General features: G+C 36.9%; 3 protein-coding genes across 5 annotated transcripts; all 3 read right to left on the reverse strand.

The window, feature by feature from the left end:
* Nucleotides 1-8,401: 8,401 nt before the first annotated feature.
* Nucleotides 8,402-26,337, reverse strand: LOC136818148 (SNW domain-containing protein 1-like). Its single transcript, XM_067074507.1, has 12 exons — nucleotides 26,233-26,337; nucleotides 13,331-13,406; nucleotides 12,850-12,918; nucleotides 12,334-12,597; nucleotides 12,060-12,166; nucleotides 11,738-11,978; nucleotides 11,133-11,379; nucleotides 10,620-10,716; nucleotides 10,357-10,474; nucleotides 9,924-10,072; nucleotides 9,523-9,675; nucleotides 8,402-9,066 (listed from the first exon to the last, which is right to left on the reverse strand). The coding sequence occupies exons 1-12, from the start codon at nucleotides 26,244-26,246 to the stop codon at nucleotides 9,030-9,032; spliced, it is 1,572 nt and encodes a 523-aa protein (XP_066930608.1). The 5' UTR covers nucleotides 26,247-26,337; the 3' UTR covers nucleotides 8,402-9,029.
* An 878-nt stretch (nucleotides 26,338-27,215) lies between these two features.
* Nucleotides 27,216-50,512, reverse strand: LOC136818266 (trichohyalin-like). Of its 3 annotated transcripts, none has more exons than XM_067074645.1 (24): nucleotides 50,407-50,512; nucleotides 46,170-46,195; nucleotides 45,901-45,991; nucleotides 45,719-45,778; nucleotides 45,441-45,509; nucleotides 44,861-44,923; nucleotides 40,760-43,909; nucleotides 39,816-40,168; nucleotides 39,525-39,632; nucleotides 38,261-38,410; nucleotides 38,014-38,103; nucleotides 36,250-36,420; nucleotides 35,842-35,946; nucleotides 35,604-35,635; nucleotides 35,114-35,204; nucleotides 34,717-34,813; nucleotides 34,410-34,459; nucleotides 33,997-34,087; nucleotides 30,175-30,313; nucleotides 29,725-29,814; nucleotides 29,189-29,472; nucleotides 28,944-28,980; nucleotides 28,585-28,825; nucleotides 27,216-28,167 (listed from the first exon to the last, which is right to left on the reverse strand). In XM_067074645.1, the coding sequence occupies exons 1-24, from the start codon at nucleotides 50,462-50,464 to the stop codon at nucleotides 27,964-27,966; spliced, it is 5,850 nt and encodes a 1,949-aa protein (XP_066930746.1). In that variant the 5' UTR covers nucleotides 50,465-50,512; the 3' UTR covers nucleotides 27,216-27,963. The 3 variants fall into 3 exon arrangements, with proteins under 3 accessions (XP_066930746.1, XP_066930744.1, XP_066930745.1); XM_067074643.1 differs by having other exon boundaries at nucleotides 34,410-34,456; nucleotides 50,407-50,511; XM_067074644.1 differs by lacking the exon at nucleotides 45,441-45,509 and having other exon boundaries at nucleotides 50,407-50,511.
* A 944-nt stretch (nucleotides 50,513-51,456) lies between these two features.
* Nucleotides 51,457-60,253, reverse strand: LOC136818267 (neutral alpha-glucosidase AB-like). Its single transcript, XM_067074646.1, has 19 exons — nucleotides 60,136-60,253; nucleotides 59,359-59,595; nucleotides 59,043-59,210; nucleotides 58,854-58,914; nucleotides 58,631-58,700; nucleotides 58,362-58,458; nucleotides 57,573-57,915; nucleotides 56,779-57,201; nucleotides 56,141-56,381; nucleotides 55,791-55,892; nucleotides 55,530-55,588; nucleotides 55,071-55,255; nucleotides 54,822-54,886; nucleotides 54,586-54,665; nucleotides 54,299-54,373; nucleotides 54,092-54,205; nucleotides 53,727-53,836; nucleotides 53,448-53,545; nucleotides 51,457-52,212 (listed from the first exon to the last, which is right to left on the reverse strand). Exons 1-19 carry the CDS (start codon nucleotides 60,240-60,242, stop codon nucleotides 52,112-52,114), a joined length of 2,736 nt encoding a protein of 911 aa, XP_066930747.1. The 5' UTR covers nucleotides 60,243-60,253; the 3' UTR covers nucleotides 51,457-52,111.
* Between the last annotated feature and the right edge of the window lie 695 nt (nucleotides 60,254-60,948).

Genomic DNA, 60,948 nt, shown 5'->3' on the forward strand with positions numbered 1-60,948 from the left:
GTACGCACTACAATGAAATATCCAATAAATCAAACAATCTTCGGTAAGACTCCACGTTTCCGAAGCCGTATAACTAGAAAAAATAAGAGTTCATATACGACTGCCTTAACTTTTGGTGAGACACGATTAGCAAAAATACACGATCTAAGGGCGCCAAAAGCATACTTCCACGATTTAATCTTCTACAACACAATCTCGTCATCTGTGTCTTCGATAAGAAGAACCAAAGGTAGCAAAAACTACTGAAAGGGATAAATTTTCCATCTCCAAATTTATGGATCTAGGTTTGGTAGGTCAACATTTGGGTCGGCCCAGAGACATATAGAATCTCTGTTTCGAGGGGTTTTTCTGGTTGCAATCGTCTTCCAGCGTGACCTCCATTCAAAGGATAGAAGTGATTAAATAGAGGAGGGATGTAAATTTTACGTCTTGTGTCCGACGTAGCGCAGTGTCATCTGCAATTTTGAATCTGGTACGGCAAATCAGTCCCTTTGGCATTGTATCTCCTACCCTGCGAAAGTCATTTTTTTGTACGAAAGATGCAAAGGGTCGATCATAACGCTTACGCCATGTGATCATAATGGCTGCAAATAATAACGAATAGCACGGGACCTAGAATGTCCCCTTGTTTAACACAATGGTACAGTTAATAGAGTTGAAAACATTATCTACTTCAAAGTTCACCTTGAAATTTTGATGGAGCGATTTTAAAATTCTGACAATTTTGAGAGGTACACAAACCAGTACCCCCATAAAAGTTCTCTAGGACCCGGTCCAGGCTTTCACTAAGTCTAAGAATAAGATCCATGTTTCGGAGTTGTGTTCACGCCTTTTTCATAGCAGTTGACTAATATTGCATCTTGACTCCTCTTCCGGGACGGAACCGATTTGGATTCTGGCAATTGAATTAACGATTGGTTGGAGGTTCATGAATGATATACTCGTTATAGGATACCTCGAGAACATAATTACCGCGATAATTACCAGGCTTACTCAGGTCACCTTTCTTTGGTAATATTTTAAGTAGTCCGATATCCCATTCAGATGGGGGATTTTCAGTGTTCCAAAGCTCAGTAACAACATTTTTCAATAGTGTAAAAGTTTCTCTACTATCGATTTGAACATTTGAGAGGTTATCCCAGTTTCTCCAGGGGCATTGTTTTTCAAACGGGTAACTGCTTTTCTGATTTCTTGATCAATATATTGACTAATGTCATTTTTAGAAAAAATGCACCCCAAAACCCACAGTCGAAATTTTGAGTTTTGGGTCTGAATATCTCAAGATAGGCTAAAGACTCAATTCCATTAACTCTTTTTCGAAGATGGGTTATATGGGCTACCAGAATTCACCATAATTGCAAACTTAGTCTCAAGTTTCATTATTTTATTGGCTTTTTCTCAAAAAACGTGTTTTTTTCATGTTGTTTTTTTTTACGTTATACAGATCTGTAATTTTCTGTAAGGAGCTTGCAATATGAAAAATTATTGTTTTCTGTTTAGCCCTTTTACTAATGTATCTGGAAATGCATATTAACACTTAGTTTCCCATAAGGAGTATAACTGACACTGCATTTTATGAAATTGTGGGTTTTGGGGTACCGCGTGATTTTGGGGTGCAACCACCTGTATAACCTGATGGACAAGAGCAGAAAAAGTTAAAAAAACATCCTACCAAACATTGCATGGAATCCTGCAGTGTTTTAAAAAGCTTGCTAGATAGTGGGCCATTCTAAAAATTCAAATCTTTCCCAGTCAGTGAGCCAGATCCAACACACGTGCAGCCATGTTAACCAGCGTCTGCAATTCTGCAGAAACAAAACCAGTCTGAGTTAACTGGAGTGTACTATTCTATTTGTTCTATTCATCGTATTTTCAATTCAATTCAATTCGGTCTTTCCGTAAAAAACGATTACATTACCGGTAGGTACAAAGAATAAAAATATATAATAAAATATCTCCCGACGAAAGGAATTGAGGCATTATCAGCTTTGTCGATAACTATCGAAAAGAAGCAGTAGAAAAAAGTTGTATAACTATCAACGATTTATGATAATGTTCCACCCTTAGTGTTTTGCAATTTTCTATGCGTCGTCCATTCAATATTAATGTTTTAGGTCATTTTTGACAACACTGAGCCAAGTGTAGTTGGTTTCCCTCGCGGTCTTTGGTACTTAGTGTTGGCATATTCGATGCTTTTTTCATAGGTGTTGACTATTTGCTCGTAATACAGTTCCCAGCCACTTCAGTCTTCTACTTTTGATACGTTTGCTCCACTTTACCGCGTTTGGTCTTTTGATACACTTCGGCATTCTTCACGATTCTGGCCAGCTCACATTTAGCACGAAAGTTCGCAACATCTTCTTTGAATGCATCAATGGAATTTTCGGCTTGGCAGGTGTTAAACCACAGCTCGCAGGTTACAGAATATCGGTTCGATTGGTGTGAATGCTGACATTTTGTTTGTGTAGTCAACTTTTATGACAGAAAAACGTTTCGGAATTTGTTGGCAGCTGAAATCGATATTCCTTTTTCCTTTGATGTCTTTGATGTATCAAGCATACTGCCGAATATTGCACTTTCCATTCGTTGTTTTTTTCTGTGATGGTAAATTGTTCCGTTGTCCTGATTTTCTAGATCTCGTTTTCTAGTTCTGTTGGGACGGTCTGCTTAACTTTTCAGTCGTGAAAGTCTGAAGTACTTTCCCGATATCGTCAGCATACTCCATTTCAATATCGATTTGTTCTTTTTCTGGAACATGGCGTAATTGTGGTCTGTTAGATGGTCAGCAGGATGGAGGTCAGTAGGAAGGCATCGGATGGTTGGGTATTTGTGGTTTTTCAGCGGGTGTGCTTTTGCTAGGTAGTACGTAAATTCGTTACATTACCCCAGTCTCCTGTGGTGCTCGGTTTCAGTTGCGAACTCAGAGCTTAGAGTTTGGTTGCATTGACACTGGAGCGATACATTAAGGAGGACTGCGGATAATGTGGAGTTCGTCTGGTGAGATGGTAGAATTGCAAGTCTGCAGCAGTTTGTTTCTATTAAGACTGTCGAACCTTTGCTCATATCCAAGAAGTATTAAGTGAACGGCTTCACATTTTGATGTTATAGTCCGTTCAATTACAAGTTTTGCCGCGAAGACGTGCTCAGTTGTGGATCTGTTCGCTCGGTAGGCTGCTTGAGAGAGTGGTATTTCTGCGTCACGTCGGTCTCTGATTCGGTTGATAATGCAAGCTGCAAGGTTTTTGTAGTGATAAAGTAGACGATTGGTCGTAAGTTTAGGTGGTCCTTTTGCTTTTGGGGTTTTTGCAGGGGTTTAAGATACCGTAGTGATCTTCTTGTGGTATGTTCCCTGTTTCGGCTATGTGGGATAGATGTTGGCTATCTGTTGGGGGATAGGGGCGGGAGCAATTTTAGCAGTTCAGGGGATTGCATACATCCTGGGCTTTTGTTCGGTTTCATTTTCTTAACACTTTGGGATTCGACTGACGGACGGGCTAGCAGAGGTGTTGGGGTACGATTGTTGGGTTCTTGATTTTGGAAGAAATTCTTTGGAGTATGTAGCTATTATTCACTGGGGCCTTTGGGTCGCTGTTAGGCCATTTTCGCCTTTGAAAGAAGCTTTTCAGGGGTTTTAGGTTTTTGGATTTTTTGCAGCTGATACATCTGTTGGATCGGGGAAGTATCGATTCCGGGAGTTCGTTCCTTTTTCGTTTTCTTCTAGATTCATGATGGGGGTATTTCAGCTCTATGCGCTAGTATTACGCTGAATTAATGGTTATGTAATTATAGGTTCATCGATACAGGACTTATATGGGACAAAATATCCCCAGGGGAGCCCCGACGTAACCCATTCTATTTATTCGCTTGGGAATTGGCCTGACCAAGGCCGGTGAGATTACTTACGCCGAAAAAAGAGTCAGGTCTGCTTCGAGCATTCGAGCCCGAAGGGCTAGAGGCGAGGAAAGACAAGACTCCGGATGGGAAAAGAAACCAATGGACATAGAACCCCCCGCGCGTTGTTTTTCCACAAAACCAGATTGAAAAAAAAAGCAATAAGTAGTCCTCCCAAACAACGGCTAGGCGCGGGGGGAATGGGAAACTAGTATAGTATAAGTCGAAGCGATCGAGGCAGGTCAGAAATTCGCAAGTTGCAAGCAAAAAAGAGAAAGTTTGAATGAGCCGATAAGTTTTTTTCTAACGTTATAGGGGGCGCACCCAACAAAAAGGAGGGAGACGAGGCGAGGGGGAAAGGACGCGAAAAAAAACTCGGACATCGGCTTAGCAAAAAAAAAAGCACAAAAAAATCACAAAAAAAAAAAAAAAAACAAAAAGCACAAAAAAAAAAAAAAATCACAAAAAAACCAAAAAATCACAAAAAATCAAAAAAACACAAAAAAATCACAGAAAAAAACAAAAAACAAAAAACAAAAAAAAAAAACAAAAATCACAAAAAAATCAAAAAAAAAAAAAAAAAAAAAAACAAAAAAAATCAAAAAAAAAAAAAAACAATCACAAAAAAACACAAAAAAAACAAAAAAACAAAAAAAAAATCACAGAAAAAACAAAAATCACAAAAAAACAAAAAATCACAAAAAAAAATCACAAAAAAAAAAAAAAAAAAAAATCACAAAAAAACACAAAAAATCAAAAAAATCACAAAAAAATCAAAAAATCACAAAAAAAAAAACAAAAAAAAAAATCAAAAATCAAAAAAAAAAATCACAAAAAAAACAAAAAAATCAAAAAACAAAAAATCAAAAAAGAAATCACAAAAAAAATCAAAAAAAAATCAAAAAATCAAAAAGAAATCACAAAAAACAAAAAAAATCACAAAAAAAAAACAAAAAAAAATCACAAAAAAATCACAGAAAAATCAAAAAATCACAAAAAAATCACAGAAAAATCAAAAAATCACAAAAAAATCACAAAAAATCAAAAAATCACAAAAAAATCTAAAATCAAAAATCATTTCGTACGCTTTTTTCGAAGTGATTTACCCCTCGCCTTATTACATGAATCTAAGTAGGAATTACGGCCTGAAATAAGAATTTGAAATGTGTAACTCTTTAATTACACGCTCCTAATACTCTGTAAGTAATTAAAAAATATTCGAAGAAAATTTAAAATCGCGTTTTGGCGGGAAAGCTTTTCACCTAAAACTAAAAAGTAAATCATTTTTTAATTTTGGTTTTTATTTGACTCATTTTACTTCGGTTTAAATTCCTTGTGTCGAAAATCGAATTTCGAATTTCGAAGTTTCAAAAACAACATTCGAATCCCCCCTCCATAATAGTTTTTTATTTGGTTAGAATTCCAGGTAGACAGACCCTCAGTAAAGATTGTGACCGGGCGATGATAGTATTCATGTTTCGAAGAGGTTTTACTTAAATGTTGATATCAAATCTAGTCTTTATTTTAGAGTCCCTTGCAGAAACCAAAAACCATCAAAACAAAAATCCTCGGGGTCAAGCACTATCCGGGTTTAAAACACCAGTCGGTCTTGAGACAGGGATGTGAAATAGAGGATTTAATCTATATTATAATACGCTTAAATCGGAACTCTCCCATTCTCGCATGAGGCTTTTTCGCTAGCGATTTTTTACTACACGGCAATTTTTTCGCGCCTTTTTGATTGTATATCAATTCTATTCGCCAGTGCACTTCCATTCAAGAGAGCACATTTCTCCTTGTGGAGAAAACAAACTGGTGCAAGCCTATCAGCATAATTTCTAGTTTTAAAAAAAAAATTTATGTCGGTTATGAAATAATTTTGATTAAGGGATACGTCGAAGATAAATTTGATTTTTCAAAAGACATCATGATGAATAAAGTCGATGCATTCCCTTCTATTTGATATCTGATAAAAACATTCAATTTAAGGACTTGACAATATGAGAAAAGTTTGATATTATTCCCAATTCATTTGAAATTTTTTAATCAATGTTTGCTATTTTTTGTTCTATTGAGATAGCAAATGGAAAACGCTTTTACTTACGCATTGAGTTTAATTGTTAAATAATTGTTGACTCTGTTAAGAGGTTTTGAAAAAAGGCACTCTTATATTCCACCGTAAAGCACTGTGGTCTTTGGAGTGATCGGTGTTGCCAAGTACCTCTAATACTGAATTTGAATTTCTATTTGTTTTTTATCTTCTCCTTGCGTGAGGAAATAATAGTCTTTCCTCTCCCAAAAAAAAAAAAAAGCACGTTTAAAGATGACCGATTTCGCGAGAAATTTTTAACTCAATTTTCACCCAATATTGCATTGGCATATTTTTAGCGAGTCAAGAAATTATTGTTGAAGGTTTTCAACAAAAGAAATTATGACAAATTTATACAATTTAATAAGGAGAAGAAAAATCAAAATTCAACTAAAAATACTTTCACCATATTTTTTAATATGCATTAATTTTAGTGTCCCCTTAAAAATTTTAAACATCAATTTTTACGAAAAAGGCCTAAATTTAAGAATATTTCTTCTCGCAAAATAAGTACATTTGTATACAAATCCCTACAAATTTCTGAAAGATAGAAAAGCGAGCGAAGCGAGCGTATTAAAAGGAGTAAGAAGTCGTCTCGGACGACGCCGGGACGGCTAGTATTTAATATAACCATACCCAGTTACGAGTTAGAAATATTGTATCAAGTTACATCATTATTTACACAAAAATTTAAAAGTTTAAGTTCTATAATTATAATAAAACTATTAGTGGTATAAAATCCTAAAGATAAATATAAAGAAAAACCAGAAAAAAAGAACTAAAATTTAAGAAGATTCCTACAATTCCTCAACCAGGGTTTGCTTCACAATCAAGCAAAAAACCATTTTTTAATGGTTATTTTCCAAAGTGGTGAAGCTATATGGTTTTTAATCTTAAATCTGGGAGACAAATGTTTGGAAGTCTTACCATTGATTAGGAGGAACTCTTCACATTAAAATAATTTTATCAGCTTAGCACAGACATAAAAAGTAAAGTACAATCATCTCGAATCATAAATATCCATAATATCATGTTTTGATAACTGTCAAGATTTGTTCAGGACACATATTGCGAATTTTACAAGTTATTTTCATTTCCAGCAATTTCTAAAATCCTTTTTACAATCATATGTTCCCGATATACTTTATACTTATCCTGGCCATCAAATGCATATTTTACAGTAGGCAACCAAGCCAATATTTTCGAGCAGCCAAGTAAGATTTCAAGAAAACGACAAACAATCAGTTCTCTTTTCCACTGAATAAGAGGAGGATAATTCTACCAGATTTTCCATAACTTGAATATGTTTTGTCCCATTTCAAAGCATGCAAAAAGGCCAAGTTCATGTTCTTGCTCACTCTCTCATAGTTATTCGCTTGCAAAAAGGTTTTTTCACACGTATGCGGTCATTTTTAGCTTCCTTTTCTGGAATGACACAACAACTCTGTGAGCCTGTCTTGTCAAATGAAACAATAAAATTTCCATCTTCTTTCTTCTGTTCTTTCTCTTTGCTACAGTTTCAGCTTCTTCTTTTCAACCAACATCTTACACCAACTTTTTCAAAACATTCAACGTTTCATTTTTATTTCTCACAAAAAAGTAAACATTCGAAATTGGAAAGATTCGAAGGTTCGAAAGTGTCAGTTTTCACTGATCGAGTCAATGCAGCGACTTCTTAAAAAGGAGCACCATGAGAGCAGAGAGAGAGTTTGAGTTCTTTGAACGCTTCGACCGCGCGCTGGTTTTCCGAACCAATCAGCTTTCTGATATTTGAACGCTTCGACCGCGCTCTGGTTTTCCGAACCAATCAGCTTTCTGATATGGAGCGGGAGTAAAGAAGCTAAAAATGTACGGGAACGACGGAATATCTTTTATGGAAGTTGCCCTGACTCGGAAATTTTCGGCACCGTAGAATGGTTCTTTTTCTCGACGAAGCCATCCTAAATACAATCTACCAAACCGATATTGTAACGCCTCCTACCTGGACGAAAACAACCGGGATCTGAATACTTAATCCACATTTAACAGATGAGAACTAAATTTTCGTTTTCGTCTTGCGCTCCCCTGGGTATATAGAATTTAAAGGTACATGCACACTATAGCAAAACTGCTTCGCTCATGTATATTCGCTTCGCAATAAGTGGCTTCAATTTCTCTTGCCCGAGAAGTGTTCAAGTTTCGCCTCTAGAGCTGAGCTTTCGGGCTTGAAACTCAATGCTTTTGAGGGAAAATTTTTACATATGATATGAGATGAGAGCTCTATAAAACGATTTTTGAAAGGTTGGCCTGAATCTAGTTTGGTGGAAAATAAGATATAGTTTTTGATGCATAAGACAGTCATAGAATTCACTCACTTGCGGTATACCACAATTTAGGGAATTCCCTGACTGTACGAAAAGGTAAACAAAAGAAAACATTGAGTACTTTTAGAAATGATTTTTTTAAACAACCAAAAATGTTAAAAATACAAGCTTATTACTAACGTAAATTTCTTTTTATAAAAATCGATGATTATCAGAGAAAAATTGAAACAATTAGTCCTTTATATTTACTTTTAAGGTGCGGACTATTATTTAATCAGACAGATCAAGAGGCAAGAAGTTAGTTTGAAAACGAGGCGGACAATATGCAAGTGCATCTTGGTGACAAGAACATATTTGGCGAATGAGTTTCTACAAATCAAGCGATGCAAAGTGAATACGCGAATTTGAAGTTCATAGTTATGAGGATTTGGAAGTAATAGTGTGTAAAGCTCGCTGTGGCTTTTACCTCTTAATTAGAGCAAACTATTTGACCTTCCATACTTATACTTCATGAGAATTTATTATATAACAATATATAATGCTCAGAATCTACGCACAACGGTAAAATCTGACATGCACAAAAAATGTTATATTGTCTTTTCAAAGACTTCAAATGCACAGTCCATCCATTTTAACGTCTAATTCCATCCATTAATTTTGCCAACTTCCATTCAAATGTTCATGCGTCCCAAAATGACATTGCTTACACGAAATGAGATGATTTACGAAGCCCGGTCAACAATCGTTTAGTATTTTGGTCTTTTGGCAGCTTTATCGTAATCCCTGTTAAAAGAAAATTGCGAAGAAAAAATGATGAGAAAACGCAAATCAATGCCAATAAACAAGAAGAAGTCCGATGGTCAACCACATAGTACATACGCAGAGAACAATAGAAATGACGTCATTCAAACAATAGATGTACGCTTTTGCTAAACCTATCTCCTCCATTCACAACGTACCTACTATATGGATAGCATGATAAAAGTAGGAAAAGTGGTCTATTCTTATTCACTTGACTTGCACTACATGTCAAAGAGAAAAAAAAATCGCCTGGTGGTTTAAAATTGGTTACCTTAAAACTCTACATATATACCTCCTCAAAGGTGCCTGATAAACGGGATGGTCGAAAAAATAACAAGTTGGGCTTTTATTAAGCATCTGATAATAAAATAATAAAGAAATCACTGCTTCGCGAACAGAACACAATTGAATCAATTCGAGTAAACTAATCCTACTAACTTGCTGTGTTTATCACTGCGTTTTCCACCTAATTTAGCATCCTCCAACAGCTGATCGACGTTGAAGATATCCTCTTCATCTTTCTCAAATTGTACCGGACCACTTCGTGCGTTGGACCCATCAACCCCGGAAAAACCTTTGTCCGGTGCAAAGCTGAAAGAAAACGAGAGATTTATTGAAATGTTGAAAATTTAAGACTAGTTGCTTTAGTGCAATAATAATCCGAAAACCGTAGGGTCTATAGATTTATGGACTAAGAAATACAGAATTTAAAGTGGATTAGAAGGAATGACAGAGGTTGAAAAAAAATTCCAGTCATAATTGAAGAATGTTTTCGATTGTTTTGTAAGTTTAAATGTAACATGTCTTCACGATTAACACGAAATATTTAAGTGACAAACCGTTTAGTTTTGATGAGCGATTCAAGGTCATCGCCAACGATATCTTTATCCAAGTTTTTGGACGGACGGTAAATAGAGGAGGTATCTTTCTTCCATGGTTGACTGTACACATTGTATGCATCATCTTCACCGAAACCACTACTCATACCCTGTAGTGTAGAGAAAGACACAAGATGAAATTATGTAAAAATCGAATAAGAAATTATCACTTAGCTTTGGGATACTCGATGCGGAAATTGGACTTTTTTTAAAACAACAATTTAGGCCGCGTCTGATTCTTCAGAATTTAGGTGAATTATACACAATTTGGAGACGGGAAAGCCTTCTTTTGTACCTCACTGAGAGGGAAATCCGTCTGAGACGGGAATGCTTTATACACCGCTTCGACTCCCATGTGTCAAGAAAAGAAAAAAATGATGAAAAATTCCTTTACCGCTTCTCCGTCGAAAAGACGTTGGTCGTACATTGTTTCAGAAGAGACACCTGCGTTAGGTAATCCAAGAGCAATCTTTTCACTGACGTCACGATCTTCATCTCGCTTGTTCTTTGACCTGTAAAGAAAACGAACAATGACTGATAAATGAGGAAAATAATTTGAATTGAGCTGGTTAGGGTTAAAATTAAAAAACTGATATCCTCGGGACTTGGAAACTACTAAAACTATAAGATCGTAACATACAAAGAAATCTTTCGTACTTATCGGTTGATCGGGATGTCTTTTTGCTCCGTTGACGATCATCTCTTCGATCGCGGCGTATCTCCTCTCGTTTCCTCTCGTCTTTCGATGACGGTGCTATGAAGAAAATAAAATGAAAGAATGAAAAAATGAAAAATTATTTTGAGGCTTTTGATGTTTGAACTGTTCGTACACAACCTTTAATTCTCAGTTCCTAGACTATTTTGATTGTAACGACTATCTCGTTTTGAAACCATTACCAAGGTGATTAAATTTCTTGACTCTTCAAGTGCCACTCTTATAATTAAAATATCTTGTGAAATCCTCTGGGAATCGATTACCAAAGCAATATTTTGAAAACGAGATGAGCGTTGCTCATGACGTAATCTATGAAAAGGTCTATTATAAATAGATAATTTCAATTTAGAGCATCGAGCGATCTACCATGAACTGAAAAGAGAAACAATAGAGCAGTCAGTATCTGGCAAGAGATTCTTCTACAAAATGAAATGAAAACATTTAAAGGTCATTACCTGAAGAGAGGCCACTTCTCTTTTTACGTGCTTCTTCCGCCAAATTACTTAACATTTGTTCCTTCTTGTCTTTATCCTGTTGCGCTTTCTTACGCACCAAATTGGCACGAACTTCGACCGCTTCTCTCGCTTTACGATCTGCTATGTAGAGCGATTCGGCGAGTTTTGCAAATTTATCGTTAATGTGTGGATCTTGAAGACCACGACCATCTGCAGCGAGACGTTTGTCAAGAGGAATGGTGTAACCCTAGAGGTGAGAAACGAAGCCTGAATGAATTCAGAGAAGAAAAAGCCCTCATCAACATATTGGATCAAAAATTACAAAATAATTATGAAAAAAATTAGCAAAGAAAAAATCACATCAAATTTCATTGCTGGGAAAGATCCTCGTTGCTTTTTGGGTTTTGGTAACCTACTGTTATTTGTTCAGTAAGTATGCATTTCCCTTCTATTTCAATCACGCAACCAGGATTATTATAAAGTAATAATATCAAATAGGTTGAAAATGATTGTCAACAACAACGAAGTGCTCAGAAGGAGCCTTATAACTAAACAAAAATTCAAAACTTCATTTTTTAGTACTTTAATTAGTAATAGAATGTTACCTTGGGATTTTTCCAGTTGGAAATACATGGTGGGATTTTCCACTCCTGCTGTTCTTTGACTGTTGTTTTCCTGGTCGGTGAATGCATGACCGGAGCTGGTGGTGAAGGAGGTCCTCTCGGAATCTTCTTGTTGGTTTTGAATCTTGGTGGTTCCATTGGATCACGTTGTGCTTCTACCATTCGGATGACACGTTGCTTGGCACCAGAATTGAACATCACACCTCCTTGAGATGGCGTGTACCTGAAACCAAACCAGGATGAGAAGAACACATGAAACAAAATGTAAGAGACAGAGATGGGAGAGGTTGGTAGATGGACGTACCTGATGTATTGTGATTCCCCCTGCTTCTTTGCAGCTTGCACTGGTTGAGCAGCCGCGATCTTGTCGTTCACTGTCTTTTCTAAAGCCATTCGCGTTTTGTCTGCAATCTAAAAGTATAGATGATCACGTAGAATTTATCAGAAATGTTTAAAGTGTACGAACTTTGAATCTGTACTTCATTTTCAGTTATTCAATACAAATTGGGCATAAATTCAACATCACTTTGTGCTGCCGGACATTTGAATATGAAGAAAAGAGATTGTAGTGCCCGTACCTCTTTCATTTTTTCTTCGTCAGGTCTTGCCAGTTCTGGATCATCATCGTCAGCTTTGATTTGCTTTTCAACCAGGTCGGTGAATTTAGAATGGATCACTTTATCCTTCCGCGTCCCTTGTCTCAACAAATCATCAAACTTGATACGTCCTTCCGCATCCATTTGTACCGGTAGTGCGTTTGATTTCTCCTTCTTTTCGAATCCCATTCCAAGTGGAAATTGGGCCACCATGATTTCCGGGAATGCTCCTCCATCGCCGAAATCCTGTCAACGGAAATACAAGAAATCTTATAATATTTTCAATACAAAAAAATACTGTTCAAGAAAAGCCGAAACTTTCACTGAAGTTATGGGGGTATGAAAATGTTTGAAATTCTGTTAAAGTGCTTGCTTTGATTTTCGAAGAAATTCAAATTCAAAAAAATCAGAAGAATCTCCAGAGAAGAGATATCAGGTATATAAAAGAAAAGGCGACTATTTGGACATTCAATGTCGATTTGGAAGATGAAAACTTACAGCTTGTGACCTTGGCACCCAACCTTGTCTGTGCATGTAAGGTGGAGGACCTGTCCTGGCAAGTTGCATCTAAAATACAAAAATAGCAAGACCTTTATAATCAGAGAGTGGTTTTATTTTAATTTGCGGCCATCCAAAGCTATCTATCATACTTACAGTATGCATCCTCCACTTTACATTTTTTCCTGATGTTAGAATGACTGAATCTAAAATTTCCATTTAAATCCACCTTTACTGAGGTCATACATTGAAATTGTCAACTTTCAGGGAGGATTTTTCTCAAGTAGTACAAGTTGCAACTTGAAATTGCAAATCCATTTTTTCCTGATGTTAGAGTATCTGAATCTAAAATTTCCATTTAGGCCATACATGGGAATTGTCAACTTTCAGGGAGGATTTTTCTCAAGTGGTGAGACCCTAAAGATTTAGGTGGTACCTATTCAGATAACGTTCTTAAAGTTCAGAATATATCTTTTTATACCTTTGATGGAGCTGGTTCATCTTCATCCGAAAAATCATCTTCAAATTGTTGGGCGTAGTTTGGTGGTGGAAGCACACTGGAAGATTCAATAAAACATCTTAAGCTAAAGCAATAGACTCACCTTCATGAGAACTCAGTTATAAATATCTTATCACCCAACTTCTTGGGGGTGTGAAAAAAAGTGATATGCAAAAAGCATCCAAATAGGAAAAATTTGCCATGGAACAAATGACATCGCTTGTCTTCGATTGTACAGAGTCCAATTTAAATTCAATAGGTACCATAACTTGGTACCATAACTTGGTACCTATCAATAGCGGATAGCGAATAAGAAAGAGTGAGAAATCAAGGTAAAAAATTCTGAAAGAATCAGTACCCTAACACTTGAAAACAAAGAGAAAGAACATTACAGTTAGTGACACTAGCGTCCCGCCAAAATGCGTATCAAAGATTAATGCTGCGAAAGCACTATATGTATACCATATGTGCCGTGGTATAGTGGTAGTCAACCTTGGCTTCTCTGCAGGAGGCCAGGGTTTGATTCCCACTCAAGGCAGTTCACTTGGCAAGTGAACGTTCCTTCGCCCGGGTCAACCCCATGCCATGTGAGAGGAATTAGGTTGTCAGTTCAAGGTGCTGACGGGACGCTCATTAGTAAGCGTCTATAGTTGCGAGAATAGGCCTTTAAAGCCTCCTGCAACTCAACCAAATAGAAATAGAAATGGAAATATTGTTTACTTGACTCGCAAGCAAAAAAATGCGCCGCAAAACTTCTAAGAAGATTCATGAAAAAATGACCCTGCTTTTTAATGAAATTAACATTTTCGAAAAATATGAGAAATTGCCTAAAATTTGAGCCATACATGAAAAAATTTGAGCCAAGCCAACCTTAAAAACTAAGAAGATCAACTTCCCAAGAAAAAGATCTACGGGGGAGACGGAACCTACCTAGATCCGCACACCGCCAGATAGGCTATTTCCCAGAAATTTTGCCGGCCCTCAAACACTGACCCGTCTACATGCAGAATTATTTTTACTTTAGAGTATAAACAAGGCCTTAGAAATCAAAGCGCTGTCTCGGGAATTGAATGACAAATTTTGGTTGGTTGATATTCTGGCTGCAGCACGTTTGCAATCGGTCATTTTTTCTCATTTTAAATTTTTAAGTTTTGATTGTCTTGTGAACTTGAGCTTGATTCAGGTAACTCTCATCCTTGTTGTTGCAAATACATCCTGTAAATGACTGATGTTGTTTTTATATACTGAAAGCGTGATTTCCTAGTGTGATACCGTCCTTTGAAACTTAAATTTCAAAGTGAGGAAGATAAAGAAAAGGTGCTAAAAGGGATCTGCAATTCAAGACGCCGTTTTCAATTTAAAGGAACAGATGATCTGTCAAAAAACAAACCAAACCTCATTAAGGAATGGTGCCAAAAGGCAAAAGAACAAAATATGAAAAAGAACGATGACAGCTTCCAGTCAGTGAGGCTGGAACTTCGATTTTTGAGGATTACGATTTTACCAGCTTTTAAGCGATTTTTGCCTCGCTAACCCAAATCTTGCAGCCTCTTTACCTTAAAGAAGATTGAAATTAGAGTTTTTCAGTAATCCGAAAAAGATGCATAGCAGAAATTTTTTCATCTTCAGGCGAACCCGAAAAATTTTTTTGTTTCCGGTCCACCGGCCGGGTGAAAATTTATTTCGTCGGCAGCCGGCCGCATTTTTTTTTCGTACATCATCGTTAGGGTTAGGGTTAGTTTGTTTGTTTGGAAAACTTTCGTGAATCAGTTTTTGAGGCATGTGATTTATCGCACGTGATATTTTATATTCTACTGTAAAATGCACGCCTAGAAATCACTTGGAATGAAGGTTTTATCCAAATCACTGTTATAGAAATGAAATTTTATTCATCTCAAACTAAACCCTGCATTGTTTTTGTTAATTCTTGCTTGCAACTCAACTTTTAAGAATGTTTTTTTTATGGCATACCGGATAAGTGGGATGGGGGAACCTGGGAACCTAAAGTGGGAACCTAAATGAACACCTGAAAAGTGGGATGGGGGAACCTAAGTGGGAACCTAAATGAACACCTGAAAAGTGGGATGGGGGAACCTAAGTGGGAACCTAAATGAACACCTGAAAAGTGGGATGGGGGAACCTAAGTGGGAACCTAAATGAACACCTGAAAAGTGGGATGGGGGAACCTAAGTGGGAAGTGGGAACCTAAATGAACACCGGAAAAGTGGGAATGGGAACCTAAGTGGGAACCTAAATGAACACCGGAAAGTGGGATGGGGGGAACCTAAGTGGGAACCTAAATGAACACCGGAAAAGTGGGATGGGGAACCTAAAGGGGAAACCTAAATAAATGAACACCGGAAAAGTGGGATGGGGGAACCTAAGTGGGGGAACCTAAGTTGTTTATTATAATAGAATTGAAATATTTCTTTAAAAACAAATACATAAGCGAAAAATAAGACTTGCTCGATAGCAAGTCTTATCGTAGTTTAAGAAGAATTCCTTTATGTTTAAATAAATAGGTCTATTGAAATGGCGATTTGTGTTTACTTTTCATATCTTGCACATATTTTTCCTGAAAAGTGGGATGGGGGGGAACCGGGAACCTAAAGTGGGAACCTAATTTGTTATTATTATTATTTTTCTTTAAAAAAACAAATACTAAAGATAAGAAAGATATTTATTGCAAGGAAAGCAAAACCTTTATATAATAAAGACACCAGTTATTTACTTTTTACATTACGGTTCGCAAACAATAATGTTGAAAAAAACAAAGGGAATTTATTTATTCAATTAGCTCAAAAAAGCATGTTTATTTATCAGCAGTTTTTATAGTGCATCTTTTTGAAAGGTTCTTTTTAGTAATTGACTTAATGACTTTAAACTTTAAACTTTAAACCGTATATCTTCAAATCTAGAAGGAATTAGAAGTTCGTTCATAGCTCGATGGATAACTAGAGCCTCTTTCTTTTGCACGGTCTAATTTGCTTGAATACAGATCTAGTAAAACATTATTTACGATCTAGTTTTTGTTCACTCTTGATGCAATACACATTGTTTTTTATTAGCAGCTCCAATTTTCGGGTCAGGGCTGGGGTCGCTTAGCATTTAACGGATTCTAGCTCGTTTTTCTTTCTGTACCAACCAAACAGTACAGCGTGTGAATACACTTCATTAATTAAAATGTTTGATAGTAAAATAGAACATATTGCACGGCTTGCCGCGTTTCAATACACACAAGCCTAGATCCCGGGGGGGGGGGGGCACTCAAGGTAAACGACCTACCGTACGTGCGGCCCTTTTTTCCAAGCTTCCCAAAGTACACTGTAAGGGTGGAAATTAGCAAAAATTAGAATAAGTGCACTCTAAGGGTTTAAAATTTGGTCAAAGCTTTTAGAATTTCATCCGAACAAGTGTCATGTTTTAACACTGGGTAAATTTTGGAACCAATGTCCATCCCTATCAGGATCTGTTCTAGAACACGTTGACCAATAAAAAGATCTAGGAGTGATAATCGATAGTGACCTGACCTTTGAAGCCCATATATTCAGTAAAATCAAGAAAGCTAACTCTATCGTTGGCTTGATTAGCAGGAGCTTCGAATTTCTCTCACCAGATATGTTTCGAACGTTTTTCATTGCATTTGTCAGACCCCATTTGGAATATGCACATGTAGTATGGTCTCCAAGGCTAATCAAACATATCAATGCAATCGAGGGCGTCCAACGAAGAGCTACAAGGCTAGTTAGTTGCTATAGAAACTACTCATACGAAGATCGGCTACGACTCATCAATCTACCTAGCCTAAAGACCAGGCGGCAAGTTGGTGATATGGTGGAAGTTTTCAAGAACCTCCACATTTATGACGAGTCTATAAGATCAGAGAAATTTACTCCTTGAACACGACCACGACGTCAGCATGATTACGAGCTTCAAAGGAACTTTGCTAATGACAGTATGAGAGGCTACCAAAGCAACTCTCTTTTTTACAGAAGTGTGAAACCTTGGAATGATCTAGAAGAAGATATTGTAGAAGCACTATCCTTACAAGTCTTCAAAGAGCGTTTGATAAAAGAAAGGGAGAAAAAACTTTATAAAATGTAAAATCAAAAGTTCTGTTTCATAGGAGGTCAATAGACGTGCGAAATATATTGCTATAAAAAAAAAAATAAAAAAAAAAAAAATAAAAAAAATAAAAAATTAGGTTCCCACTTAGGTTCCCCCATCCCACTTTTCCGGTGTTCATTTAGGTTCCCACTTAGGTTCCCCCATCCCACTTTTCCGGTGTTCATTTAGGTTCCCACTTAGGTTCCCCCATCCCACTTTTCCGGTGTTCATTTAGGTTCCCACTTAGGTTCCCCCATCCACTTTTCAGGTGTTCATTTTCCCACTTAGGTTCCCCCATCCCACTTTTCAGGTGTTCATTTAGGTTCCCACTTTAGGTTCCCAGGTTCCCCCATCCCACTTATCCGGTATGCCTTTTTTTATATACAACTTGGTTTTTATAAAAGAATCATGCTGATTTGTGAGTAAAATAAATAGAAACATTCACAAAGTGGGGACTTTTCAGTAAGTAAACAGCTTTGTTTTTATAAAAGGAATCATGCTGACTTATGAGTAAAATAAAAAGAAACATTCGTAAAGTGAGGATTTAAAAAATTGGGGAAATGTTTCTCTCACTCTACTTTTTTCTCAAAAAAGTTCACTTCGTAATCACAGTTTGGAGCCTTTAGCAATTGAAGATAAATATTCAAAATGAAAGAGAGTGTCCAGTTCTTAGAGATATTGTAACACAATTGAAAATATAAACAATGAAAATATTTGAATAATCGCATGCCTAGACCACTATAAATCAAAATCTAGGCATGCGATGATCACACGTGAATTTTTCTTATGCCGAAGCCTGTAGCGGTGTCAAGTTACTACAGATTTAAGATAAAGAAGACCATCATTTTAACTTCTACGAGTGCTTTAAAAAATCGAGTTTTGGGATCGTAATTTTGCAAAAAAAAATTTTTTGCGGCCGGCCGGGTGAGTGTTTTTTTCGTCACCCGGTGGACCGGAAACAAAAATATTTTTAGGGTTCGCCTCACAGGATCGATTATCAACAACAAAATACATCTTTTGGTCTTTGGGTTTGTTTCTGACGCTTTTCCTTCAAAGAATATTAATCACTTTCCTTTTCCCCTTGAGCGCGATGATTAGCTCGCGATGATTAGCTCTCGATGATCCGCATTCTCGTGCGGATGAATAAAAATGAGGCGGCAATCTTGATAGAATGTTCCAAATACGGGGGTATTCTAAATGATAAACTATGTCGTTCAGGGGGGGGGTCATGCAGTTACAATGTGAACACTATGACACTTAGTATGTGGTGGTGTAAAAACTAAAAAAATTTAAAACAGTTACTCCAAAGTGGAGTAAGTGCACATTTTTTCACTTTTTTGAAAAATTTGTTTTTGGAAAAATATCTGAAATTTTTCCATGAAAATAAATTTTTTGTCATATTTATGAGAATAGAATATCGTGGAATGCTTTGTTAGTGACTTTTAAACCAAGTATATAAACTTATTCCAACAATTCTTTTAAATAAAAAAGTCAAAAAAAAAATTGACCTGTGGGTATGTCTTATATATCTAAAAAAGCTGCAAATTACCCATTTTATGGGGTGGTGTACCCCTTTTTGAGCACTAAAAACAGTTACTCCACAGTGGAGTAAGTAATGGAGGTGGTGGTGTGACAAGAAATTTTCCAAAATGGCAGTTACTCATTATAGTGTCACGGAGTAACTGCACGATGACCCCTCCCTGTGTCGTTCTGTAAGTGTTTATTTTCTGAGAGATATATTATTAACTTATTAACTTATTGTTTTAATACCATCAACTGCTCCAACTTGGGACGAGTGTACGCAACATGGGACTTGTTGATATCTGGTCTGTATTTTCACTTTGTAAAATCGAAAGAGAAATCGTGTATTTTTTAATACGCGGTTCATTAAACTCAAATCAAATGACTTTGGAGGTTTGGTGAAATGGTGGTGGAATGGCCGTCCCATGTTGCGTAAGATAGTCCCAAGTTGGAGTAGTTGATGGTAGTTAAATAAAAAACAAATGATAGCAGGTCAGTTTTTTCCTCAAACCCCCGGGAAAAGTTTTTTTGCCAATTTAGCTATTTACAAATCTCGGAAAAGAACTCCCTTAGGAATTTGGATACAGAACCCGATTGGTTAATTTCGGAACGGTTTCAAGAAAGTCATAATGGCAGATAATTTTAAAAGTTTCTGAGGAAATGTGTGTAATTTATCGAAATTGATGTTGATGGCTTGTTGATTCTTTAAAGAAAAAAGATACCGTGAGAGGTCCTAAATCCGACACCACTGCCTAAATCTGATGGGGCAGGATGGGGTCTTTCAAAGATACAAACTAAAATTAAAATAAACCTTTCGCTGTAACGCAACAAAGATACAAAAGTGTCAACTAAACTGAGAGATTTGATACACTGAACCAATTGAACCAAATAACAATAATTGCTTCTTATAACAAAACATATTTTTTTATTGCAATATGCACAACGTCATAAATGACAACAGTAGTAACAGCATCATAAAGTAATGAGATTTTTTGATTTTCAAAAGCACACCTACCTTTGATTACCTTTGATGTGTTTCAGCAAATTCTCTGCTCACTCAACCCGTGGGGTCCGGTGTTTGACCATTTCAACAATTGAATTCGAGTCAGCCATCCTGTAAGGGAGATAGGCAGGGAGCAGTGGCTGGTCGGGAACATCTTGCAGAAATTGATCAAGTTGTTTTTGAAGGAATTTTTGGAACATTTGGTCATGTCACGTATTTTTCTTGGTAACACATTGAATAGTCTTGGACCGGTGTCTGAAAGGCAGCTCTTCCAAATGTTCTTGTTCGTTGTATTCACTGGTTTGAGGTGGCATTTTCTTCCCAGGCGTTGGTTTGTATATGAATAAATACCGCCTTCCCTTCACCATAGTTAAAATTTGGCACCAGTTGTTCGATTATACCCATGTATATATAATTTGGTATCTTTCGCGTCTCTTCTCTCGAGACTGTACATGTTGAGGTGTTTGAGCTTCTCCCAATAATTCAAATTGGGTGGAAGTTGGATCCCTTTTATAAAGGATTTTTGCAGATACTCCAGTTCTTGCATCAAGGATCGCTTTGTAGGAGACCATAGCTGGGAGCAGTATTCCAGATGCTGAAGTACCAATGTCTTCCAAAGAGTGATCATTACTGATTTATCTCTGGACTTGAAGGTTCTGTATATCCAGGCACTTATACCCTTGACTCTGTCAGTGATCGTTTGAATGTGCATTTCATATGACAGGTTGTTTGATAGCAGGATACCCAGGTCTTTCACTGCCACTTTTTATTTCGATTGGCTGCTGTACATCTGATTTGTAGACTGAGTGTACTTTCAGTTGTTCATTTTTTCCGTATGCAATGTGTTCAAACTTTTTTCCATTGAGCTCCATATTGTTGATGGATGTCCAGTCATAGACTACGTCTAGATCATCTTGAAGGAGACTCACATCTGCAGCGCTAGATATTGCCTTCATAAGTCTTGTGTCGTCAGCAAAAGATGAGAGGATGGAATGTTTTAATCTTTCGTTTATGTCACTAATCATTACCAGAAACAGGAGGGGGCCCAGAACTGAGCCTTGTGGAACTCCGCTTGTAACTTTTGCTTCATCTGATAGGAACGTGTTTATGGAAACTTTTTGGTATCTCTCAGTAAGGAAGGATTGTATCCAGTTTCAATAGTTGTCCTTTGATTCCATTGATTTTTAGCTTGTGTAGTAAGATGTGATGGTCCACCTTGTCAAAGGCCTTGCTGAAGTCAAGGTAGATTACATCAACATTTTCATTCTTTTGTAGGTGAGATATCAGTCTTTCTACATGAGCCAATAGTTGACTCAAGCAAGATCGCCCTGGTCTGAAACCATGTTGTGTTGGATTGTATAGGTTGTTTTCTTCAAGGTGGATTTGCAATTTCTCTCTGACTATTTTCTCAAATATTTTAGTGGTAATTGATGTCAGCGCAACAGGTCGATAATTCTCTGGTAAACCTTGATCTCCTTTCTTGAATATTGGTGTAATGTGGCTTGTTTTGAGAATTTCAGGTGTGATTCCTTTGTCAAAGTTGTTTTGCCATATCATCTTAAGTGGCTTAGAAAGTGATTTCTTGCACATTTTGAAAAACTTTGCTGGCAAGCCATCTGGTCCGGCTGACGAGTTGGCTGGAATAGTGTCAATTTGTTGGATGAAATCATCTTCTGTGAAAGTAATGTGCTCAAGGGTTGAGGAGTCTTTTGTCTCATTTGAATTCAGAAAACTGTAGTCTGTTTTGGGAGTGGTAAATACTGAACAGTATTGCTTTTGTAAGATGTTTGCCATCTCTTGTGAGTCAGTTGTTAATTTGTTGGTGGTTGGATTTTTCAGTGGGCCAACTTTAGGTTTAGTTTTTGTGAATCTTTTTGCACACGAAAATATAAAAGAGGTCTGTGTATGAGCGTGCTCATTTTGAAACGTTACGTTATCAAGCCTGGTTTTTATTACTTTACACTGGCACTAGGCTTGATTGCGGGCCTTCCGTAAATAAACATCCGGACGTATGGCTATGGGTGGTAAAGAGGGCGTTGATAGTTGCCGCCTCATTGATTCGATGTTTGCTATTCAAATTAAGTGCTACCACATCCGCACTTTTTTCAACTTTGCGCCATTTTTACAATTTAGTCTGTTTGTTTCTTGATGGAAACCAGTCCAAGTTGTTTATTGTTTTAAAAATGAGCAACTGATCCAGAATAAAAGGTAATCATTTTTACAACTCACACTTTTTAATTACATTAAAATTGACATCTTGACATTACAGCTATCTTGTTATAGATGTTTTATTTCGAGAGTTCTAGCAATAGTTTATCGTTCAACTTGGAGAGGGAATGTTTGTAAACATAAAACTTTTTTTCATATAACAGTTATTTGGGGGATTGAAATTAGGACCTCTCACGGTAACAGGTATAGCTTTTTCTAATCCTGGAATATCAAGCTACACTGCCAATGGAAAGTCCGTGGAAGCCCAAGAGCTCGACTTTATATGAAAAATGTATTTGTACAATAAGAATAATCATGACTATCAGTTCCAGAACCAGAGGCCCTCGTGTGACTAGAACTTTGTTACATTATAAAAAAAAGAATAAGAGCTTGTAAAAACTCCATCTCATCCCTATCCCCTCTTAGGCGACTATCTAAAATATGTTCTGTTCGCGTCATAAAACATCTTCAAATCCAGTCGGTCGGTCGGTCGGTAGTAAATTTTGTCGGGTTTTTAAAATCTAATAAATCCCGAAGAATCAAGTCGGCAATCAACAAAATCTCTTGCCGCCATCTTTGATTTGCCAAATTAAATGTGCGCGCACATGTGACCTTATTTTTGGCTCTCGGGGTAATGGCCCTACCGCGTCGCCGAATTTCGACTTGAAAATTTCAATAAGGGTACATGAAAAAACTCAAACGGGACTCAATGTGGGATAAGTAAACAAAAACTCTTAGCGAATGATGATTCAAAGAAGTGCTTAGCTATCAAAAACTTTTTCCGACATTTTTCCGACTTGTCCGACTCGGGATTTATGTTTTGAAGGTGAGTCGGTCGGGCGACGCGAACGGAACATATTTTAGAATGCCGCCTTAAGAAAGGGGGATCCAAACTATGCATATCCTATCCAGAGCTCCAGGCTAGAGGGGGGTACCCAGTGCACGAACGGCAAACTTATTTTTCTCTTTTCTGACTTACTTTTGGTTTTTACATAAATCCTTTTTGACCATCTCGTAAACAAGCTTGAAGTCCTTCTTTCAGTTTGTTTTCACTTTATTTGAAGGCTTCTTCTTAGAATAATAAGTTGTTAAAGCGAGCGCTATTCGGACCCAGTCCGCGAACGAGGAACCAGTGCGCGAATGAACTTTTGAAATAAAAAATTAGAGCTCCGCTCGCAGGTAATACTTTAATTCACTTCCGAGATGATACAGGGGTATTTGAACTTTTCAAAACCACGCGCTTTTTCACCAAAATAGCGTCTTTTTATAAGAACTTTAGCGTTTTACTAACCTGTTAATTTTTGTAAATATCATATTTTCTTGTCGTCCATTTTTTTGTTTTCTTTTTCAAGTTTTGCTCATCGAAAAGCGTGGCAATGTAGTGTCTTCTTTTTTAATTGAGATCGCCAGCGCTTTCGAATGTTTTGACGTTGCAATGTCTTCATTTTGAATATGGTGTTCGGATCGTTCGCGGACTGGAACCTTTTTTATATCAACTACTGGTGATATGTTTCTATTGATTTTGAATTAATGAGCTAACATGTTTCAATGAAATTTTGTTTGATGGAAGATAACAGGTTTTTAAAAGAGGAAACTCATTTTCAGAACTCTTCTTGCGCAAATTTTCTTATAAAAAACATTTTCTCTCGCCATCAGCAATTTTTTTACTTGGCCTTGTTCAAAATCAGTTTGGTGTTGTTCTAGTGCTCCGTTTAGTTTAATTTTTGGAGAGATTGCAAGGAATAGTTTGAGGATTCTGCTGCACAAAGGAAGTTCTATAGAAGTTTGTTTTTGGTTGTTTGTTTCAAGTTCAAAGACACTCGTTCGTGCACTGGGGCCGTTCGTGCACTGGTGATATGACTCTATATGTAATCTTTGTTAAAACATGTTTTGTATTTTTTTAACCATGAAATAATCCAATCACGGCTTTTTCATTCCTATATTTTTAGGTATGATCCAAGATGGTGGATGAAAGATCTATTCTCCTTCCAAGACCCGATCAATCAAACTAATGGAACTCCGAACAATTAAAGTTCGAGTGTAAAAAAATTAATAATCAAACTCTACAGTATGTGGCCCCCAAAACGGCGATCAAATTTCAAATTTCTCTCAAATCTAGAGGAAAAGAGATTTTACAAAAATTTTTGCTGCATGAAAACCTTTAACATCTCTACTCATTTCCTGGAAGTTCTTTTTCAAAATTTTCAATTTCAACAATATTTTTCAATCGCTTAAAGATAGGTAGCTTTTTTCTGATGGCCCCCAAAACGGAGGTTTGAAATTTTAGTGATTTCTCGAGATATCTTTAAGATATGAATACAAAATTTTAACCATAGTTTTGAAAAATGATTTAGAGGGTTTTGGGCATAAATTTATTTGATAAAATTTTTACAGTATACCCCTGGTTGTCAAAATGCAGGTTTGGGGCCCCCAAAACGGAGGTGTAGTTAAAATCAAATTATTAAGCCCAGTGGTAATAGGGGGGGGGGGGGAAACTATGAACATATTTGTGTTTTCCCTTAAATTTACGACCCGATGGATGTAAAATTTATGATTTTTATGAAATATTTCAAGATTTTCGATATTGCAAACTGAAAATTTAGAAATTTTCAAAATGACAATTTTGATTTAACAACTTCTTAATCAAGTTTTTGAAAACAAATCTCTTTTGAAAATAGTTCCATTCATGTATGGAATAAGCTGTAAAAATTTTGGAAAAAAAGCTTAACTGAAACTGAAAATATTAAGCTTTGAATTTATTTTTCTCCTATATTTTGCAAAAAAATGACAGAATTTGCCGTTTTTGCTGATTCAGCGAAAAATTTTATATACAATGTTAATTTTTTGTTATAAACTATTAGCTAACTCAAGGTGATAGGAATAGAATTCCAAAATTTTTTGCTTTTTCTCATATTTAGAATTTTCGGTTTTGTCAATGCTGATTCTAGGGCTCCAAAATAATGGTTGACCTTCAAGATGCTATATCTTTTACCCAGCCTCTAAAGTCACAGATGTATTTGCATTTTCTGAACGGCATTAGGTGTAGAAAGTTTCCTACAGTTACATCAAAATGCCTCGAAAATGTCAATATGAAAATTGCGTAATCAGAGAACGTATGTCTCGCTCATTATAAAAAGGCTGACACAAACTTTCAATAATTGGATTGTAACATCGAGTTAAGTCTCTTTTGTTAAGTCACTAGGGGGTAAATAAAACAGACCTTGATACATTTATCGTTCGTTTCAACTTGACGATTCGTTTAAAACTCAGCCTCCTAAATATTTAGGGTAGGTAAAATATGTACAAAGAAATTCATACTTTTCCAACCCGGCGAATCTTTAAAAAAGAAGCGAACAATAAAATATAATTACCCTTTCCAAATAAACCTCTTTGGTGGCGAGCGTAGTCTACTCTGACGTAATTGTAAAATTTATGTGATGGGAGTTTGACATAGTAATGTAATGTTGTTTGGGGAATTATGAAGTTCTCTGGAATTTCGATTGCATTTATTCAGGTTGATTTTTTATGACTTCTAATGGTACTTTTTCTAACGAGTTTGATTACTCTGTTCTCACACTTATGTCTTTTTTTTTCGCGTCCTTTTCCGTGATTACTTTTATTTATATTTTTAAAGACAGGTAAGAAGGCATATTGATGTAACTGTCCTATACCCTGTTTTCATAACTTAGCCAAGGAGCTAGAGTGAGTTATATGCAATTTTTATCCAATTTTGGTGTTAAAATATTTCCTTTAGACGCAAATATGTTATTTTGAATCTGTCTCAAACCAGCAAAAACATGCTCATTTTTAAGTATAACCATCATTCTTTCAAAATAAACAAAAATCGTTTAATTCTGATAAATCTACAAGTCAGCATCTTCATTTTAATGAAAACCTCCGTTTTGGGGGCCGTCTCCGTTTTGGGGGCCATATACTGTACAGATTTTTTGTGAGACTTTGTGTGAGTGTTCGATCAATTGGTTACATGTGGTTAGATCATATAAAAAAGAGAGAAAAGGAGTATGGAACAAAATAAATTAAGTACCTGCTTAGTGACATTTCACTTTAGACTTTGGAATCAAATTTGCATCAACTTTTCACTTTGCTTCTGCTTCGTTCTGACTGACTCGTCTATTCGTTTGAAACGAGCGAGGGAGAAAAAAAAGTGTAGCTTCAGAGTTGTAATTTTTTCGGAATAAGATTTCGGATTTAATATTGCCGAGAGGATATCGGGTTCCAATTTTGAATTTGCGTGGGGTGGGGGAGGGGCAGCACAATGTGTCATAGAGAAAGTGTCTACCTTTTCGCATCCCGAAAGTCCCTCAAAGAGGGATCATTAGGGTACCGGGAATTTGGGAATAAAAGTGGGAAATTTTGAAAAATTCAGTCCCATTCAGGATTCAGGGCCATTTATTTTTCGCAAAATTGTCAAAAAACAAGTCCCACGTAAGGTCCATTTTTAACATCAGCGGCACACACCCGTCGGTCGGATATTCAGGCTATAGTATCGGGATAGTATCCCATCCCCCCTGGCGTCCAAAATAACGAAAATCGAAATGCCTCCCTTATTCTAAAGGGTGATAAATTCTTGAAATTTGGACTAAAATTTGTAAATTTTGGGGATAAAGTCTTTCTAAGGGTGGCCAAAACGTCAAAAGATGGAAAAATTCTGGAAATTCATCAGTCTCTCTAAGGGTTGATTTTCAAACTCGGACATACCCGTCGTCTAGCAAACCTATTGTGGCCAGCCGGGCCCTGTAACCGTGTAAGCAGGAGTTAAGATCAGTCTCATCGGTCTTATATAGAGAAATTTCACCCTTTTGCTTTTTAATGTTATGAATACTTGAAAGCCTTAGAAAGTCTCTCAAAGGAGGTACGGAAACTAGTGATGCATAAAAGTTTCTCATAACAGAGTGATTGCTTTCGCTTTGTTCCGAAATGTATGAGACGGGAGAGATTGTAAAGCCAGTGATGTTTTGAAATAGTAGAGTAGAAATGAAGGGGAATGTATAATAAATTTCATCTGTATTTAGTTGTTTGTTTGTCTTTCTCTAAACACTATCATATAAATAAATTCTTTTTATTCATTAATTCAAAAAATAAAATTGATATGACCATTTATCACGCCACCTGTTCGCAAATAGCTTAAATATTTAAGTTTAATTTCGACGAAAAGTGAGTTAATGTTTGAGTTTATTTTTTAATTCCAGTTTCAACCCAAAATGCTGAGACCACCAAAAAAACATTAAAAATTTGTTATAATTAGATAGAATGTTCAAATATTATAACAAAATATTAAAAATTTTATTCACTATTTAAAAAAAAAACAATTCATTTTTTATGTCCATAAATTTCTTCCACAAGACGTAAACACATCAATTTCTTTTACCTAGACGTAAAGCTAACCCGACGCATAGTTCACTAATATGTAATAATGTTTTTCGAAATCTCTAATCTATCATGAAAGTAAGCCTTTCACTCGAAGATTTCGCTGCGGGGATAATAGGCCAAGAAAAGATTGAAAAAATAATGGATTTACATTTTCCTCTTTCTATTAACTGGTTGAATACTAACTAGAGTAGAATGGATTGGATTTCTCATGCAAAAGGTTCTCTTGACTTTATCCTAACAGCGAGACTTTGTATGAAAACTCCATCATCCATGGTATTGAGGATCTCTGAGTAATCCTCCCTTTGAACCTTCATCTGACAAAGTCCATCACCATCGATATGAATCGAATATACAATTTCCAAAAGAACTAAAACAACACTGACGATCACGTCTTTCGACCCGACGTTGTATTAGGTTGTTGTAACATATGAGGTGGGGGCGTGTTCACTCCAAACATGGCAGGCGGTGGCGCCCTCATTTGTGGCGCGAAGTGGGGAGGAGCCATTGCACCACCAGGTTGCATCATCAAAGGATTCATCATGTTGGGATGTTGTTGTCGTATAGTTTGTTGTTGATTAGGGGATGGTTGCTAGAAGAAAATACATCGAAAGTATTGTTAAATGATTACCTTATCGGCCCTTTTTACGCCGGCCCAAATTTACGTTATTTTTTCAAGGCTGACGTAATAAGGACCGGCGTAAGGGATCAGAATTGAATTAGGCTTGGGCTAAAAATGGAAAATATTGAGCTTTAGCGTAGTAAGGACCGTTGTAAAAAGGACGAAAAGGTATTTCACACTCGTGTCCACATTCACACTCGTGTCCACGCATCATGCTCAAACATACACGAACTTATATAGCCATAGTTTTGAGAGAGGTACGATGTTCAAATACATTACACCTACATTACTCAGTTTGACGATAAAGACAGTATGTTGTTGAGAGAATCTGACGGTTAGACGCAGCTGAAATTCACTCGCAAATACCATAACAAATAATGTACTTACTACTGGCCTCATTGCTGAATTCGGTGTGGAGTTTTGTAACATGGAAGCCGAGCTTGTAGCAATACCTCCAGAAGCAACTGGTGGAGCGCCTGACATCATGGGCGGCCGTCCGGGCATCGGTGTCATAAAAGGTGGTCTGAAAGGCATTGGAGGTGGCATTCCAAATGGCGCCATTGGTGGACGGGTGTGGAAGGGCGGAGGAACGAATGAGGGCCTTGATGATGAAGATGGTTGACTATGTCTGAAAAATGAAGAGAGTAAAACTATTAAACATTTTCAAGTCTATGAATCATCGAAACTTTCGCTGTTTTAGTTTTAACTGCAACAGTTGAAAGAAGAACGGACATGTGACAACTTACCTTGGTAGTTTTGGAGAGTCTGTGGATGCTTCGTCAACTAAAGTGGAGAAAATAAAGAATAAATTCATTAAAATGTACCTAAATCCCCCCTAAATCAGACGAGAATTCAAGCTGAGATTTTAAGCTACTTCCCAATCAAACATGTATAGAAAAGTATAACCAGGTGACACAAATTAACACTAGAAACACTAAAAGCTCCCGCGAAAGACAATTTAAAAGAGAATACAGAACAGAACGAAGCTTACGAGATTTGTTACTGTTAGTTGGACTGTTAGCGCGTTCCGATCCTCCCATTGAACCTGCTTTACTGCTCAGTGGTGTAGAAGACTTTGCGTTTGTCTTCGTCATATCAATATCCAAAAGACGTTTCCGGTACACTTCTTTCTCTCTCTTGTGTTCATCGCACTCTCGGATAGCCGTTCGCATTTTGACGTAATTTCCGTGTACTTGTTCCTCGAGAGATGAGATTTGCTGTTTGTATTGCTTTTCGTTATTCTCAATCTCTTTCTCAAGGTCCGATACTCTTTGCCTGAAAAACAAAAATAAAAACAGAATGAAGCATATGGTTTTTCTGATTTCAAATCACAAGAAAATTAAATGACGTACCCATTAAGGGCTACTTAGACTACACAATATAGTACTTTATTGGCACTCAGCAAAATATTGTCAATATATTGTGTACTAGTTTCTGTGGCCCTTTACCAACTTAATTCAGGATAAGAGACGTATTGATAGTGCAACTATGAATAATTAAATTCTGAAAACAATTGAAGACACTTACAAGAGATGGGCAGTTTTAGATTCATTTTCACCGATCGAATCGATGTGTTTCTTCAAGCCTCGAATTTGTTCGGATCTTTCTGCGTTTGCCCTTCGAAAAATAAAACACATTCAAAACACAAATTATTCATTCGGTCTTCATGTTTTGAGCATTTCCTAAAGTCCGCCAACCCGTCATACAATTATGATCACTAGTAGTGTAACTCCGTTATGAATTTCCAAGATAGCCTAAATTACGTTATCAACTTTTCTAAAGTCTAAAAAGTCTTCATAGAGATTTAAACCAAGATACTCAACCAAATCAACGGATAGTATCAAAGTCTGTGCAGTAATCAATGACTTAGGTTAGGGCCTATTCCTACTTGGGAAGGTAGTCTATGCACCAGTGATCTATGAGTTAGGTTAGGGCCTATTCACACTTTATCTTGTCAAACGAATGTACCAGGAATACCTTTGGAAATCGTTTTCACGTTCACCAAAGAACTTTTCGATGGTCCTCAACTCAATCTGTTTCTTTTCCAGATTCTTCTTCAGTTCGGAAGCCTCACTGGTGACGTCACCGTACTTCGTTGAAACGCTTGATAATTTCTCTGCAAAAAAGAAAACATAATATTATATCACTTAAGACGACTCGTGATATACATCTCAACCTTATCATAACTAAAGATATCTCCTGCCATTTACTTACACAGCATTTTTGAAATAAAAGAAAAGAACTAATTTCTGGCATACCGGATAAGTGGGATGGGGGAACCTGGAAACCTAAAGTGGGAACCTAAATGAACACCTGAAAAGTGGGATGGGGGAACCTAAGTGGGAACCTAAATGAACACCGGAAAAGTGGGATGGGGGAACCTAAGTGGGAACCTAAATAAACACCGGAAAAGTGGGATGGGGGAACCTAAGTGGGAACCTAAATAAACACCGGAAAAGTGGGATGGGGAACCTAAGTGGGAACCAAATAAACACCCGGAAAAGTGGGATGGGGGAACCTAAGTGGGAACCTAAATGAAACACCGGAAAAGTGTGGATGGGGAGAACCTAAGTGGGAACCTAAATGAACACCGGAAAAGTGGGATGGGGGGAACCTAAGTGGGAACCTAAGTTGTTTAATTATTAATAGAATTGGAATATTTTTCTTTAAAAACAATACATAAAGATAAGAAAGATATTATATGGCAAGGAAAGAAAAAACCTTTTATCATAATAAGAACACCAGTTATTACTTTTACATTACCGGTTCGCAAACAATAATGTTGAAAAAAAACAAAAGGATTTATTTATTCAATTAGCTCAAAAAAGCATGTTTATTATCAGCAGTTTTATAGTGCATCTTTTTGAAAGGTTCTTTTTAGTAATTGACTTAATTGACTTTAAACTTTAAACTTTAAACCGTCATATCTTCAAATCTAGAAGGAATTAGAAGTTCGTTCAGAGCTCGATGGATAACTTAGAGCTCTTCTTTCTTTTGCACGGATCTAATTTGCTTGAATACAGAATCTAGTAAAACATTATTTACGATCTAGTTTTTGTTCACTCTTGATGCAATACACATTGTTTTTTATTAGCAGCTCCAATTTTCGGGTCAGGGCTGGGGTCGCTTAGCATTTAACGGATTCTAGCTCGTTTTTCTTTCTGTACCAACCAAACAGTACAGCGTGTGAATACACTTCATTAATGAAAAATGTTTGATAGTAAAATAGAACATATTGCACGGTTGCCACGTTTCAATACACATAAGCATAGATCACGGGGGGGGGGGCACTCAAGGTAAACGACCTACCGTACGTGCGGCCCTTTTTTCCAAGCTTCCCAAAGTACACTGTAAGGGTGGAAATGAGCAAAAATGAGAATAAGTGCACTCTAAGGGTTTAAAATTTGGTCAAAGCCAGTCCGGCTTTTAGAATTTTATCCGAACAAGTGTCATGTTTTAACACTGGGTAAATTTTGGAACATCAAATATGTCCATCCCTATCAGGATCTGTTCTAGAACATGTTGACCAAGAAAAAGATCTAGGAGTGATAATCGATAGTGACCTGACCTTTGAAGCCCATATATTCAGTAAAATCAAGAAAGCTAACTCTATCGTTGGCTTGATTAGCAGGAGCTTCGAATTTCTCTCACCAGATATGTTTCGAACGCTTTTCATTGCATTTGTCAGACCCCATTTGGAATATGCACATGTAGTATGGTCTCCAAGGCTAATCAAACATATCAATATCATCGAGGGCGTCCAACGAAGAGCTACAAGGCTAGTTAGTTGCTATAGAAACTACTCATACGAAGATCGGCTACGACTCATCAATCTACCTAGCCTAAAGACCAGGCGGCAAGTTGGTGATATGGTGGAAGTTTTCAAGAACCTCCACATTTATGACGAGTCTATAAGATCAGAGAAATTTACTCCTCGAACACGACCACGACGTCAGCATGATTACGAGCTTCAAAGGAACTTTGCTAATGACGAAGAAAAAATAAAAAATTAGGTTCCCACTTAGGTTCCCCCATCCCACTTTTCCGGTGTTCATTTAGGTTCCCACTTAGGTTCCCCCATCCCACTTTTCCGGTGTTCATTTAGGTTCCCACTTACGTTCCCCCATCCCACTTTTCCGGTGTTCATTTAGGTTCCCTATAACGATCATTACTTATGTTCAAACTGCGTCCGAATAACGAAGAACCTAAGAAATAAAGTGGGAAAAAACACTCAACATATGATGCAAAATGAACTTAAAAAGAAAGACGACGTCATACAAAAACTGAACAACGAGGTCAACACCAACACCAAAACCCGTGATTCCATCAAAAATGATCTCAAAATTTTTCTGGCAGGAAAGCTACAAGAAATGGAAGAAAAGACAAGAACCATGATAAAGGAAGAAATCAAGCACACAACAGAAATAATGACAGAGACATCAAAGAAAACATACGCCGAAATTACTAAGAAGCACAAAGAGACTTAAGATCTGCCGAACAACAAAAGCGGAAGGAAGAAAGTGAAAAGAAAGACATAGACTAGAAAAACTGAATATCATCGTTCACGGGTTTCTCGAATATTCAGGCCCAGATAAGGAAAAAGAAGAAAATGGGGAAAAATATGACATATTTCGGTTCCGAGAACTCCTGGAGGACATCAATGTTTCAGAAATAAATGTTACTCACCACAGATTAGGAAACAGAAAAACAAAAAATGGCCGTCCTCTTAAAGTCACCCTACAAAGTCAGCATGACAAAGATCTTATCATGAAGAATTTACACATGCTGAAAGAAACTTGTTTCTTTCAGGTAAGTATAACGGAAGATTTCACAATCAACGAACGGAAAAAGATAAAGGAGATGCACGAACAAGCAAAGAAACTTAACAAAGACAATAAGAATAAAGACTTCAACTGGCGCGTTAGAGGGAGCCCAAGAACAAAACTACGAATCGTTAAAAAATTACAAAATCAAACAAATATATCTTCAAATTATAATGAACAAAAATACACTACAGAAGAAATCGTCAGCGATTGGGCATCAACAGATGATGTAGACTATTCGTCTACAGATGATGATGAATGAATCATTTTGTAAATAGGCAGTCGAACTCTATTAGCTTTAAAGCTAGTACATATTTGTACACTTTTTTCGACTTTAAAGAATATACACATTAACACATTAACATTCCCACTTACGTTCCCCCATCCCACTTTTCCGGTGTTCATTTAGGTTCCCACTTAGGTTCCCCCATCCCACTTTTCAGGTGTTCATTTAGGTTCCCACTTAGGTTCCCCATCCCACTTTTCAGGTGTTCATTTAGGTTCCCACTTAGGTTCCCCCATCCAGCTTTTCCGGTGTTCATTTAGGTTCCCACTTAGGTTCCCCCATCCCACTTTTCCGGTGTTCATTTAGGTTCCCACTTAGGTTCCCCATCCCACTTTTCAGGTGTTCATTTAGGTTCCCACTTAGGTTCCCCCATCCCACTTTTCAGGTGTTCATTTAGGTTCCCACTTTAGGTTCCCAGGTTCCCCCATCCCACTTATCCGGTATGCCCTAATTTCTCCTCTCCCGGGCCCCGCGACCATAAAAAATCTGAGAAATTCTTTTGTTTATTCTGCTTTGCCGGCCTAAGAGGCGTACCTCCTCTCTATATCAAGAAGATATCATCAAATATGGAGAAGATCATGTTTCTGGTTACCGACCTTGACTTTTGTTGAAGGTTCAATTGAATTGTTGAAGGAAAAATTAATGATTTAGATTTAAGACATTTAAGTAAATATTGGAGTAAGTAAATACCTTCAAGGGTAGTGCGTGTAATTTTCAATTGACCAAGTTCTTCTTCTGTGGAGTTCAATTTCAATCGCGTTTCTTCCAATTCTGCTTGTGACTAAAACAGAAAAATGAAAAAGTTTTTCATAAATTTAAATACATACGTTGACCCAACAAAATATATGCAACTAAAAATAAACCTCGAAAGAGAACACCAACTCTAGTACTAGTTCTATCAATCGAAAGCTTTCACTTTTTTGATGTCAGCAATTTCCTAAAGAACAAAAAGGGTACAGTCTACTCTTCAAACCCCTTTATTGCCTTGTGTCCGATTGTCCAACTTTAAAAGCTCCTTTAAATAATATGACACTGGAAAATTAGAAGGGGTACTACAAGTCGGAGAATCACTGGCACTCCGAAAAAAAAGAGCGATCAAATACCTTGGTAGCATCCATAAGGCGTTGCAATCGTTCCGCTTTCAACTGTTCTACTAAACAAATGCGAAGAAAAGAAAGCAAGAATATTACAAAATGTCGATGGACTGTCATATTAAAAAATTATAGTGATCAGACAATGGGACTTGAGAAGGACGGAAAAATTAGCCCGCTCCTTTCAAACGTGATTGGCAAACAAAATATCAATAAGTAGGGCAGTGTAGAGTGGTATTATGTTGAAGGAATAAGAAAATGATATTTAAAGAATTTCTTAGCTGTATGGATCGTGAACCACGAATGAATTCTTACGCACCATCAATCTCAGCGTCTTCTTCCACGTTTTCGAATTCTTTGGACGTCTCGTTGTCCACAGAAAATTTACTGATTGATAACAAGTTTTCTTGTAAAACCTGATCAAATGACAAGAGAGATATGTAAAGTAGTAAGTTCACTCAACTTAAGGGAAGGCTTGGCTACGTCATATATTCTTTCGTTTCGAATGTGGAACTCCTACTTTAAGTAAAGCTTGAAAACCGCGAGTTGTCTTATTGCGTAGACTAGTGAAGATCCGTCTAACCGTTCCAGCAATGTTTGGCTCACGATTGAAAAAGAGTTAAATTCTATATTTGAGAAAAACCATTAGGCTAATGATGTTTTTACAAAACCAAAAAGTCCAATGACTCATTTTGAAAGTGTGAACATGAACTTACTTTAATTTCAGTTTCCAGGGTGTGAGTCTTAAGTTTTTCAGATTCGATATTTTCTTCTAATTCTTTCTTCAATTCTTCAAGCAACTCCATACTATGATGAAAATGAAATACAATTTTTCTAACAAACTATGAAGACGACTTATCGGCCATGCTTTTTTCTGATTTACCTTAAATTTTCGAGTTTCAAAATGTTCGAAATTTAAAATGTTCGAATATCAGAATACTCGAATCGCGCTGTTGACGGCTGGAATTCAAAAGATGTCAGTACGGAGACCAGACACGCTTTATTCTATAACGGAAGCCGGATCCAGTCAAAATATTTAGAGATCAGTGACTCTGAAATTAACATACGAGAAAAGTGACGGAGGGAACATTATGCGAAAAGTCAGTTATAAAGCACCATCTCATAACATCAATCAGTAAGCCAAGAAAAGTGTCCATTGGGATCACATATAGTTTACCAAGTAATGAACCATTAAAATGTGATTACCTCTTTTGTTGTTCTCCAATAAATTCATCTTTCTGCAAAGGAAATATCAAAGTATAGTCAGTCTATCATGGAAGTGAAGTAGAATCAATAGAAACGGTGTAGATAGGTGACCCTTTTCTGTACCTTTTTAACATAATGAAAAGTGGCGTCTCTGAACAGTACGTCCCCAATCCTACTTTGTCAGAGCGAAGCCTCCGATTTCGGGGCGTATTAAGTAATTAACTGGGGAAAATCATACCTGTCCGAGGAGCTTATCTTTATCGTCCAGTTGATTCTTCATCATTTGTGCGTCTTCTTCAAATGTTTGAATGTTCACATCTTTCGTATCTAACTCTTTGATCACCTGTTCAAGAAAGAGGTTGGGAACGAGTCAATTGTGCGTTTGAAAGAAGATCAACAAAGACGATGTGTTCCTCTTTTCTAGATTACTTACTGAATAAAGGAATTGGAAGCGAGCAAAGTAGGAGTCATATATTGGAGAAGATTCATGTTTTTAGGGACAATAACGCAGATTAACAGCAACGAAACGAACTTATTCTTGTACTTCACAACACTGAATGCTTAGACAAGATATATCAGCAGGATTAAATAGTTGGGTTTTGAAAAGATAAAAACGGTCAAATGAGGTTCTTCTATCTTAACTTACAAACATAAATTTTTCTTCGACTTGTTTCAGCTCTTGTTTGGTTTCTTTGACATCCTGTTTTGCTTCATCGATCACTTGTTTCAGATTGTCAACTTCGTTCTCTTTGGTTTTGATGACCTCCAACTGTTGATCGCGTTCTTCTTCCAGCGCTCGAACATTCTCCCTTGTTTTCTATGCAGAAGAAGAGTCGATGAAAAGGGAAACAAGCAACATGCTGAATGGACCTACCTGATGATGAAACTTAGATAGCAATAAGGAGAAAAGCAATCATTAAGAAAATATAGCGCTTAGCGAAAATGCATTAAATGTCATCATTGATTGTTGATGGGGGGAGGGGTTTAGGGAAAAAAAGAAATAGAAAGTTCTGGTTGCAAAAATGCAAAAGTTTTATTGACAATTGAATCATGCTTGATGGTGGCATTGTTATCAATAATTTTTTTAAGTGAAAAAACAAAGGAATGTATGGAAAAAGCCCATTTCAAATCTGCAAAAACGGCGATTTCCGGCATATTTCCGGCATTTTCGGCCGGAAAAATCTTTTTCTCAAAAATAGGACTCGGCCATGTTTTGGGCATTGTTATTAGGCATCTTTGAGCAAAAAATCAGAAAAAACTAATGATAAAATCTCAAGAAAATGCCAAATAAACAGTTTTTCCGGCATATTTCCGGTATTTTCGGCCGGAAAATTTTTTTTCTCAAAAATCAGACTCGGCCATGTTTAGGGCATTGTTAATACGCATCTTTGAGCAAAAAATCAGAAATAACTAATGATAAAATCTCGAGAAAATGCCAAAAAACCTGTTTTTCCGGCATATTTCCGGCATTTTCGGCCGGAAAATTTTTTTTTCCAAAATCAGTCTCCGTCACATTTTAGGTATTATCATTTTGCATCAGTGTGCAAAATTTCATAAAAAAATATAAAGTACAGCTCGAGAAAATCAAGAAATACTGTTTTTCCGGCGAAAATGGGCTGCACCGGCGATTTTTAGAAAGTTCCGGCTTCAAAACTCAGTTCTATTGACGATTGAACCATGCTTCATGGTGGGCATTGCTATCAATAATGTTTTTGTGTGAAAAAACAACGAAATAAAAGGAAAAAGTCCGATGAAAATCTGCAAAAAAAAAAATGGCGATTTCCGGCATATTTCCGGCATTTTTCGACCGGAAAAAAATTTTTTTCTCAAAAATCGGACTCGGCCAAGTTTTGGGCATTGCTAATACGCATCTTTGTGCAAAAAATCAGAAAAAACTAATGATGAAATCTTGAGAAAATGCCAAAAAACCGGTTTTTCCGGCATATTTCCGGCATTTTCGGCCGAAAATAAATTTTGTTCGAAAATCGGGCTCCGTCACATTTTGGGCATTACCATTTTGCATCATTGTGCCAAAAATCAAAAAAAACTAATGAGCCAATCCTGAGAAAAGCTGGTAACAGACGGACGGACGAACGGACGAACGGACGGACATCGGTTAATTTATAGGACCTCTACCCCACCGGGGTAGGTCCAAAAAGAAATCCACATACATCTCTTACGCAATGATTTCAGACCAGCAGCTGTAGTCTAGCGCGCAAGACAACTAATTCAAACATATAGTAGAAAGTAGGCAAAAAATAAAGGCACCCCTAACAGTTATCGTATCTTCATATAGCACTCAAATTACTGTATTACATGGATTAATAACAAATCCGGTCTAAACGAGGTAATGTTTTGGATTACTTTCCTTGTATCATAAATAAACCAAAACAGAAGTAGAATAACCGACCTCGTGTTCTTGTTCAGCTTGCGTCAGATTTTCCTTCAAGCGATCCATATCCTCTCCGAGGCTTTTTATCTCCTTCTTTCGATCTTCGTTCTGAAAAATTACGAAAAGGAAATACGAGCGGTCAATTTTAGGTATTCTCTTACAATACAATATTTTAATATCAAAGGCATCTAAAAACGTTTCTGTTAACAAACTATTTCAGAAATGTTCGCATTTTTATGAATTTTTGAACTAATTTCAAACCCACCTGTGTGTCGAGCTCATTTTTCGCTGTTTTTTCCTCTTCTAGCTTAGTTTCCAACTCATCTTTCTCATTTTGTAAATTTTGTACTTTAACGTCATCAACAGCGCTTTCCGTACTTCGGTCTGCAATCTTGATTTGTGGTTGAGTGGAACTCTGAAGCAAAGCAGTTTAAATACCGTATTACTTCGAATAAACACCCAAGGAGTTCATTATTTTTTTGGTTTTTAGAAGGGGTGTTAAATCGATAAGCGTTTAAATAAGGGTTTGAGAACAAATATATTAACTCAGAAATGTATTAACCGGTCAAAATCAGTTCGAATAATAAAAGAATACAATTACTTTCATATATCTTAGTTTTCTTTCGTACAATACTTCCTTGTAGCTACCTGTTTCAAACAAACGCTCCTCCAAGAGGTGAGCCGTTTATTCGAAGTAATACAGTATTAATTTCAAAGTTATAAGTTAAACATTTGAACATTTTGCTTGTAGCTTTTACTATTTAACTGATAATGGACGTTTCTGTTCGAAATGTTATATATCTTGATTTTTTTAAAAATGAAAGAGCCATTCTCGAGAAAAGCTACTACCTAAGTAATTGAAAATGTGCTTATAAAAAAATATCGAATTTGGCCAGTTTTTCTATAAAAACACGCGAAGCAACCAAAATTTCATGTCTAAACACACATATTCTTCAAAAGTAAGCCCTCACGAGCAAAAAAAACATCTACCTCATAAAAAAATTGAGTAATTTGACTAAGAACATTGATGTATGCTTATTAATAGTGATTCTTATAGATAAAAACATGCATTTTTTGAGCCAACAAATTTTTTTTTGCAAAAATCTGCTTGAGCCATTATTTACCTATGATGGTACCCTACTTTCATGCAAAAAATCAGAAAAAAAATTAATGATGCAATTTTTCAAAGTCCAAAATACCCGCTTTTTAGCTGTTTTTTGGCCCAAATTTGCCCCAAAATTTTTTGTTGAAAATCGGGCTCCGTCACATTCGAGGATTTATAGTTACACATCTATGTGCAACAAATCAGAAAAAACTAATGAGCCAATCTCGAGAAAAGTTGGTAACGAACGAACGAACGGACGGACAGAGGTTAATTTATAGGAGCTCCAACCCACCGGGGTAGGTCCAAAAATCCAGTTTGCTTGGACATAATGATCATAATAATGAGACATTTTCAGGCCATTAGAGCTGATTAGAATGGTTCCTACGAGTTTTCAACTGTAAAAGTAAATAAATAGTAATCTTACGTTTTGGAAGTAAGCATAAAAGATGATATGGTTGATGAAACCAAGAACCAACAATCCAAAGATGGGAACAGAAATGGCATCAATGGTTGATAACATTACCGTTACATCCTGTGGTAAAGAAAAAAATGTTTTTCGATCAGCGAGTGGTTTTGATGCAACTTTGTTTAAAAATCTCGAGAAAAAGTCATCCATCCATCTATTCACAAAAAATCAAAGTCAAAAGCGTGATCGGTTGTTTTTCTGACCAACTTCGGGATGGTAATTTCTTTTGAAATGAAGTTAAGCATTTACCTCTGCTTTCCCACCAATAGACAACACAAGACCAATAGTGTAGGAGAGAAGGATTTTGAAAAGAGCGCGAAAGCATTCAACGAAGTACGAAATCAGCGCGTAAATGCAAGAATTCATCCATCGAGTGAACGACTTGATGTAAGATGAAATGGAGGTTGATTTCGTTGGCAGGTCACTGTCGAGTGGATCGGCCGCTTGTTGATCCACATCCGCTGGTTTAATGAAGCGTTTACAAGTTGACAAAGATGGATGCTCCATACATAACTTCTTGACAGGATTATCGTCTGATAGATGCGAGAAATCTGGCTTTGTATCTTTTTTGGGTGTTTCTGCATCTGTCTTTTCTTGCGCATCTAATAGAGAATATGTTAAAAACAAATTCATGCCACATTATTATATCATTACCCTTTGATATAAGGAAAAAGTCGAATCGGAAAATCTTTAAAACATAAATGAAGGAATAGATTACATGAACATTTCATCGATTACATATTTATGTTTAGTGCGTCTGATATCTGAACTACGTGTCATTTAAGTGTGTGGTGCTCAAAGCAATTAATTTGAGAGATAAACAATATGAAATATGAGTAGTAGGTGCATCAACAAGAGGCTGCTGCGATATGAATGCCAGTTTTCGATGAATAGACACTAACAAATACCCTTTTGCTAGTTAGGATGTCCTGTTGAATAATGAAAAACTCCAGCATCCAAACAATTAATTAAAATAAAACTTAAAGAAAAAGTTAATGCACAATTATAATAGTTGCATTATTGTGTTTAATGCTGGAGTAATTATTCAATATGACATCCTATTTAGCAAAAAATCTATTTCAACGTTAAGAGGTTACACTGAAAAGAATCGACAATTTTATTAGAGAGAAGGAGAAACTCTCGATTGATGCATCTACTACTGAAAGACAATGAGATGAATGATGTGTGTGTACCTTTAGAATATTTCTCTTTCTCGTGTGATGGGTCATGGCTTTTCTCCGTGAATTCCTTTTCATCAGCAAATGATTGTTGTTCGTTTTCTGGTGGAGTGTATTGTGAAGTGGTTACTGGCGGAATGTCATTAGTGGAAGGTTCAGATGTGGATGGTTCAGATGTGGTTGGATCAGATTGTGGTTTGTTAGTTGGAGTTTCAGTGGGTTGAGAAGAGGTTTCGCTAGATGTTCCAGAAAGGGTATCTTTGAGTGAAGTTTCAGTAAGAGATGGTTGTGTTGAATCTCTTTGATCGTCAGAATATGTTGTGATGGGCTGTGTGGTAGTGGTTGTTGTAGTGGAAGATTGTTGTGCATCAGTGGATGGTGTGTTTGTGTTAGCATCGGTTGTCGTGGTGATGGGTTGTTGAGAGTTTTCTTCATTTTTTTGGTCAGTTGATTGCGTGGAAGGGATTTCGCTAGATTGAGAAAGCTGTTCTTGGATATCGTTGGCAGATTCTCCATTACCTGCACCGATGCCAGCAATGTTGGACAAGAGATCGTCAATATCTGAAGTTGATTCTTCTTTTCCTTTTTCAACTTCATCCTTCGTCTCCGTCTTCGGTTCTGTTTGATTCTCGCCTGGTTTCGACTCCTCAGTTGTCTTGGAGTGGATTTCATCTTTGATTTCTTTGGTAGGTTTAGTCCGTTGTTGGAATTTGCGTTGGAAGTTTCGTTTTCGGTTATTCTGGAAATTGGTGTCGTCCTTGTGTTTGTGCACTTCAGACGAAGTCGGTTCTTCAGAAATTCCTGATGCGGTGCGTTCGGCTTCTCCTTGTGGTTTTTGAATCTCTGCTTGTGTTGTTTGTTCTGGAGTCATCTTCTCCTCTGAAGTTATCGCTTCTTTGGTTTCTTCAACGGTCTTCGTTTCATCCATCGTTTGTGGTAACTTTGTTTCTTCCATTGGAGTTCCTTGATCTGCTACAACTGCTTTGGTTTCCTCTCCTGACTTAGCTCCTTCCTCTGTTTGTTTGTTTTCTTCAGGAGCTTTTATATCATCTGAATCAACTTGCTTTTTCTCTTCGTTTTCCATCTCAGCGGGCTTTATTTCTTGGTTTTTATTAGTAGGTTCGGTTTCTTGGTTTTGCTCAGAAGGTTTGACTTTTTGGATCTCCTCAGCATGTTTTGATTCTTGTGTTTCCTCCGCAGGTTTGGTTTCTCGAATTTCTTCAGAGGGTTTCATCTCTTGAGTTCCCAAAGCTGGTTTCGTCTCCTCAGCCGGTTTGGTTTCTTCAAGGGGTTTCGTTTCCTCGATGGGTTTAGTTTCCTTGGATTCCTCTGCAGGCTTAGTTTCTTGGGTTTCCTCCTTAGGCTTAGTTTCCTTGGCTTCCTCCGCAAGTTCGGTTTCTTGGGTTTCCTTGTTTGTTTTTTCTTCTTTTCCTGCAGGTTTTGATTCTTCTTCCTCATCATCAGTGGAGAAGAATCCCATCAAATTACTCATGAAACTTCCTCCATTGTCAGCCGGCTTCTCCTCCTTATTTTCTTCAACCATTTTATCTGGTTTTGTCTCTTGGGTTTCATCCTTCGGTTCTTCTGGTTCAGATTCCTTCTCGAGGTCTTTAGTGTTAGTATCTGGTGGTGTATGTGGAGCGTTAGGTTCTGCATCAACTAAACTATCGATGATCTGTTGTGTGTTATCTTTGTGTGTGGTGGATGTGTCTGTGTTTACAGCTATGTTCTTACCTTGTTCATCAGGATTTAGTTGAGAATTGCCTTCATTCTGTTTGGCTATCAATTCCTCTTGTAAACGAGCCTCTTCAATTTTCTGAGTTTCTAATTCTCTTTCAGCCTCTTCTTTTTTTCGAGCTTCTTCCTGTTGACGAACTTCTTCTTCAAGCCTTGTTCGCTCTTCTTCAACTCTACGGGCTTCCTCCACTTTCTGAGCTTCTTCTTTTTGTTGAGTTTCTTTTTGTACACGCGCCTCCTCTTTAAGCCTGGCCTCCTCTTTTAGCCTGGTCTCCTCTTTGAGTCTTGCCTCCTCTTTGAGTCTTGCCTCCTCTTTGAGCCTTGCTTCCTCTTCGAGCCTTGCTTCCTCTTCGAGCCTTGCTTCCTCTTTGAGCCTTGCTTCCTCTTTGAGCCTGGCCTCCTCTTTGAGTTTACCTGCTTCTTCTTCCTTCAAACGTGTCTCCTCTTTGAGACGAGCTTCTTCTTTGAGTCTGGCCTCTTCTTTGAGCCTAGCCTCCTCTTTGAGACGGGCTTCCTCAAGTTTTCGTGCTTCCTCTTCCCTGATTCTTGCTTCTTCTTTTAGTCGCGCCTCCTCTTTGACACGGGCTTCTTCCTTGAGACGGGCAATTTCTTGTTTTTTAGCTTCCTGCTCTTTAAGTTGAGCTTCCTCCTTTAAACGAGCTTCCTCCTTCAAGCGAGCTTCTTCCTTTAAGCGAGATTCTTCCTTTAAGCGAGCTTCTTCCTTTAAGCGAGCTTCTTCCTTTAAGCGAGCTTCTTCCTTCAAGCGAGTTTCCTCCTTCAACCGTGCTTGCTCTTCTGCACGAGCATCAGCCTCTCTCTGAGCTTCTGCTTTTTGTTGCTCTTCAATTCTTTGAGCTTCAGCTTTCCGCTCTTCTTCCAATCTTTGATCTGCTGAAACTTTCTCAAATTCAGCTTCCATTCTAGATTCAGTTTCATCTTTTGGCTGTCTTTTATCATCCTGCTTCTCCCCATCTTGATTTTCTGATGTTTGCTGGACTTCAAGTTCTTCAGTTTCGAGTACGTCTCGCTTTGTTCGAATAAGTGTTTCTCCTTCTTTTTGGCTTTCTTGTTGACTGGGTTCCTCTTTGGTTGTGTCAGTGTTAGCAAGATCATCTTTCTCATCAGGAGCAGCTTCAGAGTCTTTAGATCTTTCTCCATCTATAATTTGTGCTTCATCTTCTAGCACGAGACGAAGTGTATTTTGTGGGTTTTGTATGTCTTGAATGAGATTGGTGGAAATGAGGTTATCAATCATCTTCAGTGTGTCTTTCTCCAACTCTTGACCAGGGAAATGACTCGTTAGATAATCTTTGTATTGTTTACATCTCGTTTCAGAAAACTTTGGCAGTTGGATCAGCTTTTCGATGACAGGATCTGGGTCCTTCAGTGGTGCCATCGGAAGTCCTTCACAAAGGTTTTGTGGACTCTCTAAAAACAAATGAATCAAATGATCTGGTTAATACTATACTCTCAGGTGCCTAATAAACGTGGGGGTTGGAAATTTCAGAATTTTAATAAACGTGGAGGTCTTAATAAACGTGGAGGTCTTAATAAACGTTGGGGTCTTAATAAGCGTGGGGGTCGGAAATTTGATAATTTTTCGAAAATACCCCTAATTATTGGAAGCAAGAAGATGCACATATTTTGAGTGTAACACAACAATATGACTAAATGTTTTAATACAAAGTAAAAGATGAAAATGCAACAAAAGAACAAAAATTACTGTAACAAGCCCTCGTAAAAAGAGTACAGTACTGTATTACATGAATCTAGCAGTCTATCTAAAAAATACTTCATAAGAAATTTCTGAATTTTAATTTTAATTAATTAATTTAATTAATTAACTAATTTTAATTTTAATTTTAATTTCCTAATTAAGGTCTGTTGGGGTTGGAAAATTTTCGAAAAATTAATAAACGTGGGGGCACGTTTATTAGGCACCTGAGAGTAAGCAAATGAACATGCACTGTTTTATGATAACATGCATGTTTTGGCCACTGTTGTTCTTGCAGCTTAGCAGTTCAATTTCGAAAAACTTCATCTAACAATGTTATAAGCGAAACAGTAAACTTCACTCTTCAACTTCTTTCCACTCAACAGTCTGTATAATTCCATTTAAAAATTAATTCACCTCTTGCTCAGGTGTCACATCAGAACATTCAGGCAATGACTGTTGTTTGAACTAAACTTCATAAATGTCTACTCTTCAAACTTCCAAAGCACAGTGTTTGTGGATCAACTTTGCAACAAAAGTGGAGAATTTACAACAATCAATATTTATATTTATCTAAAAGTGACCATATCACTTGGACACTATCCTAAAATACTTTCTGGGGAACTGTCTATTTCTGATTGATGAGTATTAGTTGTTATAAATACCTTTCGGTTCTTCCTTTTTGATTTGATCTTGTAAGGGGACTTCTTGATCAGGTTTGTTTGTATCTAGAGAAAAAAAACCCAATATGGTTTATCATAAAAGTAAAATCCCCTTCCTAATTTGAATCTTTTTGGTAATTTTAAGTTTTGTTTTTCAATTACATAAGCAACTCACACTTTAGTAGATGGTTAATTGATGAATGAGAAGCTTTCCATTTTATTAAAGGGAAGCACACATTTTTCAGTAGAAAAAGAGGAGATTGCAAGATTTACAACGAGAATTAACTGAAGAGAATTTTTTGCAAGCATGAATTGGAATCAATGGGAATTTTAAATAAAGATCTTTAAACAAAAATTAGCGATTTTTTAATTCTTGGATGCTTCTGAAAATTTTGACCTCTTTTGCAAGAATAAACCTTGATTGATCTGTTAAGAATTTTGAAAAATATCAACTTTTAAGACAAAGGTTGGCAAAATTACAAAAGTTTCTGTTAGTGACAGCCTGTATGATTATATAGCAGAGCTTCATAAAAAAGATAACTGAAACTTTACAAATAAAAAAGAATTATGGATAGTTGCTTACTTTCTTCTTGTTTGATTTGTAGCTGTCCAGATTCTTTAGTGTCTTGGTTTTCCAAGGACTTTTCAACTTCTAAAAAGTTAAATAAGAAAAAAAATTAGTAAAATTCAATGATATTATATATAATAGCTTACAAGCTAAGTTGAATCCTCTAAAGTTTGAAGATTTTATCAAAACATTTAGAATCAAACCTAAGAACCTATTTTGATTGATTAGACCATGATTCTACCAAAATGGTTTTATACTGTTTATATAAAAGTGAATTAAAATTATTAACGTACCTTGTTCATTTTGCACTGGCTGTTGTTCATCATCTCCATTGTTTGAGTGAGTTCTTGAACCTAGAAATTGATGTTAGATGTGAATAATGTCTTAAAAAATGTAAAATTCAGCGAGTCAGCCTGAAGAACTCGACGACTGCAGATCAATCATAAGTCCAACTTATTTTGATGCATTATATTACCTTTTTCCACAGCCTTTCGAAGTATTCCTTTCAGGCTAGGACGTCTGTCAGAATTGCCATTAGCATTTTCTTTAGGTATTGATTTGGCTTCCTACGACAAAAGAATTAATAACAAATTTTTAGTCACTAATAAAATCGCCATGGAACATGTTGACTTAGAGATGGACTTTCGCTATTTAAAGCAAACCTGTGTACGAATGATGTTTCACTCCTTTGGAAATCAAATTCAAGTAGCAACTGCAATAATAAACTGAATTAGAAAAACAAACCTGTGATGGTGGCGCTTCCTGGGTTCCTATAACAGGACAAAAAGATTTTATTACATCAAAATTTGTGTATTACTACCAGGGAAAGGCTCATTACTACTAAAAATGTTTTCAACACCTCAGAAGCCTGCAGAAGCTTATGAAGAAGACAAGTGTTTAAAGAGTATTCTTTAATAAATGCTGTCAGTTGGGATTTGAGAGGATTCTGTCTGACAATACTATAAAAAAACCGATAAATTCCCTAAAGAAACCCAAGGGAAAAATGTTTGTTTAACGTCCATACGTTACATAACCTAGTGAACATTAACAAAATATGTGTGGATGATGGTTATTTATACAACGCTACCTCAATTCAAAAGGGGCCATTTTAACTAAATTTGAGATTTTTGGTTCTTCCTAATCTCTGGCTCATTGGCTTTCTTTTGATGTACATAACAAGGTTAAAAAGGCGAAAATGTTCTGAAAGTTTCCTGGATGTTCTGAAACATCAAATCTTGGCCACAATTTTGGGGATGAAATAGTTTCTCTAACCTAAGGGTGGCAAAAACGTCAAAAAATGGACGAAATTTCTCTTAGGGTTAATTTTCAAATTTTTGCCCAGACATACCTGTTATCTCACAAACCAAGTACCCCCAGGATGACATCCTAACTAAGACTTTTTGCTAGAGGTGATATCATGTTGGATAATTAAAAACTGGAGCCCAACATTATTGTTTCCCTTGAAACATGGACTTATCCCAACTTATTGATGGAGCTTTTTAAAATTATCCAACATGACATTGTGTCTAGCAAAGGGTCTATTCAGGAAAAATATGAAATGTGTTACGGCCATTCCAGAGGAAGGGGTATTTGATAGCATGTCCATAGAGGCTGTTAAATCTGTTTTCCCACCAAAAGTTCAATCTGTTTCCAATGCAATATCATCTTTCTGGAAACAGATATCTGTTTCCCAATTTATTATATGTCATCTCCTAGAAATATTAATCTGTTTCTCTCTGATGACGTCATCAGTTGGAGCGGGGAAACAGATATTTTTAAGAAAATGGTCTCTCCTAGAAAATCGGATCTGTTTCCCCATTTTTCTAAAAAAGCTCTCTCCTGGAAAAGAAACAGATATTTTGGGGGAAATGGGCTCGTTGGCTGCTTCTGTATGAAGCCCCTCTTTTTTTCAAATGCAGATTTAAAGAAATAACCAGACAATATTTCAGTGATCTAGGTTCCTGTTAATCCAGGTTTCAGATTCGATCATTCTTTCAACTCCATCTTTCACACTATTTTTGTTAAATCTATTTGCCATAGTTTTATCTATTTCAGAATAAAAGCATGTCTCTGAGGTTCTTTCTTTAATTGATTGATTCTTCTATCTAAACAACTTTGCATCAGTGCAGTAACAGACAAGTCATTTTCAGTGTACCATCGGAAAATGACGTCACTCATCCAACAATATGTCCAAACGTGCTAAAAGACATAGACTTTGACGAAAAAGATTTCATTGAAGCAATCTCAACATTGTCACCAAACTCTGCTCCAGGTCCTGATGGTTTTCCTGCGATTTTGCTGAAAAATGCAAAGAAGAACTTGCTAAGCCACTCGCAATATTCTGGAGGAACTGTCTGAACCATGGAGTAACAGAGGAGATTCACAAAAAAAATCATATCACACCAATATCAAAGGGTGGAGATCAAGGAGAGCCATCTAACTACAGGCCAGTATCACTTACGTCCCATCTCACCAAGGTGTTTGAAAAAATAGTTCGAAAGAAGATAGTCAAATTTATCAACAACAATGACTTGTTCAACCCAACACAGCATGGTTTCCGGGAAGGGCGATCATGCCTTAGTCAATTACTCAGCCACTATGACAGTATCCTATCAAAACTAGAAGAAGGATTGGATGTAGATGTTGTATATCTCGATTTTTCAAAAGCATTTGATAAAGTCGACCACAGGATACTGCTATCAAAACTGAAATCTATTGGAATAACAGACAAACTACTTAAATGGATTAAGTCATTTCTTCAAGACAGAAACCAAGTAGTATTTGTAGACGGTCACAAGTCGTACCAGGCAAAAATTCAATCAGGAGTACCTCAAGGATCGGTTCTTGGGCCATTATTCTTCATCATCATGATATCAGACATTGATGAAGGGACAACCAAAGCAGAACTTGCAAGTTTTGCTGATGACACACGAGTAAAGAAAGGAATCCAAAACATCATTGACCAGTTTCACCTACAAAACGACCTTAACAATGTTTATCAATGGTCGACCATAAACAAAATGATGTTAAATGGAAAAAAGTTCGAGCATCTCCATTATGGAAACGGACCAGCCACCAGTTATTTCACAGGTGAAGGAAAGATAATCCAAACCAAATCTTCAAGTTCAACAAGGGATCTTGGTGTTACCATGTCAGACGATGCGAAATTCAACCAACATATTCTAACCATTGTAGAAAAAGTACAGATACTCATTGGTTGGATTCTGAGAACATTCAGCTCAAGAGAACATGATGTCATGCTCACTCTTTGGAAGTCTTTAGTCATACCACACATCGATAACTGTTCTCAACTATGGTCACCCAATGAAGTTAATCTGATCCAGCAGATCGAAGATCTCCAAAAATCATTCACAAGGAGGATTAAAAACCTACACAACCAAAACTATTGGGAAAGACTACAAACATTAAAACTGTTTTCACTGCAGAGAAGGCGTGAAAGATATATTATCATATACACTTGGTGTATTATTGAGAAGCTTGTCCCAAATCCTGGGACAATCACGTTCTATGTCAATCCCAGACAAGGAAGAAAATGTCACATACCACTAGTGAAAAGGGAGCCCTGGCAAAAAGTCATATACTCAAGTTTTAAAGTCCAAGGACCAAGGCTTTTCAACTCGCTGCCAAAATGTCTGAGGGATCTCACTGGGTGCAAGAAATTGAAATTCAAAACTGAGCTGGATAAATATCTTTTTACAGTTCCCGACGAGCCACTCGTGACTGGCTACACTATGATGAGATGAGCTGAAACAAACAGCATCATCAATATGAAAATTTACATCGGTCCTCACAGGTCAGGATGGATGCATAAAGATATTACGAAACAAGCTCAAGGTAACTCAAGGTAACAGTGGAGGAAAAAACTTGCATAGCCATCAAATGACTGACCAATCAAAGCAGCAAAATTTCAAAACAAATGAACTACGCAGCTCCGCTCGCAGCTCTACTCTACCAGTTAGTCACACTAGCTTCCCGCCAAAATGCATATCAAAGATTAATGCTGCGAAAGCACTATATCGTTTACTTGACTCTCAAGCAAAAAAATGCGCCGCAAAACTTCTAAAGGGATTCATGAAAAAATAACCCGGCGCTTTTTAATGAAAATAACATTTTCAAAAACTTTGAGAAATTGCCTAAAATTTAAGCCATAGATGACAAAATTTAAGCCAAGCCAACCTTAAAAACTAATTTGAAGAGCAACTTCCCAAGAAAAAGATCTACGGGGGAGGCGGAACCCACCTAGATCCGCGCACCGCCGGATAGGCTTTTTCCCGGAAATTTTGCCGGACCTCAAACAATGACCCATTTACATGTGCGGAATTATTTTTACGTTAGCGTATAAACAAGGCCTTAAAAATCGAAGCGCTGTCTCAGGAATTGAATGACAAAATTTGGTTGGTTGATATTTGGCTCCTGCACGTTCGCAATCGGTAATTTTGTCTCATTTTAAGTTTGCAAGTTTTAATTGATTGTCTTGGGATCTTGAACTTGATTCAGGTAACTCTCATCCTTGTTGTTGAAATACATCCTGTAGATGACTGATGTTGTTTTTTCTGAAAGCTTAATTTCCTAGTGTGACTAACTGTCTACCATTTATGTTTTGATTTAATTTTGTATTTAAATGACCAGCCCAGGTCATTCATTTGATGAGGGCTATGTATGTTAGCCTCTACTGTACTGATGCAAGTTACCCGATCTCACGGTAATTGAGTTAAAGATGGCAGGTGAATCGAAGGATGAAATTGGACAGTCTTGCAACTTACTGACTTAAAAGAATCGGAAAATTAAGAAGAAAATTAGCTATCAGTCGGCTGCTGGATGGACAACGTAAACACCGGGCAACGGGATAAATAATTATCACACAGAAAGATCCCAAATCCAGCCTATAAATCATATTCAGGAACGTCACAAGAAAAATAGGGGAAGTAGTGGTTTATAACAAAAAAAACATGAGATTTACCTAAAAAATTCAAAACCGAAAGGAACAACAACACAACCACCACCGCTCGGTTCGCCATCTTTGATTTTTTTTTTTCTCGGAACTGTGCACGCGCCACGTCGTTTTGTGCTGTTACGGTGCAACAGTGCTTGATTTCCGTAGCCTTAGCTATCCGCTTAGATCTCCGGGCAAACTAGTCTGAATCGCAGACCTCTACAAAACCACAGGTAGTATACTGGGTCGTTTTTTTTCGTATTTCTTCGCTTCTTGACCTCGCAAAAACTTTAAACCCTATAAAGTTTCCTGTTAAGTTAAAGCTGTCAATATTGGAAAAGGTAAGTACTCTTGGGTACCTAATAGCAGGGGGGGCCTGGAATACGAAAAATATTCTGGGTGGGAAATTTTTGAAAAGGAGGCTAATACAGCAAAATTTCGATAAAAGAGGGAACTTTCAAAAATATTTTTTTCCAAAAATTAATAAGCAGGGGGGTTAGAATAAGAATGTCCTGGGTGGAAAACTTTCGAAAAATTAATTAGCGGGGGGGGGGGAATTAGGTACCCGAGAGTACGCTTTAGTATTTTGGAAATATCATTAAAGTGAAAAAAAAAAACAATGGAGTGCTCCCGCTGAGTATGACTATATACACCTCTGTGATGTGAATGTAGATTTTGTCCTCGTCAAGCTGAGATAGCAGTGCTGGTTGAGTTTGCTATTGTAACGTTTTTGTGACAAAGAAAGGACTAGAAAGTAAGGTTTACAGAGAAGAACTACTACACTGGAACATAAATCCAAATAAGTCGCAGCGTAGATTTCCCATGAGCTGTGAATCAATAACAAACATAAACGCGCTGCTACCGTCATGACCCAAATCACAATTTCTTTCTTTTCCACGATTGTTTGAGTTGATACGGGAACAACTAAATCCGTCAACTATTCCGATAAGATTTTTATAAATGTTCAATTATGTTCTCATTGATTGATTCTAGTTGATCTGATGATAGTTTTTCTTTTTGGATTCGAGTTCACATATACAATTGAAGAAAACGAATATCGAAACAATAAACAAACAGTTTTTGCTTTGGGGACAAAATATATTTTTTTTGTTAAAAATTCCTGTTTTAAAAACAATCTTTGCCCTCCTATAATCTAATCCTAAATTAAAATTCAAAAGTGGCATAGTGTATAAAAAACATTAACAAATTCTAACCTTGCTTCTCCAACTCTACCAACAGGATTTAAACTCACTTCAACTCATCTCCCATTAAGTACCATGCAGCTGAACAACATCCTGCACATCGAGTAACAAAGAGCTAGCTTACATTACAATGGCTTATATAGTATTTCAAATTTTCTTGAGAACTTTATGATTTCATTTATTTCACAATAGCAATCATTATAAAGCATTTTTTAGGGTTTTTTAGCGCTTGTAGAAATTCTACTCATTTCTATTTGTCAACCTTAGAATGTTCTAAATGTCCCTCGATCAAATTATAAACTCCAAATGTAAATTGATAACCACAGACATGCCAACTTTAAAGTTGCCCAACGTCAATTCTAAGTTGATATGTCTCTGGTTGAAGCAATTGTTTTGAGATCAACTCCTATTCGTTATACTTTTAATTCTTAAAAATTCAAAAAAAAATTAAACTTGGAAAAAAAGTCTACTACAAAAAGGCCGCTGTATAAATAAACACGTAATATTTTACTAAAATTCTTCACTTCACTTCATGAAAATGTGATGACGAAATTGCCAACGATTGTGGAGACTGGCTTCTTGATGACCAGAACCTCATTCTCATATGTGAAGCTCAATTGTTGGACATTATCTACAAAACAAAATTGAATATATTGAACGACTTTATTCGTGTTAACATACTCTCGGGTACCTAATAGCCGGGGGGGTTTGGAATAAGCGGGGGCGAGGGGTAAATCACTAAAAATTAGGTGTACGAGATTTTGATTTCTTTTTGATTTTTGATTTTTGATTTCTTTTTGATTTCTTTTTGATTTTTGATTTTTTTTTGATTTCTTTTTGATTTTTGATTTCTTTTTGATTTCTTTTTGATTTTTATTTCTTTTTTTGATTTCTTTTTGATTTTTTGATTTCTTTTTGATTTCTTTTTGATTTTTCAAAAAGGTGTACGTGATTTTTTTCAGTGATTTACCCCTCGAGCGGGGGGGGGGGGGGGGGGGGGGGGGGGGGGGGGGGGGGGGGGGGGGGGGGGAGGGGGTGGAAAAATCTCAAAACTTAATAAGCGGGGGGGGGGGGGGGTTGGAATAAAAATGTCCTGCGTGGAAAATTTTTGAAAAGCAGGCTAATACAGCTGAATTAGGACAAAAAAGGGAACTTTCAAAAACATTTTCCCAAAAATTAATAAGCGGGGGGGGTTGGAATAAGAATGTCCTGGGTCGAAAAATTAATTAGCGGGGGGGGACGACTATTAAGTACCCGAGAGTAGGTGATAAGCGCGCTCAAAAGCTCATTTAATATTCACCCTAAATCTGGATGAAAAAGATCAGTGATGTGCGTCGACCTGGGCAGATTCTCTTACAAAATCCTTATTGCTTAAGGTCGCTACCCACTCAGCATTTTATGGTCGTAGAACAAGGCGCACGGCACGGGCGCTTTGGTCGCTGATCCAAAATAAAGGGGAGATATTCTGCACATTTTTTCTTTTTCCTATTGTTGACTTTTTTTGCACACGGTACAAGAAAGTTAAATGTATCATATGATTGGCTGATTAAAAAAGAACAATAGGGAAGCTGCACAACTCAGCGAAAAAAGTTGAAAAGTTTCAACTCTTGTTGCGCTTAAAGCGACAGCCTTTGAAGGCTTGATTTATGTAATTTATGCAATAATTAATCCGTGCGCCTTGTTCGACGACCTGCGACGACCATAAAATGCTGAGTGGGTAGCGACCTTTAGAATAAAAACGTACCATGTGCGGAGTATCAGAATCTGCTCGGAGATTACATTAAATCTAAAAGCTGTGTTTCAATAAGATACCGACATGACTTAAAGAAGCTAAAACACAAACAAAATTGAGATTTTTCGGCTTACCTGTATAAATGAGTGTGGCTGAAGATGGCTTGGTTTTCATTCCTAAAACAATGATCTTTTCAATCCACGATTTGGAGTCGTAATTCGAGTGTTTGTCACTGAAAGAGGCGAGAGAAGAAATAAGTCATCATCAGAACCGTCTTTCGAAAAATGAATTCAGCAATTTGAAATTGTCGAGTCTTTAAGTGAAACATTTCCAGAATTTCTAAACACTCAAATCTTATTTCTTTTCCTGTCACTTTCTTGTTATATCAAGGTAAAATTGTCAACTATACTTACACTTTGTTGATTTGAGTTGCGGTCATACGGAAATCAATGGCAAGATATTTTCCATGTTTATAGTCGTTCGAATGACCATCATCAACGTACAAACTACCACTGGCTGCACTCTATAACATGAAATGTGTGTGAAAGAATCATAAAAAAGATTATACCAAAAGAAAGCGAGCCTGAGAGCCCCAATGATTTATAAATAACAATTTTCAAAAACGGCTCATCGACATTTTCAAAATTCCAAACTACAAAAGCTTTTAAATTCGACCTTGTGCTTGGTCAATATTTGGAAAACATCGACCAGGCAGAACTGTGTAAAGGCACACGTTTGTAAAAATAATGAAATAAACTTTGAATGAAGAGAAACTTACATTATTGTCCAGTGCAAAGATGAGAGTGTATGGGTCGTTTGACATGAGTGATGAAGCTCTTCGCACGCGTTGTTTGATTGGTAACATTCGTCCTCCCCGGATGAAAGATGGGATCTAAAATAACGAAAAATGATATTACTCAATTCTTTGGTCCGGTGAATGAAGCGTGCAGAAACGAACGAGGCGAGATCGATGAAAGACATTTACCTTATCCATTGGTGTTGGGATGTTATCAGTGATCCCTCCGGCGTGCTTCTTGTACGTGTCGAAATCATACCACACCTGAAATAATGATTTGTGGTTGTGAGTGAAGGCTCAAGTGAAACCAAACTTTGTTGTTTTCACAAACGTTAAAATAAGTTAGAAATGCAAGCACGTCTCGCGACATGATACAAGGGCGTCAAAATAGAGTTTAGAAGGCTACCAAGAGACTTATTAGACAAAGAAGTAAATGTTCGAAAGTAAAGAAATTACAGGCTTGAAAAACGACCTACTTGTGATTCGCCACCAGGGAAATAAACCAAAACATCTGTGGTTCCTGATGACGTCACTGGTTTCACCAACAAACTGTCACCTGTTTAGAAAATGGGGAACATGCGGATGAGGGTAATTTAGCTGAACGTAACGTAAATTGTCACAGTTCAAGTCATAGGTAAAAGTGACACGTGGCTTAGTTAGAACGCGAATTTCTGAAAGAAACGAAAAAAAAAACATATGAATAAAATTGTACCAAGTAAGAACTGGTCATCCATGGCGAAAGTCTTCGTGTCTTCTGGATATTCGAACCAAAGTGGTCTAAACGAAGAAACAGAATCGAGTTCATTTTTTTAAAGGGGTGCAAAGCCCCTAGGAGCAAATTCTAAAACAAAATCGAACTAGAGAGCTGAGGATTGAAGGAACGATAATGTAAGGATAATGTATCAAAGAAACAGTGATACTGGTAAGTTTTTTGTAAACTCAGCAAATTTCGAGCCCTTACCTCATAACGGGGAGTCCAGTTTCGTGAGTTTCTCTCATCAAGTTGTAAAAGTACGGCAATAACAAATAACGACGACGGATCGCTGAACGGATCAATTTAGTGTTTTCAGGGCCAAACAACCATGGTTCTCTTCGTTTGGTTTCCAAATGAGCGTGACCACGATAAAAGGGAGTGAAAGCAGCCGCCTGAAAGATTTCAAAGTAGAGTTAAAAAAAACTAAGAAAATAATGGTTTATTACATACATCCAACAAAAAATACAGACAAGAGACAAAATGCCCATACGGTGCAAGCTAGGAAGGTACGGGAATTGGCAAAGAAAAAGCGAGCCGATCTGAAGCCATCCCACCCAAAGTGTTTTATTTTTATCAACCTTCCCAACAACAAAATTCAATTCGAACTCGTCTTAGTCATTCCCAGGTGGGTGAGTGAAACTACGACGGAACAAGTAGATTCTTTACCTGGTACCAACGGACGAGAAGTTCTACATCCGGATTTCCGAAAAATCCACCAACATCAGCTGAAAAGAATCAAAAATAATTTATTTTCAAATTATTCTAACTGTCAATAAGACTAAAATTACCAACATTACAATAAGTATGGAACTTTTTCTAGCATAATATGCTGTATAGTGGCTAAAAACATGAATCCTCAACAATAAGAAATAGCATTTAAATTAATTTCCACTACAGCGTGCGAGGATGGCAATAAGTCGATCGTACCTCCAACGAATGGCAACCCAGCGATATTCATGGATAGAAGCATAGGGATTGAAGCTTTTAAATGACTCCATTCGGCTTTGTTGTCACCTGTCCATACAGCTCCTGGAAATAAAGGCGTGGATTACATAAGTATAACAAGTGAGTTCGGTCACCCTCGTTTCTCAACATATCTGAAGGGGTCATTTGAAAAGATTTGGTGTGAACTACGTCATAAATAACAAAGTTTTATCACATATGAGTTCTCCCTCACCTGTCAACATCTAAAGGGAGTCGTTTGAGAAAAACGCAGAACAAATACAGTACGAGTTTTGAGTTGCACATTTTTCAAGATGTATAGTAAGTCTACATACCGTATCTTTGAGTTCCAGCGAAGAAAGCTCTTGACAAAATGAAAGGTCTTTCTTTGTTATCAGATCTTTGCAAATGACCGTTAAAAGACGATTTATGTTGGAGCATTCCGTAAAGGTTATGGACATCCCGGTGCTCCCAGTTTCCGTAATGTATGGCATCCTTATGCATAGTGACTTCCGGACCATTGAAAACTGAAGGTTCATTCATGTCGTTCCAAGTGAAGAGGTTTAACGTGGATCCCTAAGAAAGAAGTGTTATTTTTTTGAAAATAGTGCTACGTCACAATTTTGGGCATTTTTCATCTTTTTGATACAAAGTCATAAAATTCATAAAATTCCTATGATCCGATCCTGAGAAAAGCTGATAACGAACGAACGAACAACTTAATTTATACGACCTTCTCAGGTAGGTACAAAAATGAAGAAGTTGATATTAAACTTGAGTAATCTTACTCTAGATTCAAATTATAGATAGAATCAATTTCAAGTTATCATTTTTTTGTTCTTCTAGAAATCGATTACAATAGCTTCATGCAACCAATGATGAAAATCATTCTTGTAATAAAAAAGAAGATTCCTTTCGCCCTTTAACCAGAGCCGGGAAAAAGATAAATAGTTATAAAAATATCTTCGCGTACCTGATAATTGCCAACTTGAAGATTAGAAGCCCACCATTTCTGTGCTTCTGGGTTGAAGAAGTCAATCCATGATGAAGAACCAGGCCAGCACCATCCTTCATAATCCGATGCTTCTTTCTTCTTGACATAGAATTGTCTTTCAGTGGCTTGAGTATGGATATGGTAACCGCTGTCTCGTTTGATGTGAGGATCAATGATTGTCACCATCTTACGCCCTTTCGATGCAACATTATCAATCATTTCAGTTGGGTTGGGAAATTTGGAGCTATCCCAAGTCATATATTTTTTGCTGTCTGTGTGTTCGATATCAAGCCAGATGACGTCACAGGGAATGTCATGTTCATCGAAACCAGCGTCCACTTGTTTGACGTCTTCTTGGTCATTGTAGTTCCAACGACATTGATGGTAGGAGATGCCAAACACCTTGTGAAAAATATTTAAAAAATCCATATACATGTCCAGGATCTGTTTAATTTTCTAGCTCAAAATTAGAACAATTAGTCCTGCAGTGTTTTGGTGTCGTAGAAGGGAAATCAGAAGCAAAGTGTAATCACTTCTATTCCTACCTATCTCAATATTGAAGACATTGGTCCACGAGAGTTGGACAGAAATCTTATGTATCGATTGAAGGAGCTGTTTTAAATGACAGCTGGGTAAAGACTTTTATTATTTACGCCCATAATAAAGACTCAATCTGAAAGCATTTATACTTTTGGGAACTTGTTTTGAAAAATACTTTTAAATTATAATAATTAAATTTAAAATAATTCAATTTAAATGCAACATTCACTTACAGGTGGCATGGTAGCTGTACCAGTCAAGGTGGCGTATTGTGTCAACACATCACTCGGTTTTGGTCCCATCAAAACAAACACGTCCATGATTCCACTCTCAGACATCCAATGGGTGTCGACTTGAGGTACATCTGCAGTCTTGAAGAGAGAGATCAATGAACTGAGCACTGATTTTGATGATTTGATATCAATCCATGTTTCAGCGGCATTGTTCCAGAATAAGCCAACACTTCTTCGGGCACTGTGAGCCACCATAAATGGGATAGAACCATACAAAGCCATGGGATTGTCAAGCTCATACTCAAATACGTCAAGATTGTACAGACGGTATGGATCGCCTCCACTGAAGCAAAGAAAGTTGAAAAACAATGGAGCGAACAATATCTCAAATCCCCGAGGAGTAAGAAGTTTTCATATTATAGTCCGTTAGCTATCGTCTGAAAAAAAACTTTTTTTTTCGTTATTTTTGATAGTGGAAAGAAAAATTTTCCACTTAAATGTCGGTATAAAGGCTCTACCTCAATCAATCGTATATTCTGATCTTAGAAATTGCAGTTAAGAAGAATTTTTCGGTATATTTTCTGTTCCATTCAATCATTGTAAAATTTTGGGCAGCTAAATAACCAGAAATATCACGAGTAAAATAAATAGTGTTGAAACTTTTTTCAGATTACGATGAGACCTTAAATTTACAAATTTTAACCAATTTAGTACTCGCAAAAATTTTTTGAAGAACTTTTGATTGAATTTTCTTTGACACAGTTTGACATTTTAAAATAAAGAACATACGTCGTTTCTTTGAGTGCAAATGAATCAGCGTGTTCTGGGATTCCATAAACATGTTCGAATCCAAGGAAAGAGACATCCATTCCAACAGAACTGGGTCCTAGTAATAAAAAGTAATCAAATCAAGCAATTTACATCATCTTTAGTAGCAAAATAACAATGATTAACCATTTCATAAAACCTGCGAGTTAAAGTGCATTCAACTAAAAGCAACAGCTCTGGGTCTTTATAACTCAACCTTACAAAATTATTTAAAAAGAAATCAGACTCACCATTTGGCTTTGAATCATGATGCTCTTTGAAATTTTCTTCCCACATTCCTTCTTCATCTTTCACAGTCTCCTGAAACGAAAATATTTAAGAAAGCAAATAAGAACAGGCTTTATTAGGTCTGGTGGATTCATTTTCAAGAAATGCATGGTGCTGAAGACACTGGGTTATTTAAAAGAACTGTTCATCTCAATATCGTTTTGGTGGATATGATAATCTAATTACTTTCGGCGTTTCTTCCTTCTTTTCTTCACCGGTTTCTTCTGCTGCTGGTTCTGGGGCTTCTCTGAAAGAAGAAAGAGAAATGATTTGTTAAAAGACCTAAACCAGGGCTAAATACTAAAAAACCTAAACTCTAACAGGATAATTTGAAGCTTGCAGTGTAAAAACAAGTCCTCAGATCAAAATACTCACTGTTTAGTTCTGTAATGTTCAAAGTTCATTAAACCACGAGAGTTGAAGGACAAAACCAATACTTCACTGTCATAAAAGTCAATTCTCAATGGTTTGTATGTTCCCACGATAACATTATTGCCAAAAGAGACTTTGAATGTGCCATCTTCGCTAGTTTCCTTTTTTAGCCTGAAAATCAAGAAAAATTATAACACAAAATAGTTCTGCTTGCTTGCCTTTCCTTTAAAAAAGAAATTTATTTCAGATTATGTGAAAAATTGATGGTAAGATGATATCTATCAGAAATGATTAAAATTTAAGGGACACTACAACATACCTCTTTTGTGCAGGTGTTTTGACCAAAGAATCATGAACAAAATATCGTGGACGAATGGGACTCAACTCAGTGACTCTTACACGGGCTGTGTCCTTTTCCAGAGTATCAATAGTTAGTTTGAAGGAGACTTGAGTTTGGGTATTTAACAAATCGCATGAGACTGTGCCATATTCATATTTGATAGTTCCAGGGATGATTTCAAATGGAGAGTTCCCTTCCTGCAATGCACGGTTACGCCTGAAAGCAGAAAAGAGGCGTTGAAGTTTATCCCAACCAAACAAACAGAACACATCTTGTTACAGCTTTCATGTCTAACAAGCCACCTTCACTTGAGACAGTTAATCTTTCAACAACAAAAACAAACAAGGCTCAGAAAACCTGAGTTAAAAACACCCAAGTTAGAAAAACCTGAGTTACAGTAGCTATTTGTCATGAATTGAGAAATATGACCTCATTTTAGAAATAACTCGATTTTTATGGTGCACCTTAAATTTTCGAGCTAAAGCTAAATTGATTTTTTGAGGGTTACCATAATCAATCAAGTTATCTAACTCAGATATTTTTAGGTGCACCTAAATATTCCGAGTTAGCTAACTAGGAACAGGATTTTTAAGGAGCGTCTAAATTTTTTGAGATTTTTTATAAGGTGGCAAAGTTTTCCCAAAATAGATTCTCTGATTAACTCTAACCTAACTAAATTATAATTTGTCTTATTTTGTTAAAGTATTTGTGAAATATAATAGTAAGTGACATATCTTGGTGAAAAGCTCTACTTACTTGCAAAAGCTGCTTTGATCACATGTTTTGAAGTTCCCTCTGTCTACACAATTCAGTACATTTACCACAGAGAGAACTAAGCAACTGGCTAATATTATTTTTACCATAGTGCTGAAAGTTAAAAAAGAAAATAGAATAAGAGTGAAGTTGACAGTATAAATAATTTTTGTTAGTTTATTCCAAAAAAAGCAACATTTTCCCAAATGAGTCAAATGATAACTTCATAGAATTGGAAACCAGATAACTTTTTCCTATATAATATACAATCAACTATTTAACTATTAAAAAGTTGATTTTTTAAAGACTGCAGTTGACCAGGGACACACATTTTTTACAATCCGAAAGCGGTCTGCTTGGCCGCCTTGAACTTCAAGTTGAAGCGGTAGAAAAATGCCAACGTACATCGCCAAATGCCACCGTACCTCGTCCGGTGGAAAAATGTACGGTGTTTTAGCATTCTAACCTAAAATCCCACTGTACATACATTAAAAAACGCCCACCGTACAACACCGTATCGTGAGAATGGGTAACTTGCATCAGTGGAGGCTAACATGCATAGACCTCAAATGAAAGACCTGGCTGGTCATTAAAATACAAAATTAAATCAAAACAAAAACGGTAGGCGCTATGGTATAGCGGTCATTAACCTTGGTTGCTGCACAAGCGACTGAGGTTCGATTCCCACTCGCAGCGGTTCACTTGGCAAGTGAATGAACCTTCCCCCGGGTCAACCCATGCCATGTGAGGAGAATTGGGTAGTCAGTCCAAGGTGCCCATAGTGGGCACCCCCCCTGGATTCTGGGGGGGGTTGAG

Source organism: Clytia hemisphaerica, unplaced genomic scaffold, assembly GCF_902728285.1.
Source record: "Clytia hemisphaerica strain Z4C2 unplaced genomic scaffold, Clytia hemisphaerica genome assembly, whole genome shotgun sequence".
Classification (NCBI taxonomy): Eukaryota; Metazoa; Cnidaria; class Hydrozoa; order Leptothecata; family Clytiidae; genus Clytia; species Clytia hemisphaerica.

What these genes read in the sequence shown, in the direction of transcription:
- LOC136818148 (XM_067074507.1), bottom strand. An exon ending in GGGTGCCAAGGTCACAAGCT is followed by an intron (nt 12,598 to 12,849) that starts GTAAGTTTTCAT and finishes TTCCGTTGACAG; the next exon opens with GATTTCGGCGATGGAGGAGC. An exon ending in ACATCCCGATCAACCGATAA is followed by an intron (nt 10,475 to 10,619) that starts GTACGAAAGATT and finishes TTTTCTTTACAG; the next exon opens with GTCAAAGAACAAGCGAGATG.
- LOC136818266 (XM_067074645.1), bottom strand. Translation starts at nt 50,464, where the DNA reads ATGGCGAACCGAGCGGTGGTGGTTGTGTTGTTGTTCCTTTCGGTTTTG. An exon ending in AGGAAGCGCCACCATCACAG is followed by an intron (nt 45,992 to 46,169) that starts GTTTGTTTTTCT and finishes CTTTTGTCGTAG; the next exon opens with GAAGCCAAATCAATACCTAA. An exon ending in TCGAAGAAAAATTTATGTTT is followed by an intron (nt 35,947 to 36,249) that starts GTAAGTTAAGAT and finishes TTTCTTGAACAG; the next exon opens with GTGATCAAAGAGTTAGATAC.
- LOC136818267 (XM_067074646.1), bottom strand. Translation starts at nt 60,242, where the DNA reads ATGGTAAAAATAATATTAGCCAGTTGCTTAGTTCTCTCTGTGGTAAAT. An exon ending in GATCAAAGCAGCTTTTGCAA is followed by an intron (nt 59,596 to 60,135) that starts GTAAGTAGAGCT and finishes TTCTGCTTTCAG; the next exon opens with GCGTAACCGTGCATTGCAGG. An exon ending in GTACAGCTACCATGCCACCT is followed by an intron (nt 57,202 to 57,572) that starts GTAAGTGAATGT and finishes ATTTTTCACAAG; the next exon opens with GTGTTTGGCATCTCCTACCA.